The 71601-nt window shown below is 32.1% G+C and overlaps 7 protein-coding genes and 1 long non-coding RNA gene across 15 annotated transcripts; 4 read left to right on the top strand and 4 right to left on the bottom strand.

Annotated features, from left to right (window-relative positions):
- Positions 1 to 193: 193 nt before the first annotated feature.
- LOC145957787 (uncharacterized) lies at positions 194 to 1165 on the bottom strand. Its single transcript, XM_083074190.1, has one exon. It carries the CDS (start codon positions 1163 to 1165, stop codon positions 194 to 196), a length of 972 nt encoding a protein of 323 aa, XP_082930316.1.
- A 3588-nt stretch (positions 1166 to 4753) lies between these two features.
- Positions 4754 to 9438, top strand: LOC109807564 (Metallo-hydrolase/oxidoreductase superfamily protein). The gene is made up of 12 exons (XM_020370109.3): positions 4754 to 4909; positions 5134 to 5252; positions 5358 to 5470; positions 6140 to 6181; positions 6714 to 6769; positions 6888 to 6964; positions 8022 to 8141; positions 8317 to 8393; positions 8489 to 8552; positions 8669 to 8719; positions 8791 to 8839; positions 9071 to 9438. Exons 1-12 carry the CDS (start codon positions 4807 to 4809, stop codon positions 9187 to 9189), a joined length of 990 nt encoding a protein of 329 aa, XP_020225698.2. The 5' UTR covers positions 4754 to 4806; the 3' UTR covers positions 9190 to 9438.
- A 10090-nt stretch (positions 9439 to 19528) lies between these two features.
- LOC109808875 (protein indeterminate-domain 7) lies at positions 19529 to 22776 on the top strand. The gene is made up of 3 exons (XM_020372041.3): positions 19529 to 20705; positions 20850 to 21246; positions 21691 to 22776. The coding sequence occupies exons 1-3, from the start codon at positions 20492 to 20494 to the stop codon at positions 22592 to 22594; spliced, it is 1515 nt and encodes a 504-aa protein (XP_020227630.1). The 5' UTR covers positions 19529 to 20491; the 3' UTR covers positions 22595 to 22776.
- A 5658-nt stretch (positions 22777 to 28434) lies between these two features.
- Positions 28435 to 30006, top strand: LOC145958179 (uncharacterized). The gene is made up of 2 exons (XR_014433827.1): positions 28435 to 29433; positions 29558 to 30006. It is a non-coding gene; the product is annotated as an uncharacterized LOC145958179 (long non-coding RNA).
- Positions 30007 to 30878: 872 nt separating this feature from the next.
- LOC109808356 (uncharacterized) lies at positions 30879 to 33834 on the bottom strand. 7 transcript variants are annotated; one of them, XM_083074778.1, is made up of 3 exons: positions 33681 to 33810; positions 32333 to 32492; positions 30879 to 31385 (listed from the first exon to the last, which is right to left on the bottom strand). In XM_083074778.1, exons 2-3 carry the CDS (start codon positions 32339 to 32341, stop codon positions 31179 to 31181), a joined length of 216 nt encoding a protein of 71 aa, XP_082930904.1. In that variant the 5' UTR covers positions 32342 to 32492; positions 33681 to 33810; the 3' UTR covers positions 30879 to 31178. The 7 variants fall into 7 exon arrangements, with proteins under 7 accessions (XP_082930904.1, XP_020226919.1, XP_020226920.1 ...); XM_020371330.3 differs by lacking the exon at positions 32333 to 32492 and having other exon boundaries at positions 33681 to 33834; XM_020371331.3 differs by lacking the exon at positions 32333 to 32492 and having other exon boundaries at positions 33676 to 33817.
- Positions 33835 to 36712: 2878 nt separating this feature from the next.
- MED9 (mediator of RNA polymerase II transcription subunit-like protein) lies at positions 36713 to 46516 on the bottom strand. The gene is made up of 9 exons (XM_020371304.3): positions 46305 to 46516; positions 45913 to 45986; positions 40284 to 40361; positions 39165 to 39481; positions 39021 to 39083; positions 38828 to 38908; positions 38226 to 38284; positions 38066 to 38143; positions 36713 to 37067 (listed from the first exon to the last, which is right to left on the bottom strand). The coding sequence occupies exons 4-8, from the start codon at positions 39462 to 39464 to the stop codon at positions 38086 to 38088; spliced, it is 561 nt and encodes a 186-aa protein (XP_020226893.1). The 5' UTR covers positions 39465 to 39481; positions 40284 to 40361; positions 45913 to 45986; positions 46305 to 46516; the 3' UTR covers positions 36713 to 37067; positions 38066 to 38085.
- Positions 46517 to 46674: 158 nt separating this feature from the next.
- HSP60-3A (heat shock protein 60-3A) lies at positions 46675 to 53230 on the top strand. 2 transcript variants are annotated; one of them, XM_083074776.1, is made up of 17 exons: positions 46675 to 46838; positions 46999 to 47130; positions 47430 to 47589; positions 48084 to 48259; positions 48558 to 48653; positions 48734 to 48838; positions 49352 to 49438; positions 49528 to 49617; positions 50450 to 50530; positions 50699 to 50767; positions 50853 to 50930; positions 51137 to 51232; positions 51319 to 51418; positions 51568 to 51671; positions 51794 to 51899; positions 52224 to 52302; positions 52792 to 53230. In XM_083074776.1, exons 1-17 carry the CDS (start codon positions 46791 to 46793, stop codon positions 52895 to 52897), a joined length of 1713 nt encoding a protein of 570 aa, XP_082930902.1. In that variant the 5' UTR covers positions 46675 to 46790; the 3' UTR covers positions 52898 to 53230. The 2 variants fall into 2 exon arrangements, with proteins under 2 accessions (XP_082930902.1, XP_082930903.1); XM_083074777.1 differs by having other exon boundaries at positions 46695 to 46838; positions 46977 to 47130.
- A 1156-nt stretch (positions 53231 to 54386) lies between these two features.
- Positions 54387 to 56284, bottom strand: LBD22 (LOB domain-containing protein 22). The gene is made up of 2 exons (XM_020369404.3): positions 55351 to 56284; positions 54387 to 54728 (listed from the first exon to the last, which is right to left on the bottom strand). Exons 1-2 carry the CDS (start codon positions 56160 to 56162, stop codon positions 54644 to 54646), a joined length of 897 nt encoding a protein of 298 aa, XP_020224993.2. The 5' UTR covers positions 56163 to 56284; the 3' UTR covers positions 54387 to 54643.
- Positions 56285 to 71601: the final 15317 nt, after the last annotated feature.

The raw sequence follows: 71601 nt of genomic DNA, 5'->3' as shown, positions 1-71601 counted from the left end.
AAAGGGCATTTTAAACACACTAGGGATGTAGTTACAGAACCATTAGTAGGGGTTTCAACAACTAAATCAAAATTTAACAAAGACACAGGCAATTTCAGTTTTTGGACACAAGAGATGGAAATAAAGGAATGAGTTGCACCAGAATCAAATAGTACAACAAAAGGAGTCTCAGCTATGAAACAAGTACCTTGTATCAAATTTTCTGACTGAGCAGCTTCAACCCACTAAGAGCAAATACTCTTCCTACAGTCTTTGGTCGTTCGGTTTGCGATCCTGATCCAACGACACGTGTTCTTGGTGGTTCAGAACATTGAGTGCTAATATGTCCTTTACCACTACAGTTGAAACAGGTAATCTCCTTGTCACGACATTCTGACTTGTTATGACCAACACGTCCACACTTCCCACATCTCCCTGAAAAAGTAGATCCTCCAACACTTCCAGTAGTATTTACAGTGGTTCCTCTAGTAAAGGAATTACTTCTATTATTAGTAGTCATATTCCCTTGAAATCTTGTAGGGTTGGAATAAGGCTTACTTCTACCAGAAGTATTAGAATTCACTGTACGAGCAGGGCCTCCAGCTCCTTTATAGAAAGCAGCACGAGCACGGTTGTCACGATCATAAATACTGCACTTATTAACCAGAGTGGGAAAATGATATATCTCCTGATAGTTGATTGCTGTTTTCACTTCAGGACGCAGACCATTTACAAACTTTATGCATTTGGCCCTTTCCCCACCTTCACCATGATAGTGTGTACAGTAGCGGACCAAAGCATCAAACTTTGCAGCATATACCTCTACCGTATCGTTTCCTTGTTTTAGTTCAAGAAATTCCATTTCCTTCCTACTCCTTACATCATCTGGAAAATATTTTTCAAGAAAGACCCTCTTGAAGTTCTCCCAATTCAAATGTACGCCTCCATCAATTATCCTCCGAAGTGCTCCTTCCCACCAAAAGTAAGCATCAGCTGTCAGCATGAAAGTGGCTAGCTTCACTCTCTCTGTAAGGGGACAATCCATAACATTAAAGATTTTCTCGATCTCTGATAACCAATTCATAGCGGCATCTGGGTCATAACCTCCTTTGAAAGTGGGTGGATTATTCCTCTGAAATTGCTCCAACCAGTTAGGAGCAACTCCATTCATATTATTGTTGTTCATAGCTTGGGCTAATGCTTGGAGAGCATCAGCAATCGCACGATCATTTCTACCAGCCATATTCTAAAGAAATAATACAATTAATAGACATAGGCAAGCATCATATCAACATAATAGATCTCACAATCAATTCATTTATCAATAAATATAGTAGACACATAACTCACGGCCGATAAAATCAACCAGGCTCTGATACCACTAAATGTGACACCCTCTACCCCAACATCATTAATAAACATAAACTATATTTATAAAAGATTTTCATAGAATGATATAAAACAATAAGTATCATAAGGTAGAAGATGCACATTCATAATTCATACACATAAATATTAAACTCAAGAAGTTATTATAAAACAAAGATTATAAATTAATCCCAGTAAAGGTGGCAGTGCCTCCTAGTTAGGAATCAATTTATAATTTATTAAATTACACAAGAAAAGAAAATATTTTTAGAACAATAAAGACATAAGAGAAATCCTAGCTAAACCCGATGTCACATCCTATCAGAGCATGCCCCAAGAAGCCTTTAGGCCTCATCACCAACATCCTCATGATGATGATCACCTGCAACATAAATTTAAACATATACAAAAAAAAATAACAAGGGAGTGAGAAACATCTCACTCAGTTGTAGATGAAGAAATAAAAGTTAAATAGCACACACACATAATCATTATCATATATAATAATTATTTATCATGCAATGATGTCATAGACTCAACTCATAAATATATGCATGTGGCGCCATACGGAAGTTCGCATATCATCATTGGTGACCCTAAGGCACACCTAGTTAGCATATCGTGGGTGACCCAAAGGAACACCTGGTTACATCATTGGTGACCCAAAGGCACACCTTGTTAGTCGTGGGTATGCGGCCTCAGCGGCACACCTGGAGTATATATGCATATGATGCATGTCATACAATCATAAACTTAACATTTCACATGTTACAGAATTTCCTATAATATACCATATCATAAGCATAATTCATACTTATATTATATTTTATTAATCCAATAGTCCAAAGGTCCAATAATTCAATAGTCCCATAGTCCAAAGGTTCAATAGTCCAATAGTCCATTGTCCAACAGTCCAACAGTTCAATAGTCCAAGGTCATTAAGTCAAGGGTCCAATAGTTCAAAGGTCTTTAGGGATCATATAATTTATATTTCCTGGTATAATTATATCCTTAAGTAAAATAGGAAGCTTAATGAAAATAAGGAGGCTCGGCCTTCCATTTAGATAATAAAGTCTAAATTTATAAGTTAATAGGAGACTTAGTCTTCCATTCAATGAATATTTTAGAATAGTAAAAGTGAAGTTATCCATTAATTATAATTATTAATTACCGCAACAAGAAAATCAAGTAGTACAAACAAAACACAGTAATAATATATATTCAAATAATCAAACAACAGACAAGGGATCGGGAGCCAATCCAACAAACAGACTATTTAACAATTATTTCTACACCCCCAAGCAAGGTTTCCCACTCCCCCCTTACCTGGATAAATAGGAATTTGGGCAGAATCTCCTCTCTTTCTCCTTAAACCGGAACCGGAACTAGAGCAGAACCTTCTCTATTCTCCTCCTCTTTTCACAACCTAGGCAGAACCTTCTCTCTTACTTTCTCTCTCTATTTCTCTAGAATTTCCTTCTCTCTAGAATTCTAAATTTTCCAAAACCTTAGGCCCCTATTTATAGAAATTTTGAAGTTACTATGCACTATGCACTATTCATTAAAATAATAATATAATTACTATTCATGAATAGTAAAATACTATTCATCCAAATAATTTGAGTTTTGCGTAAGCGCTTACGTTTTTTCAAAATTACTATTCATATGAATAGTAAAATACTATTCATAAATACGTATACATAAATAGTAAAATACGTATACATAAATAGTAAAATACATATACATAAATAGTAAAATACGGGAATAAAATACTTATTCACATAATAAATAACTCTTTTCATTTGAATAAAATTTTGGGATATTACATCGTACCCAGTTGTTCTACCTTAACATTAGTACTATATTTTCTTATTTAAATGGCGACATCTAAGAAATCAAGTTGCTATATTGTGGATTTTTATCCAATTTATTGTTGATCTAGCAAGCCTAAAAAGATCACCTATGTTGTTGATTTGGTAAGGTCAAATCACTTAAACTGCTCACTATATGTTGTAAGAAATTTCCTAGTTGAAATGCATGACAACGCATATAATTACTATGTATGATGTGTTGAGTTGATTTTGTTGTTCATATATTGTGTTGATTTGTGATGAAATGTGTTGTTGTATCAAACTATAGTTGTTGTGTTGATCCGTGTTGCATATTGTGATGCCCTGTTGCTATGTAGTTAAAGATGAGATGATGATGTGATATTTTTGTATTATATATATGTTTTTTTACTCCAACTTATCTTTATGTGTTTTCATATGGTTTGAATTGCAATGATTATACGTGATATGAAAACAAGATAAGGTTAGGACTAGAGTGTTGCTATGGAGACCACTTAGTGGCGCATGAGCTAGAGGGCGTTTTGTTGACTATTCGATGGTGGTAGATTTGTATAAACAACTTAGAATCTATAGTTTACATTTATCAAATTTTTGTATTTATATTGCACATATTTATGTAGTTGTGTACCTTTATATGCATGCAATATAGTACAAATTTCTAGTAATCGTAATTTTGTAGTCTTAAATTAGATATTTTTCGTTACTAATAACTGTACCATACAATATAGGAACCACGACCGTTTATTACATTCTATATTAAATTAGTCTCTAAAAAAAATAAAACATGTTAAAATCCTAAACCCTTATTTATACTCTTAGAGATATCAACCACACACATATATTTTAATAAATAAGAATTGAAGTTAACATATTTTATTTTTAAAGAAACTAACTTAATATAATTTTTTTTTAAAAGGACTAAAAAGGAATTTGAAAACTTTTTGAAAAACTAAAAGTATTTTTTACCCAAAATTTTTAGTTATTAAGTTGTCATTCACTCACTTGATTTTTGTTTTTGAAAATATAATTAAATTAAAAGCAATATATTAAAAAAACACGTAAAGATATAAATTATGAGATAAATTATATATACATATCTATCTATCTATTTATCTATCTATATATATATATTAAATTATAATTATTATAAAATTATGTATATATGTATTTAGGGTTTATATATATATATATATATATATATATATATATATATTAGCATTTCATTTAAAAATATAACATATAATAATATCAAAAAAATAAATTATATATTATATTTAATAAATATAATAATTGATATTATATTTGAAAAACCAATTTACTTAAATATTTATGAGAATATTATTTTAATAAGTCAATTAAATAATACCTTAATACATTTGTTGGATTTTATTTTACTTAAATATTTATTTGATTATTATAAAGTACTTTTTGCATAAATATTTTTAAATACATAATTAAATTCAGCATAATTTATTATATTTTAAAATAATAATAAATAAATGCATAAAGAAAAATATGATAGTGGTGTAATATTTTTTAAGGGCTGTAAGTGTAAAATATGTTCCAATAATATATGATTTGAATGTAATTTTTTCTGTATCAAATATCAATGGTGGTTGCGTCCATTCGTCTTCTTCCTTCTCCACTCCTCTCTTTCGCTCCTCGTCGCTCTTCCTATTCATGGCGTTGCCGTCCCTCTTCCATCCACTCCAGTAATCACTGCTTCCGCCATTTCCTTTTCAATTACTTCTCCTATCGCAACTTAACCTTAAGCTATCTTTTCGATTCGACCACTATTGTCTGTTACAGATGTTGCTAATTACACTTTTTCTTTGTCTGAAAAATTAAAAAAAAAATGTTCATTCCTTTCTAGTTTTATATATAGTCGAATTATTACATGAAATTTGTGTTGACTTTTGAGTTCGCCTTGGCGCAGGTTCTACTAAGGGAGTGGAATTAGGTGGTGATCAAGCGGAACTTATATTTTTGGGGACTGGAACCAGTGAAGGGGTTCCACGTGTTAGCTGCTTGACTAATCCTTTGAACAAATGTGAGGTACATAGCATTATTCAGCTTAACCGTGTTCTTCTTCTTGTAATTGATGAATGAGTGTAGCATTATGGAATTGAATATTTGGGGTTATTGATTTGGTTTTTGCAGGTTTGTTCAAAAGCTGCCCAACCGGGTAATAAGAATAGGAGACTTAACACAAGCGTCCTCATTCGATACCCCAATTCCTCAGGAACACAGAATATTCTTATAGATGCTGGAAAGTGAGTTTTTAATTGCCCTATGTAATATGCATTGCGATTGTGTTGGGTTGGGAATTAGGAGGATGAGCTTTATCTTCCTTTTGTTTTAACGTTAGTCCATGTATTGATGGGATTTGGTGATTGGTTTTAGGTTGCTTTTCTGAACTTTTCATAACTCTGCCGGAACATGGACAAATTAATAGTTAACTGTTGTATCTTTACTTGGATATGTTGCTAGTATACTTTTTGTGTTGTGTGCTGAAGAAGCCTAAAATTGATTCATTAAGAATCGAAGGATTCTCCACTGTTTGTGATCACACTTTATGCAGTAGAAAAACCTTCAATGGCTTCAAGTGATGAGCTGGTGGCATGTACATGGATTTGTAAAGTATGCATCTTGGTCGTGATAGAATTATGGGTGTTAATAAGTCTTTTCTTGTTTACCTCAAATATAGTCTTGTATGTGTTGATTGGATTCTAATTAAGCCCGAATTGCCCAGTCATGTTGATAATATATATGCTGTGTGTTGGGATATAGTAGTGTCTGAACCATGGATATATTGAAGATTTTAAAACTGTGAGATGGGAATTAAAATTGCTTGAGTTCAGTTTCAAGGAAGACCTTGATATGATTGTATCATGCATTTACTTCATTTGGGTGCTTATAACATGTTAATTTACTTGTTGCAGGTTTTTCTATCAAAGTGCTCTCCGGTGGTTTCCTGCTTTTGGGTTAGTATCTACCTGTTCGGTTCTGTAGCTCTTATTGATGTTTCTTGAGATGGCTTCTCCATTTTTCGTCTTTTAGTGTTTTTCCTTTTGGGAAAAGGTATGACGCAACATTAATAACGATGGTTAGGTAAGTACATGCAGATTAGGAAAAATTACTTGCACAAACTATGTGTGGTATATGTGCAATTTGGACCATCCAGAAAGTTATAGTAGGGGCCTTAAGGTTATCTAATATCTTGCGTGTAAGTATGTAAGGAGCGTAGGTTTGTGCAAGTATCAATACCCGTGCAAAATGAATTGGGCTTATCAAATATCTAAATGCATTTTGATACTGAACAATTTAAGAGAAACAAAAATCTTAGAAGACTTGTACATCATTGAAATTTATTTGTTGTTTTAAATGTTTTTTCTTGAGGAGTCTTGATTATTGACCCTATAATTTATGAAGTAGATAGGGTTCTTGCATATTTTCTTGTATTTTTCAATTTTTTCTGCCTTGCTTTAATGTCTTTCTAACTTGTATGTCTGTCAGGATAAGAACACTTGATGCGGTCATTATTACTCATTCTCATGCTGATGCAATTGGAGGTCTCGGGCATTTTTTTTTTGGATAATTAATATCAATATGACATGTATAATGCTTGGCTGAAATAATAAGAAATCTGACTGGTCATATAAACTAACTCTGCTTCTTTCTTCTCTCCAGGTCTTGATGATCTTAGAGATTGGACAAACAATGTTCAGCCTCATATTCCAATATATGTAGCCAAGCGTGACTTTGAGGTTCTCTACCATCTGCTTCCCTTCCAAATATTAAAGGCCTTCTATATATCTATTTATCATATTAAAGAAATTAATGCATTTCAGAGAAATTGAAAATTGTGCATGTTGCATCTGATATTCATTCTTTCTGAGATTGCCGAAGGAAAGTATACCACTGATGTCATTGAAGTATATATTTGTGGCTATTTAACATCATCTTTGCATCTGCTTCAGCATTTACACCACAGAAATTCATTATACTTTTAGAAAATATTTATATGACTAATTGTAGTTAAAAGGTGGATTTAGTTATACCTAGTTATCCTCCTAAACTAATCTACTGAAAATTATGTGTACTGAAACCTAATAATAATATCTATCTGAAGAAATCAAATCTTTCTCTTCTGGTTTAGGCTGAAGGACCAGAAAATTAAGTATCAGAAAATCCTATCTAATATCTTCACAGGTTCAATATTTTTGTATCTCACACAATGAAACATTTTTTTTTTCACTATAAGAGCTTCCGAAATCATTCCTAAGTGAGAAGCTGCCCATCCTGCTTTATAGTCATGTTTGTCTCTTAATAATGTACTCAACTATTAAGATAATTTCCATATTTAGATTGCAGTTAGTTGAAAAATGAAGATACGATTTAGAGGAAATTTCTTCCTTTTCAAATATTTTAACTTTCAGGATGGAGCATAATAAGCTCGATTTCTTAAGATTTACTTGTCTCTCATTTGAGATATTTAATTTCTTTTGTGTTGTGAATTTGGAATTTTTCTTAAGAGTTTGTTTGAATATAAACTTAAAAGTATTTTTGAAGGTTTCTCTACTGCAAATAAAACTTATTTTTTGATAAAGATGCTCTTAAAAACACTTTTAAATTTGTATCCAAATAGACTCTTAATAGCCCATGTGGCTTTACCCTTAGTTGAGGGGAAAAAGTAAGAACAATGAAAGCTTGTGCTTTTCATTTTTAATAATCAGCTGAATCATTCACCATTTATTACTTCAATGAGCTACTGTTGGCATATGTTTTTTAATGGATTGTTTTATTCATTATTGAAATATGCAGGTGATGAAGAAGACCCATTATTATTTAGTAGATACTAGTGTTATCTTACCCGGTGCCAAAGTGTCAGAGTTGCAATTCAATATCATATCGGAAAAACCATTTTTTGTACATGGATTGAAGGTCAGTATTATTATTATTATTGGTAGTTTTAATAGCTTGAAATGGGTGTTTTTGTACTTTCTCCCTGTTCATTCTATCGATTTTCTCACTTATTGCTCAATCAATTAATTTCTGTCATGTTCCTTCTAGTGAATGGGGCTTGGCTCAATTATTTTCTTTTATTATTGTACTTCAGATTACCCCATTACCAGTGTGGCACGGCCAGGATTATCGGTCCCTTGGTTTTCGTTTTGGTAATATATGTTACATTAGGTAATGCTTCTAATTGAATGGAAAAACACTAGCTTATAATTCAGTTCATCCTTTTAATCTATTTATGTGGGCTGATCTCGTGTCTAAATTTGCAGTGATGTCAGTGAAATTCCGGAAGAAACTTATCCACTTTTAAAGGACTGTGAAATTCTGATCATGGTGATCCATCTTCCAATCCTTTATGTCTTGCCGCATATGTGCCTAATTTTTACATGAAATTACTGGGGAGTACGTGTATGATTTCTCCCTCACTCATATGGCGTGTAATTCTACAGGATGCTTTGAGGCCTGATCGCTCTACTTCCACACATTTTGGACTTCCAAGGGTAATAATCCGTGTCATATTTGTTAAAACTTTTCTTCGAGGAAGGAAATTTATTCTGATATTCCATTTCAGGCGTTGGAGGAAGTGCGAAAAATTCAACCCAAAAGAACACTTTTTACTGGTAAGTTTAGCTTAAACCTTCTGGTTAGCATAATGCTTGCTTTACTTTCTTGCCTTAATCTATTTCAGTTCATTGATCATGCAATTAGGAAAAGCCTGATAGAACCCCTTAAGAAGTTCATAATTTGTAAATAAAAATTGTGGGGCAGTTAATATTACTTTTACTTTTTCCATCAATGTACAATGTTTTAGAAAAATAAATTTTCGATATCTTCTTTTTGGTAATTTGAAGGTATGATGCATCTGATGGATCATGAAGAAGTGAATGACTACCTTAAGAAACTATCGGAGTCTGAGGGCCTTGATGCACAACTGAGTTATGATGGCCTTCGTATACCGATCAGACTTTAGTTTGTATACAGCTTCATTCACAAGACAACCATTTTTTCCTCAAAGAGAAGTTATTTAATAAACATTCAAATGATATTACAAGTCCATATGTTCTGAGGTTCCTGCAACTATTCTACCTTCTTCCTATCATCATTCATCATTCTTTCTCCTCTACTTGCCTCTGTTGGCTACAAGAAACACCTAGGATGATACCATACATGTAACAAAGGATTTTTTTTACCCCTTGCAATGAAGGATTTAATTTTGTTATATGGTCGTACTATATATATGGATGGCTAATGTTGTAAACTTTAATTGAACACAGACTAATTTTATTTCAAGAGTTGATGACATTTAGTTCTTTTGAGATTGCCTTCTAAACGTAATTGCTCATAAGGCAAAACACCAAATGGATACTCCCAAAATTTATAAACAAACACTTTATGAACCAAATAGAAAAAAATAAAACAAAAGAGTAACTTTTGGGTAAATCTCATGGGTAGATCTTCTCAAAAGCAGGTCTATGTTATGTATAACAAATTAACAATGTTGGAGGACAGAACTGTCGTGTTTGCACGAGTGTTTGAATTTTAGTAGATCTGGATCACTGGGTTGGAATCAGTACTTTGACAGTGACAATCAGACATTTCATGTAATATATGTATTGATTGTTGCCCCATCATAAACGCAATTGATGTATAATTTGTATTTTTGGGGCCTATACACGTAGAAATTCACGTTGAGACTATGGCCCACCATGTTTTCTATGCACCAAGTCAACCAAATATTAGTAATAAGTTCACAAAAGCTACTATTTTTCTTTTTTATTGGTTGCAAGATGGATCACGTAATACCTGCATTTTTATGAGTGGACAATAGATTTTGCAGAGTTTTGGAATAATCTATGACAAAAACAAAAGGGGATTCTTTCCCCCCTCAAATTACTTTTATCTCCAATTTTTTAATGTGACTATTTTATTCTTCACAATTTTCTTAAAAAATAAATATATTTATTTATATTTAAACTCTTGTTTTTATGTTTTAGTTTTTTTTAACTTTCTTAAGTAACTATAAGTTACATTTTTATTATAAACAAAAAATTTTCATGGCTCACATAATTACCTTTTTTTCCCCTTTAAATCTCTTATTATAATAGATACACAATAATTTTTAAAGTTATTTATTTTTTATGAAAAATAAATAGAAGTATGAAGTGTCTCTACTCTATATGACAAAATAGGTCTAGTCAAAATGTTGGATAACAAAATTCTCATGTTCGTTTGAGTGTTTGAACGAGAGATTTGGGATTTTGAGTGAACTTCTGCTCTTCTTTTCTTTTATTATGTTCCTTGTGCTCACAACTTCTTTGTATTTTTCTTTGATTTGATTGGATTTTTTTTTTTTTTTTGTGTACCTGGAACTAATTTATACTCATACCTTGGATGTTGTAATTCTTGTTGCAAGATGTTTTTGATAAAATTTAAAATCCCAAATTATTATAATAACCGAAGCCTGATTGAGATAACTCATGTTATCAACCGAGAAAATGATGTAAACAAAGTTTCCATCGAGAAGGCATATCAAGTTTTGCAAGATTAAATATTTTATTATGTAGACTTATTAGATTTTATGTTTTTTTTAACAAAATGATACAGCTAATGTGTAGTATTTAAACATTTTTTAAAAATATATACTAAAATAATTCACATATAATACAAGCCCATGAATTGATTTTAATATAATTGATTTTTAATTGGGATATACTTTTTAGTTCCAACTACATGTTTTACATAGTTCTAATATGAAACGATACATCATGTTAAAAGTTAATTCTATTGGTATGAAAAAATGATACGTATCATTATTAAGATCACTGATTGTACTAATATATAGTTTATATTATATCAAGGGTTTATCCGTTAGTAAATAATATTTTATTCTAGTGATGGGCTAATTTGTGTTAGAAAAATTTGATATTACAAAAAGTATGTATGAGTTTTAGTGTATGTAAAATATTTATACAGTGTAGGAATAAAAAGATTGTACAGTATCGGTTATTTGTTTTAAGGAAAATAGAATCATACATGATACAAGTGTATGTAATTTAAAAAAGAAATTGAAAAGTTGGGCATGGATTGGTTTGCCTCATGTTACGTCATATCACAATTCAGAACCCACAACGCTTTCCGTATACATTTTTAAGGCACAATCATTAAGGATCATAATTAAATTATTCATAACGTGTACAATCTTTTTAACTTAATTTGTTCTTTAGATAACACTAAAAATAATTATTTGCTAATAAGTTACTATTCCATTAACTTTCGTTGATAGCTATTAACATAAATATTATGAATTTATATTAATAATAAAACATGTTATACGTACTTATGAGTAAATATATATTAATAATAAAACATGTTATACTTTGCAGATATTTTATTTATTTTCATCCTCATCGATTGTATTATTATGCCTAAAAACTACTGTGAGATAAATACTATTGAGTGTATAATCATTTGCATAATATGTTCTTTTAATGAGTTGTGCATTTACTTGAGGGCAATTATTTGCAAGTTCTTATTTTGCAGATAAACATCTGATCTAAATCACTATGAGTAAATAGTGTACGCACTAATAATGGAAAGATTGCTCATTTAATTACAAATTACTAATTTTATATGTTATAAACATGACTTTATCTTTAAATATTTGTTCATGACTTCGTAGGGAATTTTTTTTGTGGTGAACTCACAAATTTAATTTTGACCCTCCTAGATCTGCCCTCATCCAAATTATGGAAAATTATTTCATTCTTTCAAATTTCCTTTTTTTCCTATAAATATTTAACTAATCAAAAGTCATAATTCAATTTTCGAGTTTAATATAAAGTTACAACTAAAAATATTATTTTACTCATATAATCGACGTGGTAAAAAAGTTATATCTAAAAATTATTATAAGGTTAACAATGTCAATAACAAAAACAACTTTTGTCCAAATAAACTCAACACATCCTTCATGTTGAATTAACTGCCATACTCCAGGATTGAACTTGGCTTGGGAATTGCACTATAAGGATGTGGTGTGTGTCTCGGATTCTTTGCATGCACTTCAATTGATCAAGCAACCAACCATCATATCTCACGCATTTGTTACACTTATTGAATCCATTAAAGATTTTGTAAAAGAAGACTGGAAGGTGGAGTTTATGCCCACATTGCGGGAAGGGAATAAGTGTGCTGATATTCTTGCCAAGAAAGAACCCATAACAAATAGGCATTTGATTGTGTTTGAAGAACCTCCGTCTATTTTGATGGATGCTCTTTGGAATGATAGAGATCACATGTCTTTCTTGAGAATTTAATTTTTGTTTCTTTTTCTTGTTTGTTTGTCTCCTACTACAAAAAAAAAAAACACTAAGCCACCGCCACAAAGTTTGTGTACCCAACCCACATTGTTGGTGTTAAGTAAAGAGTGAAGGGGAAAATTTTTTTTCCTCAAAATGAATAACCGATCAATATAGGACAATAAATTATATATTTAATACATTAAAGTTTTGTTGCGTAAAAGAAAATACATTAAAGTTTTACAACGTTCAATCTATTTATGTGATTTGTTTCAATATTTTATACTCTTTTGTGATCGAACATATTGCAATTAGAAAATGACAATAAAGGTTTGTTTGCTTGCTTTTTTTTTTTTTAATAATAATGGACATAGATTAAAATTGATAATTAAGAATTAATTTACGTTTTTATATGATTTCCTTTAAAATTGATGATTGAGTGAATGTGAAATACATTAAAAAAAAAAGTTAACGACAGAAGATAATAATTTTATAAATGTGAGATACATGATAAACATATAAATTTTGTAGTAAAATTTTTAATATTATTAATTAAATTTCACTTTATGTAGAATTCTTAAATTAATTATAACAAAGGTTAATAATCTTATCATTTATAATATTTTTATAAACAAATAATAATATAACAATCTTTATACAATATATCTAGTGAAATTCAAATAAAAAAAATACACGAATGACAAATTTTTTATCTGCACAATTAAAATATTCTTCAACTGACATAATCGAAAACTATTTCTTTTTTCAAAACATAAATATCATCGAAGTAAATTTCGTCCACTTAACAAAGTCTTCTCGTTACATAGACAAGAGAATCAAACCCTTTAACTATTTACAAAAATGTGTTGAATCTTTGATAAATAAATAAATAAAAGCATGAATGGCATAAACTTAATACATAATGACATAACATAAAAGGATATATTCTGGCACATGAGATTGAGAGGGATGGGATCATCTTCCCTTTCACGTGTCCTTTTCACCCTTCACGGGTGTGGCTATGCATATGACTATGGCTATGCCTATAATAATGTAATGTAATGTGATTCTGCATTGTGCATGCAGAGGGCTCCACTTTCTTGCCAGAGTAATTAACACGCATCAGAACCGTACACGTGGACTTTCCTATCCTCCAAAATCTGATAACAAACCTCAAAATTCTCATTACCTCAATGTTTAATGTTGAAGACTTAAAAAACATAACATTAAAGCATGTACTCAAGAGTTGATCGATAATGAGTAATTTAACAAATCACAGAAAAAATGGACAATATATGGAGTGGAAACCACCTGAAGTTCTTCATGATTTTTTGTGCGGGGTCTACTCATCTTCTTTCTGCACTTGGTACTTGCATTTTTCATTGCATCACTGTTCCTCTATCTCTCTATATACACACCATATATTTGTTATGGGTTTCTCATTGTCTCTTGTATGCGACAATTATACTCTCATCATCTTTTCGGCCCATGCTAACAGCTTACAATGTTGTCGTAAGTAATTAATATACTTTCATTTATATAAATGCATCTTACCATGGGAAAATTTCAAACAACATCAATCATATTCAAAGAAACCACAAGTTTTGTCCTTGGACTAAGATTTAACTTGACATGTGAAACAATTATCTTCTTACTTTATGTTGTTCTCCTAAGGCGTATGATGATACTAATTTTAAGGACTTAACTGCGAGATACATGTAAGCCCCTCACGATACAACATAGTCTTCTCAAATAATTTGAGGAACAGAACTGACAAGAGACAAATAAGAACTCATAAGAGAATAGAGAGAAAGAAGAGTGAAAAGGTTTTCGGGGTGATGAAACAATGTTTTATGAATCTCACATGGAGCTATAGAAAAGCTCGTAAACCATTCAAAATTTAGAGAATAGAATATTAGATCTGGTAGGGTCAGACGAGATTTTTAAGATCAGGTTAACTCTTAATTTGAAACATAAAAAATGGACATATTTCAAATAAGATAGATTTGAACTACAACGAGCTCACAAAGTTCATTCTCATGTGTGCGAGTCCAACACCATTTATTTGTCCCTTTGAAAGTGTTAGAAACACTTTGATATATAAAGGCTTAAATATTGGGTGATCCAAACATATATGTATATATGCAACAATTTGCACAACCACAAGGCATAAGCACATAGATGCATGGGGGTGATGTTATGTGTAATTTTTCAAGAGAAAATTCTCTCGACACCCATGGGCCTGTATTTGTAATAAGAATGAGTTTGATCGTACTTGTGTGAAAAAGGATGATAGTGGTGCACCAATTCATGTTCAAAATTTCCTCTTTATTCATTCAATTTTCGGTGATTTATTTCTCACATTTCTTTTTAAAAATAAAGGATAATTAGGAATGGCAATGTGACTTTTGGGACAGATAGTATGATATTCGTATTTGTTCCTCGAATAAAATTTTATCTATATTTATTTCATATCCATACAAATACTCGTGAATTTTATAAATACTTGTAAATATTATAAATATTTATAAATATTTATGAATTTTTAAAAAATAAAAAGATATTACAAATAAATTTAAGTTTGTATTTAATATTCATTATATTAAAATATTAAAGTTCTAAATAGTTGACATTAATTTTTAAACTTACAATTAATGTTAATTTTTAAAATATTAATAATAATATAAAAAAATAAAAATAAAATATAAATATTTAAATAATTTTATTTAATTATCACCTGAGAATATAGATATTACAATATTCGTTCCACCTTAATTATAAACAAATAAAAAAAATATCTGTATATATTATTTGCAAATATTTATTTAAATTATCTATTTATTATTCAATTCAAACAAACACGCTTTTTTCATCCTTGGGTATAATAATGAAAAAGTTAAAAAAATGTCATGTAATCGTGTCCTAGCAAGGTCAGGAGTTCAAATCCTGCCTTGTGTATGCAACTGCGTTAAATCTTGGGACTAGCTATCCCATCTTTTGAGATGCTTCTAATGGAGATTCGTCACTGTTATCGGCAGTGGATATTCCAGGGACGAACCAAAAAAAAAATCCCTTTTTTATTTTTCATTTTTTAATTTTCAATTTCTCTCTCTCTTTGCCAAGTAACCCCAAAATTAATTGCCCCGAATCCTAATGGGTTGGATCGGTTTGAGTCCGAAAAAAAAAACATATGAGGACCCAAATAAAAATGTTTCTACCTATTCAACTGTAATTTGGCATTAGATCCGAATCAAATTGACCATCGTTTATACCTACGGAGACGTATGATCGTAAGATATGAATACGATCGATGATACTAAGCATTACAACAAAATTGAATTGTAGTTACCCACAAAAAGAAAATATCACTAAAAAATTAAAAATTCATAAAAAAAAATATTTATTTTATATTGATCAGCAACAATTTATCTGTTTATTATGGAAGTTATACAGTAACAAATATTATGTGACAAAAGAAATTAAGGTAATTAAACAAAATTATCTTTTTCTTTTTATTGTTTTAATTTGTATCTAAAATAATTTTAAGATATATAATAATGTACACTTATTTAAAGATTACACATATGATATGTACATAATATATATTATTTTCTCAATTATTATTTAATTTGATCTGTATTTTTAAAATGTTTGAATTGATATAAACTCCAATATATATATATTACACAACCAACAACGTCACAGCATCCGATATATGAAAATTAAGCGTGCTTTCAAAGACAACTTTTGCCCACCAACCACTGAACCACTTAACAGAATTAATAATTATTTGGAGTCGCCATCCAATTATTGACATAAATAATAATATGTATTAAGATGAATTATATTCACATGCTTTGAAATTTAACAATATTTTATTCAATACTTCTTCTTTTAACATTATTTTAATATCTCTGGATTTTATGATAATATAAATTATTAAGAAAAAAATGTATTAGCTGAAAAAATATACGATGTTATAAAAGATTCCTATAAGGTTTGAAAATAGAAAAGTTTTTTTTTTTTTTGTTAAATCTAAGAGCTAGGTATGGGAGTAATTTGGCCCATGCATATATTAAACATAATTAGCTGTAGTGCCCTTATCGCACGTTTCCACGATTGTAACTAATACGTGATTGATTATTCTTCTATATGCCTTAATTTATAACTCACTTGCATTATGTATCATCATTTTTTTTAAATAAATATATAATAAATTAGAATAATTAAAAATAAAAAGAGATATTTTATTAATAAAATATATAAAAGAAGAAGAACTCATCAAAAATCTTTGTACTAGACTCTAGGTTAAACTTGGAGGATCACTTCTTAAGACTTGTCACTTCATGTAGGAGGAGTGATATTATTGATTCCTATGCATATATGATAAATAAGGGTAAAGTGATGATCCCTAAGCTTGTAGGTTATCTATTTGAGGAGAATCTTATATGTATGAATACCAATTAGAATAATGTTGCTATTATATATCCTGATTCTTATTGTGTAGGATTAAATTGATATTGCAATTGTACATTTTGAGGGTTAAAGTTGTTCTATATGAATTTTTGGAGATTTTAAATGACTATATATAAACTTCCATGAATGATGTTGTCTCGATGTTCATTGAGTATGAATTTGTTAATTGGTCAATTAAAATGATATGTATTGATGATTTCTATATGGGTATGAATGATAAAGGAGATGAAATGTGCAATTGTGAATTTGTGATGTGCAGGTCCCTGGTGTGAGAATGACCACGTTGGGCATGGGGTTGCTAGAGAGGTTCTAAACTTCTCGGTGTAGGATGCGAGGTGTTGCACTTAACACCATTTGATGTCGAAATTGTGAAGAGGTCAATCTTGGATGTGGCCTTGACCACGTTGGATGAAATTGAGACAAAGAGGTCCTAGATCTTGTCATGTTGAGCGGGGTGATCCCACGCCAGGTATGAGGTTGGTAGAGAGGCCCTGGTCTCTCCACGCCAGACGTGAATTAAACATCGTTGTCATTATGTGTGTGTCTATCTTTATACTTTGTATAAGCTGTTATGAATGATGTGTATTCTTAATTACTTCCTATATTTGTATGTTTGTATTTGGGTTAAAAATCATTTGCATAAATAGAACAGGTATAGAATGATGTTTTTGAGATTGAAAAATATAAAAGGGGTCTTGTTCTGATAGTGTGGCATCAGGACTCTGTTTTAGGATTAGTAGTTGAATTTTTATTTAATTTTGTCTTATTGTTAGAACTTTATTAATTCAAAAGGTTATTCTTAGTTTTAAAATAAAATAATGTTTTATGTGTTTTCTATGATTTAAGTAATAGATGCAAATGTGAACCCTTAACAAGTTTTACGAGAAAAAATATTATAATTTATATTTTTTATTTTTAAAAAATTTATTATAACTTATCTATTAGATCTTTTGAGATAAAAAGGTATCACACATTACTAGCTAAATTAGGTGTCACCACCTCTAAGGCACCACTAATTTTTTGTGACAACATGAGAGTCACGTACCTTACTCATAATTCAGCACATCACAATCGTATAAAACACATTTCAATTGACATTCTCTTTATCATATACTTACTCTAATCTTATGGAGGCATATTAGCCCAACAAACTAAACTCCTATGTTCAAGGAATTGTGTACACTTATATGTTATTATTAATTTGGAGTGTACTTTCTTTGAATTATAGATAAGTATTCAAATTGTTACTAATTTAAAATAATCTGAGTCTTATTTTTATAATCTATTTTTTATGTATTCACCTCAAAGCAATAGAAATCGAAAGCATTTATATTCAATTTTCTACGATAAACATTGATATATGAGATGGATTGTGTAAAATGTGCATGATGCCATTATAATAATAATAATTTATTTTTGCATATATTACAAAATAGAAACATTAAAATATTGTCCCGCACTTTGAATGATAAATGAACTATTGAATTCACCAGCTAGTTCTAAATATTTATGCTAGCTAAATACTATTTTAATAGCAGGGATGAGCTGGGAGAGCATATTGAGACTTGGGTCGTGTAGGATCCCGTTTTCAAAAAATTAATCATTGAAGAATAACACAAGACCAAGACAAAATTAAAATGATTTTCTAATGCCACAATTTTGAACCCAAGTCACGGTGTAGGGAACACAACCCTTCGAAAAGCTGAACAAACAGAAAACAATGTAGTTTTGCAAGAGTACTATATACTATATTCAAGATTCGTGTATACTATTAACTATGCTCTTAATCTTTATCACTGTGACATCTTATCTTATATACTCTAATTCACAATAATATACTATTAACATGAATATAGTAACTACTAAAAAAAATGTCTTAACCGCTGTGATTTCTTTAAAGAGAATATTATGAATATTCAACACATCTCAACACTAGTATCACAAAATTAAATTTTGCAACTTTTGACTGTGGAATAAACTTTAGTGCAAGTCTCAAGGAATTGATGTTAATCCTCAAGTTGATGCTCTAAAGATGAAATTGATCGATCCCACTCCCACATCATAATTTGTAGCATCATTAGTTGTTCCATACTGATAATGACCAATTTGAAATGAAAATGACTGGGTCGACAAAAATTGTGGCTGATAAAGATACGATGGGAATAAGAAATTTGGAGAGAGAAAGAGGGGTGGCTATGTGTTAGCTAGCTTTGCCTTTCTAGATCCATAACCTAACAAGATCTATTTGTTTAAAATTTAATTTATTTAATACAAGGAACCATGCAAAATTTGTCAGAAAATTCAGCTTTTTTTAAGGTCAATAGTTACAATGATAGTGAAATGAAGGGCGATGAAAAGAGCTTTGAATTAAATAGAGATAATTTATTAAAAAGAATTAAGGGAAAAGCTTTTAGCCATGCTTGTTAGAATTTAATCAATGGATCAATCATGTCGCTGTAAAATGTAGAAAGCCGAGAACTAGAAGAGTCTAACAGCCATGATGTTAGTTAAATAATAGAATTTAAGCTTCTTCTCTCCCTCTCTCACTCACACACTCTCTTTCTCTATCTGTGTATACAAATGATACTCTCTTTTTGTGGTTGCTTTTTTTGTTCCCTTTTTTGTGTTTACTTTACACAAGAGAAGGGAAAGGCAAGCAAGAAGGGTGTATTTGAAAAAAAGTTTTTTTAGCCAAAAACTTTTTAACTTTTTTTTTTTTTTTGAAGCAAAGAAAAACACAAAATAGAGAGAGAGAAGTGATAATTTTCTGGGGTTGAGAAAGAGAACAGAAGAAAAGACAGAAAGCTCAACGTCAGAGTTAGCCGTAAGGTTACCCTTATGTTTGTGGTTTTGGACTAGCTGAGGTACACTCAGAAGAGAATCCTCTTCTCATCCACACTTCTCTCTCTCTTTCTGATAATGAGTTTAAACTTTAAACAACAGGGTCTATATTTTTGTTCATATTTGTGTGGCTATCCTTGGATTTTCCTTGGTAATATTATCATATTATCAAGCATGGTTTTCAAACCATGAAGGAGAAAAATACGGATTGCGGCTACACCAACACCACCATCTGCTTCCACCTTCACTTCTCATCACTCCCTCTTACTTGTTTCTTCTGCTCTTTCATAAAAGCAAAACTTGTCTCTTGGCTCAGTGCCAAACTAGTTACAAGTTTTCTAGTGGTCATATAGAGAGACCATAACTATATCTTCTCAACTTTCTTTCTCTTTTGTTTATTTCTTTGCTTGAGAGAGTCTTGTAACTTATTCCTGAGTTGAATATCAGTTAATATATTTTGCCTCTTAATTTGTTGTGTCTTGTTCTTTCTCTTTCCAGTCTAACCTTTGTAGACTGTAGTCTAGCTTTTCCATTTTTCTTCCCTTTCTATTTTGGGTAAGGTTTGTGTCCTTAGATCCCAGAAACCTTTCCCAACATTTGAAAAACCAAGATCTATGGCCTATAACACAGCCTTAGGTTTCTAAAACTTGCAAGTAAATGGAGATGAAAGGTTTTATGCTTAACCAGCAACAGCAGCAACAAGTAGTGGAGGAGAACATGTCAAATTTGACTTCTGCATCTGGTGAAGCTAGTGCTTCCTCAGGTAATAGAACTGAACTTGGAACCAGTACTTACCCTCAACAATACTTGGCTCCACCACCAACTCAGACTCAACCAGCAAAGAAAAAGAGAAACCTCCCTGGCAACCCAGGTTTGTTTGTTTGTTATTTACCTGTTAAAAGTCTAAACCTTAATTTGTTTTGTTTTGGTTAATATACATGTCATGTTTTGTGTTTGTCTAATTTATCCGGATTTTAATGTGTCTGTTAATAATTTTTCTTTTTTAATTATTCAGACCCTGATGCTGAGGTTATAGCCTTGTCCCCCAAGAGTCTTCTTGCCACAAACAGGTTCATTTGTGAGATCTGCAACAAAGGATTTCAAAGAGATCAGAACCTTCAACTGCATAGAAGAGGCCATAATTTGCCATGGAAGCTGAAGCAGAGAACAAGCAAAGAGGTGAGGAAGAAGGTGTATGTGTGTCCAGAACCAACCTGTGTGCACCATGACCCATCAAGGGCCCTGGGGGACCTAACTGGGATCAAGAAGCACTTCTGCAGAAAGCACGGTGAGAAGAAGTGGAAATGTGACAAGTGCTCCAAGAAGTATGCAGTTCAATCAGATTGGAAAGCTCACTCCAAAACCTGTGGCACTAGGGAGTACAGATGTGACTGTGGAACCCTCTTCTCAAGGTAACTAACCCAAATCAATGTCATGTGAAGAATTATAAGTCCAGTTTAGTTATCAAGGCATCATAGTCAAGACACGTTCATTTATGGAGGATGAATTTGAATCCTAGGTTGACTAGATGAATTCACATAGTAATTTTTTATATATTTTTTCACATATCCTTATCCCTTCTTACATGGTATACACTGAAGAGACATTAAATTCAATACATTGATATAGCAGTCTCTCATGATCCCTCCCTAGAGAGAGTGGAAATTCCTAGTATGGAAAATATTTTTAATGGACCAAGTCTAAGACTATCTACATGTCTTTTAGAGTTTTAAAAAATGTTGAAAAGTAAGAGAGAGAGAGAGAGTAAGAAAGTCAATAATGCTAGACTGTTGCCAAGAGATAAAAGTTAAGTAACATTTGTTGGTTTTGTAATTTTGTTTGTTTATGAGTTGCAGGAGGGACAGTTTTATAACCCACAGAGCTTTCTGTGATGCATTAGCAGAGGAGAGTGCAAGAGCCATGGGTGCAGGCACAGGCAACAACACACTTCTTCCCCCACAGCCACAACCTTCAACCTCTCATCACATAACCCAATTCAACCCCCAAGATCACATGCATGCCTTCCCATTGAAAAAAGAGCAACAAGGTTTCAATGTTAGGCCAGAAATCCTACCCCCTTGGCTTGGTCCACCAATAACAGTAGATCATGATCATGATCATCTCTCATCCTCATCCATAATGTTCTCTCCTTCTCCACACCAAGAAAACCCTAACCCTAGCCTTGGTCCCACTCTTGCTGGGTACCAAACAGTCCCACACATGTCAGCCACAGCATTGCTGCAGAAAGCAGCTGAGATGGGTGCAACCATGACAAGGCCCCACCATCATGCTCACGTGTCTTCTTCTGCTGCTAATAACTTTGGCTTCAACTTGTCCTCACGTGAAGATACCACCACCACCACCACCACCACAACCTCAACAACAACCACTGCAACACTGTTTAACCATGGATTATTATCATCACATAAAGCTGCTGCTGCTGCTGCTTTGTCTTCTGCTCCATCCCTTCTTCATGATGTCATCAACTCTTTCTCTTCTCCTTCTGCCTTTGAAGGAACCCCTTTTGAGGATGTTGCCTTTGGTGGCATTAAGAAAGATGCTGATGCCGATGATGATGATAACAACAACTTGTATTTGCATGACACATTCTCCAAAACAAGTGGTGCTGGAAATGAAGGGTTGACCAGAGATTTCTTGGGTCTCAGGCCTCTCTCTCATTCTGATATTCTCACCATTGCTGGCATTGGAAACTGCATCCATGATCAGCAAAACCAATCTCAAAAGCCATGGCAAGGTTAGCTATAGCTACCTAGCTCCATATATATATATATATATGGATTTTCATTTTCTTTTAATCCACTATATAATTTTTTTTTAAGTTTAACTTTCGTTTATGATCCTTTCGATCTTCCCAAAGGGAAGGACCATTCTGAATCGATCCCAATGTTTTCATTCCTTATGTACTTATTTACGAATCGCAATATTGTGTTCATATATAAGTGAATTATATAACAAGACTAGATGGTAAACGAATATTATAGTTATAATTATAGTAATATATTATATCAATACAAAATATTAGTAGCATCTGATTGTAATATGTGAACTTCAAAATCAAACGACATAAGTCCATCAATTACTTTTTTGTTAATCAAACCGTTGCACTAGAAAAATTGATTACATGGTGATTGGTGTGACTGACTGTTATTTTTATTACTATCAGAAAAAAAAAAGACAGTATAATATAAATAAAGAATTAAAAAAATTATTTTAAAAATATTTATTTTAAGTAATCGATTCTTATTTATTAAACTCAAATCTTTATCTTACACAAAAGTGTTTTTAGACATTTTTCTTTGATATGAGAGATTTTAGAATTTTTTAACTTTATATTTAATTCAATTTTTATTTACATAATTATTTATAAACTAAATTTTAATATTTTAAAAAAATTATTAATAAAAATATTATATTACATATAATAAATATTTAATCTATATATTACATACGTGGGACAATAATATCTAATTTTGACGTCCTTTCACAATTGTTATATAACTATTATTTTTAAATCATCTAATTTTTGGGATGTAGAAAATACAGTTTTTATTATTATATACAATGGAATTCACAGTTGAATTTATTAAAATACATTTAATCATAAATTATCATGTATAAAATGGTTTCTAACTGATTAAAAGTACAAAGTGATTTACACAGATAACGTATTAAAGTTAAACTCTTTATATATTAATTATGTTTCGGAAATATTTAGCTGTTTGTAATTTTTAACATTAGTTGGAAGTTGAGATATATTTGTTTTGACTTTTGATAGATATACGGTGAGTCCTTAGTACTCCATTCTTTAATATATTTTTTTTGGTGTTGAAATATTGTAAATTAATTTAAATGAATAAATACTGGTCTTTTTTAAAATAAGCAAATTTTTATTTTGATTTCTATGATTTTTTTTATCTTTGAAAAAATTAAAAACATTGTTTGTTTAAACTAAATCATTCATTTTAAGACATAAAAATAACATATTTTTTCAGTTGTTTTATTTTTCAAACGTATAAAAAAAATTTTAAATTTCTTTTTTTTTCTGGAGTCACGTGTAACAACGAATCACTTAATTTTTTTTTAAACACGTAACTATAATCAATCAATGTTATGTAGTGGTAAGGAACAAGAAAAAAAGTATTTTGAGATTTTAGAGGGGCCGATGAAGAACTCTAAATAACTTTTTTACAAGAATCAAAATTATTAACTCAATTACTGTAAAAAAAATTATTAATTCAATAAATAATCTAATGAAATTTTGAAATAATATGGAACTTCTGCAAGATGTAAAATACTATCAATATCATTATAGAAATCAATGAAGTTCATTTAAAAATATATTTTGAGAAGATAAAAATTTTACATTTTTTTTGGTGAATCATAAGTTTTACATTTAATAATTACAAAAAAAAAAAACTTAAAAGTGACTCAGTTTTAGTAACTAAAAGTTATTTCGTAAAATCTAATGGATGATTTATGAATTCAAGATATTAAGAAAAAAAGAACTTGTTGAAATGGATATTAGATAAGTGAGGAATTAAAATATGGATTGAAGAATTACTTAGTGGCAAAATAACCAAAATACTAATTTGCGAAAGAATAAATTTAGTTATCAATGTCATAATTTTTTCCATTTAAGATTTACGTAATATAAATGAATTTCAAAGTTAATTACTATCGAAATATATATTGAAAATTGTCAGAGGTTTTGATATTCTGTTCAACATTAAAATACACCTATTTCAAAAAATTGAAAGAAAAATTGTTATTTGAAATCGCTAAAATATTTACGTGGTGTACATGTGATTATATCGTTTTATTCAGAAGTTTATAATCTCATTTTTTGTTTAATTTCTAATGCCTAATAAAAATTGCTGGCATACGATTCCAGTTAAAAAGGAGTTTTAATTTCTGAAGCTCAATAATTAAGCCAAAAAAGAAAAAGAAGAGTTTCATGATTAAACCAATTACCAAGAGAGTGCTTCGTTTAAGTAACTTTTTGTGTATCCATTGACTTCTTATTATGATGTTACTGTTAATCCGTTCAAGTGGTTCTACTTTATCAAATTTGCATAACCTTTTCACGATCGATTAGTGATTTGTCATTAATTTTGGTAATTATGAAATGGAATGTTGCCACATTATTACTTTGAATTTTCTTATTCTCAAAAAAAATTCTTTCATCATATTCATAGAGATCTTTTTTAGGCAGTACGATAGGAACCAATTTTTTTTATTTATTAATTTCTTAATTTATCAACTTGGGCTGAATTTAATATGCCAAAATAAATGTCTTCTCATTTAACTAATTAATCTTAAGTTAAAATATTTTTTTTAATCTTTATTATTTTACTTTAATTTTTAGTTTCTATAATTTAAAATAAATCTTTTTAATTTTTATATTTATTATTTTTTAATTTTTTTAGTTCTTATAATTTAAGATAAATATTTCTAATTTCTATACTTATAATTTTTTTTATTTCCTTTAGTTCTTATCCTTAATTTGTTGTCTCATTGTCTTTTTTTATTATCATAATAAAAATCTTAATTCAATTTTGTGTGTTATTAAATTTATTTTTTTAGAGTTGATTTAAATTAGATCTTTTAACAATTTATGTCTCCTTTATATTATCATTTGTTAACACTCATTATTGAAACATTTTTATTTTATTTTTACAAAATTAAAGATTCTTATCACATCAATACAAAACAAACAACAAACAAAGATTGATCATAAAAAATTAAAATGATTAAAAACTATAAATATAAAAATAAAAAAAAAATTTAAATTATAGAACTAAAAAAATACGTATATAAATTAAAAATATTTATTTTAAACCACAAAAACTAAATAGAAAAGTAAGTAAAAGTATAATTGAAAAAAAATATTTTAATGTTAATCTTATTCAACTAACTAATTGGATACGTAATTTGAGAAGTTGGGAGGAATAACCAAATAGAAGATAAAAACAAAAGCATACGACAAAACCTAACCTGGCCACGACACATGTTCACAGCAACATGCGTGTTCTCCTAGAATAATGTTTGAGGATTTAGGTCCTTTAAAATCAATAATTCATTTGAGAAAAAAGTAAAATATTATAATTATTGATAAAAATAAAACAGTAATTTTAAATATGAGATAATTAATTATATATACACTTGTTTTTATTTTATTTTAATTAATATATAACTGTTTAACTAAAAGTTATAATTAATATGTAATACTAGTACAAAATATTTTTACATTATGAACCAGTGAATTACTAGTATTGGATAAGAATATTAAAAAAAAATGTGTTGTGGGTATAAAGTTTGTCACAAACAATGGATATACCATGGGAAGGGTATGGTGCATTAAAAAGCATTGGATTCTTTGCTATGGAAAGGATTGGTAAATGTCATAGAAATGCATCAAAGCATGTTCCCCTTGTTTAAATATATGTTGTCGTGATTTTCTAGAAATTAAAATAAAAAAATAATTAAAAAAAGAAGATGCCCTTTGATACCTGATGTGCCTACAAATGGTATTCAATCCCGAGGGACGAACCTTTTCATCAACTTTTGTCTCTCTGAAATTTACTAATATATTTTCACTTACTTTTTATATCTATTACTTTCTTTTTTCATAACAAATATATTAGTGTTCAATATGTATATATATATAATCGATTGATATTAATTGTTAAATTTTGTAAAACAACGCATTTTAATAACTTTTAACAAAAAAAAGTTATTCATCTAATTAATTAAATTATGTAATATATGTTATTTTGATAACCATGTATATAAAATTTTACATAATTTAAACATTTATAAAACATGTAATCAAATAGGAGATATTTACTTGTGTTCTTAATCAAATTGTAGACATTTACTTATATTTGAGTTGAGTAAAATTATTATAGATAGATTTTTTGAAAAAAATATTTTATATAATTATATATTTAGAACTCAAACTATTGGTTAAATTAGAACAATTGCATATGAAGGAAGAAGCTAAAAGTTGATTAATTAATATTGATAAGAAACTCAAAGTGTTATGAAGGATTAGAATATATAAGGGATGTATTAATGGAGGTAAAATAGCATAATAATAATTGTTAGAGTAATATGGGAAATGTGACACAGATGGTGAACCCTACCCTATATTATTTTGTTTGGTATATGGCATTGTTAGGTGAATGCAGTAGATATATATACGTATAATAAGGAAACTTTGAAAGTGGCGTTGGCACATCTAATTTCATTGGTTTGTAAAGGCAAAACATATGTGCAGCAAAAGATTCCTCTGAATCCCGATGCAATCTATACATGAAAAAGGAAAGAGTCAAGTAAGAGTATGTTATCTTTTACCTAAATATCTCTATATGTTTTTTACAAGGGAGAGATGAAAAAGCTAGAGTGTAGCAGAAGGTGAATAATATAATAAGTAGATACAAAATGTTGTAAATAAAAATTAATTTTCATGCAAATAATTATTCCTACACTGTGATAAATTGCATACTATAATTGCATTCTAATTATAAAAAAAAAAAAACATGTTTTGTTTTACTTTTGTTTCTGTAGTGAAAATAATAGAAAATGAAAACACATGAATAAAAGTGCATTAAGTAACCTTAAACTTGTGAACAGAGTCACAACATAAACTGTTATCAATATCTCTGCGCATTGAAGACACAAGAACATGAAGGCAGCGATGTTTGAATTGGTATGAAAGAAACTGTCTGTACGCTACGCATGTTGAGTCAATTTGGAAAAATTGTTTGGACAGAATGGTTTGAAAATTTGATTGCATTGGTTTTGTGTGGTGCATGCTCAATTTTTTCAGAGTGATTGTTCTGTCCTTGTCAGCCATTGTCTTGTTGAAATCAACGAATTATTGGTGAATTTACCATTACCCCCTCTCTCGTTAGCAATGGAAATTGAGTTTTCGGAGACACCACTCAGTTAGTTTTCCAAATCAAACATCTTAAAACGTACGTTTTCCAACCAAAAGAAACCCTATAGGACTTATTAAGGGAAAAGAAAAATATGAATAACGTTTCACGTAGAAAAATATGAATAACGTTTCACGTAGAAAAATGATATGCAAAGCATTGAAGACATGCAACTTATTATCAAATGTTTGATTTGCACGAGATCCTTAGAAAGTAGATTTGAATTTAATTAGATCAATTCTATAAAACTAATTTATAAGTTGAAATTATCTTTCTTTCAATGGCTTTTGAATAGACTTCAATATCATGTAAATTTATTGAAAAATTAAGTAAAAGAACAGTATATTCTCGTACAATTATTTTTACATTAATATGATACGTTTACTTGAAACTAAAATTCTTATAAATTTACTTTTAATCATTACTTAATTTTTTTTTTTTACCAATGGAATCATTTATATGCTTATAAATTCATGCTTAATCTCTTATTTTTTTAATGATGTGAGATTTTTATTATATTCCAACAAGTAACATGCATAATTGAAGGTCCTTAGACTTTGTAGTGTTTGGTGAAAAAGACTTTCATACTTGAGGATGGTTGGATTTTTATCCTATTAGAGGGTGTTTGGTATTTGGTGTTTTTTTTATAGCATAACATGAAAAAGGGGGTAGGGAGGGTTGTATAATTTATTTATTAAGTTGCAATTAACAACGTTGAAGCTAAGTAGTTGTTTGTTAGATATATATGCAAGTAGTGAGAATTGTTTGATAGAAAGGAAGGTAGAAAGATACATAAAGAAGAAAAAAGGGAAGGGTGGTAGGGTAGCATTAGCAAGCACGAAGAGCAAAAAGCACAAGCCCCCATGGCCATGGCCATGGCCATAAGATATATATATTCCTCTTCTCTACCGTTACTGTTTGTATCGGTTGTAGAAGTGCTTTTTGTCTGGCACAGTCTCAATTAGAAGCACAAGGCAAAATCAACAAACAATATGTAGTGCTACCTCTAAAAGCTGTGAGAGCTGCCAGAATGATTGAAGGGCTTTTCTTGGTTTTTTAATAATGCCCTTACAGTCCTAGCTAGTTGACTTGTCATTGTATAAAATACTAAAAGGATGCTTTCCCTCCCTCTCTCCTTTGTCCTAAAACAATGCTAACTTTTCTGCATGTTTGACTAATAATCCCTCATTTCTTTCTTCTCTCGTCTATATATACATCTTCACGCTTTCTCTCTCCCAATCCATTATTACTTCATTTCCAAGGTCTTCATCCATAAAGTCATACATCTTCCTTTAATTCAAATGTCGTTTACTTCCTTTTCTTTTTCCTAGAGAATTATGCAATATAGCGGGTTCTAGTATTTTGTAATTAGAGAATGGATGCTAAGAATGGTTCTAGAAAATGGACTTCCTCTTAGAGGCATTCCAAGAGTACCTGTGTAACTTCCTTGATGCATGTATCTAGAACTTTCTTCTAGCTATTGTCATGATTCTCATATATGTGTGTATATACATATATCCACCTTTATAATGCTTATGTATATTCCTTTTTCGTAGGCGTTATTTAAGAGGATGACTTGAGATCTTAGGCCAAACTTGATTAGAGATTACTACGGGGTATACATATCAAACAAAGAAGGTCGAAACAAATTTTAATTTTATCAGTTTATTTGATATTTTCTAATTCCATTAATTACTATAAATAACATCGCTTTATAATTTCAAGAACTACAATGATAGTTTATATATATATATATATAAAGGTTGGAAATGGGAAGAAAATCGTGGGCCATCCGATGCTCCATCATGTTATGAAGTCTCCTCCGTTGTTTTTTTGTCCAAGAATTATGGATCCTGGTAGAATAATTCTCTAACAATAAGCCCAAACGTTTTCTTCTCCACCATGTTATGATGAGATAAATATCTGGTGGAACCACTAATATACATGTGACATCTGATCCGAGAAAAGGGGAGACATTGCAACGAGCACAAATGAAGAATAACAGAATCATAGAGGCCATTGCATTTTTGGGACTGAAGATGGGTATTTGAATAGGAGAAAATAAAAAGGGGTGGCAAATACTATACTGTCATGAATTCCCCTCTGCACTTTGTCTCTATCTCTTCTGAATGTTCTTGTTTTACTTTCCTATGAGGTCATGTACTTATTTTGGTATTAATGAACCTTTCCCTATGGTATTGTTTCCAGCTATTTAGAGTGCAATTTCTACAACAGTACAAATTGCTGTCATATACATTTTTTTTTTACACACTTCTATATTCTGTTGTTATTGAAATATTGCATAATATATTCCATAACATTAATTGGCAAAAAAAAATGATTTGTCTCTTAATCAAATTATCCAAGATTTGAGATTAATTACATCTTTCAATGAATACTTCATAGTGGTTATCCAAGTACGTTCTCCACTCCAACCACCCCTTCCCCTCGCCCAAAAGAGAAGAATAAAAAAGTTGAGCCCATGAAACCGATGCTAAAATACTTGAATTTATCATGCTTAAAAGGCTTGCAACTTGCAAGACGTTTTAATTGTTACGTCGAAGCTCATATCACTCCCACTAATAGAAGATAGACCCAAGTCGTTTAATAAAACTAACGAGTACCCAATAATAATAAATTTTATAAAAAAAAGGTGTCAAAACATGCGTAACATTCCTCTTATTCAGAATTAGATTGATAATTACGCCAAAAAAAGGGAATTAAATTGATAGTGTGAGGACAGATAACTCAGCTGACAGAAAGGAACTGTGCGAATCCACTTCCCGTGCAAAAATTACGACCGAGTGCAAGTATATATGGTTTTTTAAGAAAATACAATCTAATCCAAATTCTTTTCTTAAATGAATCTATTCAGATAAACCTTTCTAGAATCACTTTCAAGAGAGATGAAAAAAGGAAGAAAACTTTCTGATTAACTTCTCTATAAACTTATTTTAACTTATAAAAAAACATTCATTTTTCTTTTCTATTCTTTTTCTTAAAAGAGTTTCTGTATAAGTTTATCTAAACAAGCCCAATGTACTTTCAAAAATAATCTTATCAATAATATTCAAACACGTGAATTACTTTAAAGAAAACTCATTTCTTAGCAAAGATTTACAAAATCTAATTCACATACCACTCGGCTGAGACTTTTTAGCTTTGTCTCAGAATCCATACATAGCTCCGTCTAAAACTTCAGGAACTCTGTAAATTCAATGTAATCTTATTACAAAGACTTTAAGAGGTTATTACATGTCAAGACTATAATTCGCATATGGCCTCTTTCTTCCACTTAAATGTGGAGATATTCAACTAAGCTACAGAAACTTACCAACACACAATGTCAAACTGGAAGAAATGAAAAGAAAAGATGCAGATAGTTATTTTGCAGACTGTTGAGAAGCATCATTTTGCTCTTGCTTTGACCCCGTCATAGCTGCAGTTGCTGCGGCCGTCATGGCAGCTGCTGCTGCACCCATTTTTGCACCACCTGCAGCTTTCATTGCACCAGCTATTTTAGCAAATGCTGCTATGCCTCCAACAAGAATAGCCCTTAATGCAACTGTTGGTTTTACTGCCATATCTATCTGTAAAAAAGTAAGTCAAAATAATATCACCTTCATAACTTCACAACCAAGTAAGTTCATGAATGTAGCATGCCATATCATGGTTTCCATCAATGTAGCAACATCAACAATCTAAATGCATACCAATAACCAACCAATTGCGAACGTTCATGATTTAATTGATTGACCCCTAGTAGAGATCATGTCAACTAAAACCAATATTTAACCAACAGTTTGTTTGGTATTACAAAGGATTGTAAAACAACAGAACACTAAGATCGGCTAATGGTGGTGGGGGAAGGGAGGAGAAAATTAGGATAATATGTACAAGATCTTATATTCGAACTTTGTTACCGACCGTCATTGTAACGAAAGAAAGAAAAAAGGATTATAAAACAACTCCCAGGGGCAAAAATGATATGCATAGATCACAAGAAAGAAAAATGGTACGCATGAAGCAATATATCAAATCCAAAAAGAGAATTATTGAACTTCACTTTCTTATGGTATGTATTCAAGCCACACATTTTAAATTTGGTTAGATTAAGCTTTTGTGGAATGATCAGAAGAATGGAATGCCCAAACCGAAACTAAAACTCACAGATGACTTATCCCTTACAAAAGTTGATGGTTTCACCACAATACTAAAGGTATCATTATTAAAACCTTCCATCCATTCTGTATTCTGATATTTGGTTTTTGATAGATCTCATGGCACCAATCAATCCATGTATCTGACCCCCTAAAACCCCCTACAGTGGAATAAGGCACGGAACGGATGCTGTTGTATTCAATCCATTATCATCAAAGAGTTCAATTACAAGATTAGTGATAGGAACCAGAAATGAAACTCAGAACAGAACAATACGGAATTTTAGAGATGAAGTTCTGATAAACTTGATAGTATTTATTGGAAACAGACAAGAAAACAGGCAAGATTGCGCTTTCTGTGAAGAAATCAGTCTCACCAAGTCCATAGCCTTCCCACCACTACCCAATTCTCGCCTACCCCTTGTTGACCCCACCTGTCAAATATATAGAAATAATTCCTATCTCCAATCATCAAATGCCACCTGTCATGTTCTGTTATGCCCCCTAACTGTTTCCTTCTATCCACAGGCCGATAACCTGGCATACACTCAACAGTACAAAAACATCAACAATTTGATATCGTAGAATAATGATTGAGAGCTGGGTTAAAACTTAGAACTGAGAACATTGTAGTTGATTCTCTCTGTTCCTTAGACTTGTATTTTGCAGTAGTAGTTGAACTTATGTGGTACAAATATGATTCTTCTACATTGTAATCCTTTCAAACACCAAAACTTTGTTGATCCTGTAATTCGGCCTTCATCTCTAATAAAAATTTCAGAAATAATGCAATTAACCAGAACATGTACACTTAAAAACCACCTAATGAAGAAGATCCAAAGCTACCTGTTGCCATGAAATGATGCCCACCAAGAACTGTAACACAAAGAAAAGGAAACAAAGGCAACATCAAGAGGAAAGTTTAACTCCCCTTAACACCTAATGTGAATTTAGTTTCCTTGAAGCTATCCAATAATAAAATGCTTTACTTTCCTCAAATGCACTCACCCAGATTCAAGCTATTTGTGTTGAAGGTACATCAGAATAGGTTTAAAACAACAAACTACTATGGCCTGCAGTGAGTGTGACTCCTTGGTGGACAATAGATGGTATTTCTGTATTCTTGCACCGAATTTATAAATTCAGTTTCAAATTTTCAATGCACTTTTTTTTATTTCCTTTGCCAATTACAATATTTCCCAGCAGTCATCAGTCTAATAAGCTATAAATCTAAACAAACCCTTATAATATTCCCTACAATGCCAGGGGAGCAGATACTTTTCCCCCCAGTTTTCCAATTTCTTCACCAAGTATTGCAATTAGACTAGTATTTCACAAATCCTTCTCTGTCATTGTCTAATTCAGAAACCCTCTGAAAATGAATAAATGTAGTTTTGGTATCTGCTATAAAAGATACTGAAAATTGCGCACTCCATCAAATGATAAGAGAATTATCCTTCCCTAAATTCATGTCTGGATAAAATTATCCCTTTTATGGCTTTGATTCTAAGCCTAATACAGAAGCCATTCTCAAGAAGAAGAAAAAAATGAGAAAAAAATTGGATGACATGTAGAGTTTACATGTAAACATAAAGAAAAAGTTCCAAATAAAAGAGTGTAAATTGGATAAAAATCAAACCTGGAATTAAAAAGAAAGGGGGTGGACGTGAAAGATGAAAGCTTTAAAATGATATGAGAAAGAGGGAAAGTGAATCTAAACCTCACCGATGATTCTCCCTTAACCTCGGACCTACAAACAAGGAGGCGCTGTTATGTGATTGTTCCAAACGACAACGTCGTTTTTCACTGCAGGCTTAAGGCTTTGCTTCGCTTGTACAAGTCCAACTACAGTTTATGCAAATACAATACATTTACTACCTATTTATTTGGATGTGAAAAAAAAAATATGTAAAATTTTTGTTAAGACAATTTCTTTTATTAATTTATATTTTATTATAAATACTTCGTTACAATTTTTTAATATTTTATTTGGAGGAGTGAGAGGGAAATCGAAAAAAATGAAAGAAAATATGTAATATATATTTAAAAAGAAATAGGGATAAAATATTAGTATAATAGAATAAAACTTGTAGATGTTAGATGGAATAAAATTAGGTGAAAAATAAATAAATTGATGTTTTAAAATTATATTTTATATAATTAGATTTTTATTTAAAAATGTTTTTCTTCAATCATTTTTTTTTTCGTTTTTCTCATTGTTTTTTCCTTTTTTATTTAACCTTCAAGAACCTATCATGACTGATAAGTGATAACATGTCAATGTGAGAGAAAAGAAAATAGATTCACAATCCATTAAATCAAAAAACATGAAAATGTTGTAAATATGAATGAACCAAGGTATAATTTCACACAAATAACCCTTTTAAAGGTAACTGATTTTTACAGTGGAACTCATAAGTAATATATAACTTTTTCAAAAATTAACAATATTAATTGTTAACTTTACATATTTATCGGCTAAAATATTTTTTCTGATATATAATGTTAATGCTTTTCTATCGCCAATTTGTACGAACCATTTGCTAAATTCATGTGCCAGATAATTTACTTTACCTATACTAATGTTGATAATTCTAAACATGTTAATAATTATTTATTAATTCTTTCATATATTTGTAACTAATACTTCCCTTTTGTCTTTAGAATTTTTTTTTGATCTTTTTTACGAGGTATTTTATAGTTTTTATATAATATTAAATTGTTATTATTTTATTTGTCCATATTTTAGATTTTGAAAATATATGTTTTTCTCTTTTACTTCTTAAACTTTTTCTAATTAAAATTTATCATTTTTTTAATACATAAGTCACTTCTCATGAAAGTTTAATAATAAGTAAGAAGTATAAAATTGATAAATTGTGATTTTGTTTTATAAATACAATAAATTTAAGTATTATCTAAGTTCTTAATTATTAGACTCTTTTAATTAAATTATTCCTTTTAAATAATTTAGTTAATTTAGTCAAAAGCATTAAAATTTTCAATAATTTAAATTATTTTTTTAAAATTAACTTTCTTTCTTTCACTTAATCATTTTTTACCTAATTAATTAATGTTTGGTAGAGAGAGATATTTATGTGTCTATTTGTTTTCTCCAATAATAAAATGAGAGAATTTTTATTCAATTAACTTCAAATATTTATTATCTTTTGTTTAAAAGAGTTATTTATTAAATAAGAATATTTTAGAAAGGGTATAACTGATCCAGTTAAAAGTTAGAAAAGAGTCCAATAAAATGGGACAAACAAAAAAGTGAAAAAGGTCTTATATATAGTAATAAAAATAATAACCAAACTATTATTTATGTTGATATATATGATTTGATTAAGAGTGTCTTATAACAATAGTCGTAGAGAGTAGTAATATGTGTACATGAACTATTAAACGCTTCAAATTTAGTCTTTCTATTAATTAACTAAGTTTGATCCATGTATAGTTCAAACGTTAAAAAATAATATTTTTTAATTAAAAATGATTAAAAATTTGGTAAAAATGATTACTTTTAAAATTAAACTACATTAAATACATTTGTATTTTTATTCAAGAATATTATTTTTAAAAAATCTAATAACATTTAAATTTTATTATAACATTTCAAGTCATTCAACCTATTAAGAGTAGTGATGATGTAATATATAGTTTTCAATTTATAGTGATATATAAAAAGCATATATTCACTCTCAACTGCTTTTGATCACTTATTTCAAGTCATTCTTTTACTTTTAGGCACAATTTTTCATCAACAGTTAAATAAAATATACATAAGAAAAAAATAAGAATCAGGCAATAAATGTAAAGTAAATAAATTCATACATTATCATAATTAAATAGGAAAAAAAGAGAAAAACCACTTTTAAAATTCAAAATATAATATTTTAACTCTCAAATAAAATTTTAATAGAATTGAATTTAAATTTTCTACTTATTATATTTCAATAACATACGTAAGATTTGTACATTAGTAATAGTTAATAATCCAAAAAATAATATTAAATAAATATAATATCTAGTTTTATTACACTAAAAATTAAAATAAACATCATCTATACATTCTTAAAATTCAATGTATATGTCTAAATCCTAACAAAATATAACATAATATTCAAGTTCAAACTTTAATAAAATGCAATAATGTCCATTAACAATAATAAGTTTAAATGTAAAATAAATGCCAAATTATTATAATATAAATTATAAAAACTTAAAGATATAAAATACAAATTAATATTAAAAGATTAAATTACATTTTAATAACAAAAGTATTGAAAATAATTTATTTTAATTTATAATCTTTATACGTATTATTATTATTATTATTAAAAATTAAAAATACTTAAATAAAGTTTTAAATCAATTTTTTTTTTAAAAAAAATCAGTTTAAACCAGTTCAATGGGACTGGACATTAACAAAGTTTTTAATAGAAACTGTGATATATGCATGTAAAAGTTATTTAACTTATAACCCAAATCGGTGCTCATTCTATAGTGCTTCACACACCATTGACGCTCGTTGAGTAAGCACCAGATACACCGTCACTCAGTCAGTATTCACACACCCCTGGGCCGTGAGAACGACCAATTCACAAGAATTTCATCACATTTGCGAGAACTGCATTTTATCTTCAATTTTAATTCCTTTCGGTCTAGCAACAACATTCAATGTTCTTTAAACAATTTTGGTTTGTCTAATAAATGAAATAATGCATTCAATCTAAACAGAAATTTGACTCAAAATGTGCAGTCGGTAATCCAGCATTATAGAAAAATGGCTCAAATACAACGCAGGGGGCTAACCATTGTTATACCATCTATCAGTTACATCATATTCATCAAAAATACCAGTTTGCTCTTAATATAATAATGCCCTGCCTCTCTAAAAATTTGCAGTTGATTACCCTACCCTACTTTGTCCTTGTTTCATGGATATTAACACCCTACATCTAGGAGCCAAAACATCGACAAGTAACTTACAGAACATCTATTGAATTATAAATTCACGGCATAGGCTTAAATCTCCAAAGTAGTTGAACAAAATTGTCCCTAAACGTTCTGCAAGAACCGAGAAATTTATAGCACACATCCACAGCAAACCTGTAATATAAACCTAAGGTCACAAAAAGCTTCAAATTTAACTAGCACACAAACATTGAATCAAAACTAAAGGCGAGCATCAAGATTTTAAATGGAAGAAAGTGATCTTTAGGGTACTCAGTCTAGCTCTTGCACCAAGTTTGATTTGGAAAATTGGAATTGGAGCTCTTAATCATAACTACATTTCCTAATTATTTAAAACGGGAAATGCAAACCACATTTTTTACAAAATACTAAAGTTATTTTTCTCTTTAGAACTAAGCTGGTGATTAGCTTCAGCCAGGAGTCCATCAACAAAATATTCGGATCAACGAACAAGACCAGAAGGCAACAAATAGGATGGAATCTTGAGATGGTAGCACACAATTTTGATGAGAATGCCAGTAAATAAGTGTGCATCTTTTGTGGTTTGGAATTTGATGAAAAGAACCATATACAAGACCAAACAATTTTGTTCCCTTCTTTCTATTAGCTCTTGAAAAACTTAAAAGACGGGACTTGAATTGTTCAATCAATTAAACGATATAAAAACAAAGAAATAATGATATTTTCTTAAACTAAAACACAAATATACAATTGAGACTCGATTAATGCGAGTTTCTCAAAGTGGCAATTCAAAGTTTATTGATTAATCTTATTTGTATGTAGCTTCTACTAAGTCTCTGGCTCAAGATTTCCTGTGACTAATCCAACCCAAGAATACAGGCAAGCATGACTCAAAATTGGATGCATAAAGTACCATTAGGTTTACCATGTGCCAAAAAATAAAAATAAAAATTAAAAGCAGTAAAGAATAACAAAAATTCCTCTATAACTATACACATTCATCCTTTAGTAGAACATGTATTGAGACATACCTATTTAAGTATTATCAGATATAAATAATTATTAGCATTTCTGCTAATCTTAATTTTAAGATAAAAAAATTTGGTGATTTCCTAGCAAAACATGAAGACTACAGTCTAATAAGAAATAAAACCCCATTTAAAGTTCCTTACCATCTGAATACATGCCAGTCTTATGGCTCAGACCTAACAAGCTCCTCCACAGATTTTCTATAATTGGCAATCAAATCTCTGTAACATGGGAAAACAAACACATTGAATTAGCATCTAGAAACTTAACCACACAGAAATATTTAATACAATTTGGACAGACCTTCTCTGATTTAGCAACTGCTCACTTTCCTCTAGCTTCTTCTTCTGTCCCTCAACAGTCTGCATTCAGCATTCAAAAAGAAATCAACTAAGGCAAGAGTAACCCTAACTTTGAGAACAACCATATTGAGATGTATGAAAGCAGATTTCCAACATCAATAATGTGGATTTTGTTTATCATGCATGGACCACATAACAAAAAATAGTGATAGGAATTTGAGTATTATGGGCTGGCTATGAATCAAGTAGTGTGGGATGGTCAGCGAGTCAATTAAGTGGCTTGGTTCATCCCCCTTAAAAGCTAGCTGTCAACTGAAGTACCCTGTCAAGCATCCCATACTAATTGATGTGGAATTAAGGCACCCCATAATACCCAAGTCCCTATCAAATAGTAAAAACTCAGACTTGACTATCTATGCTGCTAGAGGTGTAGAGAGAACATAAAGTGCATATGATTAAAGGCAAAACAAAAGTAGAACCATTCAGTTTCAGCAGACTTTAGAAACTCAGAATTTGAAGTTCAGGTGTTCAACTAACTCAGCTGTCCTATTTAGCAATTAACATTAAAAAGGGAAAGGGTAAAGTTAGAGCACTGCAGATTACCATAGCCTTGGAGCTAATAGAGCCTGAGATTGAGTTCAAAAGCTGTTGACACTTCTCAAAATGGTTGCTCAACTCATTGATCTTCAGCCAATGAAATCAACCAGTAGAAAAAGATTAAAAACCCTAAAAGGAAAATTCAATTCCAAAAACAAAAGGGAACAAACAAAACAGCCAAAAGAGGAAAACTTCAAACCAATGCATCTGACTGTTGATCCGGATTTCCATGTTCAATAACCTCAGACAAATTCTCCACCAACTGTGCCCACAACAAACAATTCCCTTTATTGAAAAGAAAAGTAAAAGAAGAAAATGAAAGTTTTTGAAGGGGTTCTATTACGTGTAAGAGTTGGTAGTGAGAGGACAGTGACTGGTGAAGGTTCTGCTGCGGCTGCGGCTGAGGCTGCTGTTGCTGTTGTTGTTGCTGTAAAAGACGCTGCTGCTGCTGTTGATAAAGGTGCTGGTGCTGTTGAAATTGAGATTGGGGTGGTAGTGCTTGCTGAAAAGATTGCGGCTGGAGAAACTGTTGTTGTTGAATAAAGAGATTAGGGTCCTGATTGGATTGTGATTGGGATTGGATATTGGAATTGTGGGTTGGGATCATTGTCCAACTACCTCCAGGAGAATTGTAGTGATCCATCTCTCTCTATGATTATACTGCATCAGCAAATTGATTAAACCCCTTTCAGGTTGATTGAGATGTGAGAATACATGTACCAAAGAATTTAAAATACAGAAAACCTTCCACTTACTCCCACCAAATGGGAATTTTATTTGGGTATTTTAAGTTCCTAATCAGAATAATGGAAATTCCAAGAATTTATTCATTCCTTCCATATATTGAAGTGTATTCCGTGGAAAGTCAATCCAAGACTTATCCATTAAATACAATATTTGTTCATGCCAAGAGAATTAAAGTAATTATATCTATGGAATATTGTTTTATAACACACCTGATACTCAATCACATTCTAAAAAAAATTAACTTTTCTTAATACACACACATACACACACATATATATGGGTGTGTGTGTGCGCGTGCGTGTGTGTGATAGAAGCTCTATTATATGAATCAAATTAGATTATATCAACTAGGTTAATGCCTTCAATAACAAGAGAAATACTAAGTTTAGAATAAACAATTTAATGCTAAATCCAAATTAGATTATTGTTTCTCATACATTTACACTAAAAGTAACCTATATAATTCATCATCATGTGCTAAAGATTGTTTAATTTTTCAGAACCATTCATTTTCAAACAATTAATTTGATTACTAAAATAGTTTCACTAAACTTAGTCACTAAACTAGTTTAAGTAATACTTAGAAGCTCAACACAATCCAACATGGTACTTGTTGTATACAATCCTAGAAGAACTTTTCAAACAATACTTATTCTACTCAGTTCAATACAAACATAAATGTAGCAATGCTTTGAAATTAAGGAGTCTAAGGTACCTTAACAAGAAGAGATGACAAACAAGATGTGCTGACCAATTGATGTTATGAACAGAAGTATCACTCTTTGTACGCTTCCTGTCAAATCAAGGTTAATAAAACTTTAAGATCTCATAATGAATTACATGTATTGGATCTGGTATCTCTGTAGAACAAAAGAAAATAGTAAAAAAAAAAAAAAAAACAATGATCTCAAAGGTAAAAATGCTAGCTAGCTTTCATTATCAAATTCTAATTAGGATATGCACTAACTTATTATGTGCATTAAATTAATGACAGTCAGCTGAAAAAGAAAAAATGTATTTAAAATACTTCTCTTATTAATCAAAACATCAATAAAAAAAGTGGAAAAAGACCTTTCATCACGACATGGGGGACAATATCTTATGATAGCATAGTCCAGTGAGAAATGCATAAAATAGTTTATTATAGAGATAAAGAGTTATATACCATAAATACATTTCAATTAACTAGATAAAGATTTATGCTTTTATAATAAGCATACAAATGGGTTCAACTAACTTGGAAGTGAAAAAGAAAGTGAGGTACTGAGGTTACCCCATTAAGAGGACACTTAAAAATAATGACATCTGTTGAAAAATAATTGCTTTAGCATAGCTGATCTAGTGAAAAATGTATAAACATGTATGTTAATTAGATAAAGAGTTAATCACCTATACACTGCTAGTGTAAAGTTTTTTTACACTGGCAACCAATTATATCTTTTAATTGTGCCATGTCACTGTAAACACATTTACTTTTAACAGTGACATGGCACAATCAAAAGATATAATTGGTTGACAGTGTAAAAAAATTCTAGACAGACAGTGTATTGATGATTAACTCTTAGATAAACATGTATGGTTCTATAATAAGTACAAAAATGGGTGGAACCAACTTGTAAGCCGAAAGTAAAGTGAGGCTATACCTTTCAACAATAGTAACTTTAATTATCTAAAAAATATGGATTATAAATGGAAAGAGACTTTAGTTTGGTGGGAGTTAAGTTAAATCTATAAGTCTCTCAATGTCATGAATAGTAGGGGTGTTCAAATTGCTAAATTGAACTAAACTAGAAGAAAACTAAACTAAACTATAATAAATAGTTCATCAAACTAAATTGAACTAAAATAAATATTGACTAAACTAAACTAAACTATTATCTACTTTAGTGCACTATAGTTAAAGGAGTTTGAACTAAACTATAATATCAACTAAATAAAACTATTATTAACTATAAACTAAATTGAATTACATTAAAAAAAAAATTTAAAATCAACATTTTTAAATTGAGCTACCAAATCATTGATATTAATGATGAATTAACACTACTATAATTTTTTTATTACATGCGATTTTTCCTGCGAATTTTTCATAAAAATTTGCAGGAAACGTTGTTCCTACAAATTTTTTTGTGAAATTTTATCTATAGGTAATAACTTCGTGGATAATATGTTTTTGCGAATTTTAAAATTTGTAAGAAATTTTCCAGCGAAATTTCTTGCAAAAAATATCGCAGGAAGGTTTCCTGCAAAAAAAATCGCAGAAAAGTTTCTTGCAAAAAAAAATCGCAGAAAAGTTTCTTGCAAAAAAAAAATCGCAAGAAAGTTTCGTGCGAATTTTTTTACAACAAATTTCTGCAAGAATATTTTTTACGAAAAAAATTAAAGAAATCACTAATGATCACAATGAATTTATCTGAAGCCCCAACATGTGATATATAATCTTTTAAATTCTAAGATTGTAGATTATAAGCCTAACACTTAACCATACAAATCAACTTATAAGATAAGTGTTGCCCCAACTTATATATTCTTTAATTGTTTTATTTTCAATTGATGTGAGACTTGAAGTTTTTTTAAAATATTAAACTTATAAATTTAAATATTTTTTTTGATTTTTCTTGCAGATTAAAATTGATAGGAAAATCCGCAAGAAAGGTTACCTGCAAAATTTTTCTACCATTTAGTAAACATTACTTGCAAATTTATTTTTGCAAGAAAATTTGCAAGAAACAAAATAAAATTCTTACAATATTTTCTGTAAATTTTGACCATGGAAATTTTTTTCTATGATCATTAAAATTGTAGCAAAATTTACAAAAATTTCTTGTAGATTATTTTTCATAAAAATATTTATAGGAAATATCTGTAAATTATTTTTATTAAAATAATAATATTTTTTAGCATAAAAAATAAAATTATTTGGATAATAAAGAGGTAAGTTTATATATATATATATAATACATTTTTTTTAATTTTTATAATATTTATATTAAAAATATTGAGAGAGTAATAATTACGAAAGGTATATAAATTTTTATTCAATTAATAAATAAAAATAATTTTTTTAATCCTATAAATTAATTATTTATTTAGAACTATAGTGCACTAAACTACTTTTTATAATAGTTTAGTTTTTAAAACTAAAACTTAAAATATAGTTTAGTTTAGTTTTTATAAAAATTAGTTTAGTATTTTATAGTCTAGTTTAGTTTAGTTTTCCTAATAATTTAGTTTAATATAGTTCTTTGAACACCCCTAATGAATAGTGCTAAACCACCATTTTACGGGTAAGTATACTTCTATTTTCAATTCAATAATTTAGACTTGAGAGCCATGATACTTCTATTTTCCATTCAATAATTTAGACTTGAGGTCCATAAATTAATTAGATGTGTTGCTCCACATAGAACTATGAAAGCACCAAACTGAACAAGGACCCATTTATATGGAAATACTATTGATTTCTTAACAAAATAGATAAGCTACAGAGGGATTGAGAAATAATCAAATAGATGGGAATGGAATATAACAAAACAACAATAATATTATAATCATTGATAAAAGAAGAAAATAAAATAAAATAAAAGATACTTATGTACCATAAAGTCAAACTATATATACTGGTTTGTCAAGCCTCAGAAGACCAGGCTCGTTTGGTGGCATCAATCTTGGAGGAGTTTTCGCGTTTATCAGGCTTAAGAGTCAACTTGACTAAGTCTAAGTTTGTGAGCTCTAGGAAAGTTTCACAGAGGAGGATTGAAACATTGGAAGGACTGCTAGGGATTAGCTTTACAGCTCGGATCGGGACGTATTTGGGTGTTCCCTTGACTCATGGTCAGCCGAGGTGTGCAGATTTCTATGATGTGATGGATAAGATTCAGGGTCGACTGGCGGCTTGGAAGGCCAAGCTTCTCAATAAGGCTGGGAAGTTGTGTCTGGTGAAGTCTACCATCTCCTCTATTCCCGTATATAGCATGCAATCATTGTGGCTTCCCCAAGCAGTGTGTAATCGAATCGATCAGGCTTGCCGTCGCATGCTCTGGGCTAAGTCTGATAATACTCGGTTTTGGTCTCCAGTGAGTTGGGATGTTGTCACTCAAGCTAAAGAGTTAGGTGGTCTTGGGGTTAGAGAGGCGCGCAGGGTGAATGTATCACTCCTGGGAAAGCTAGCTTGGGACCTGCTTTCGGCTCCACAGAAGCCTTGGGTTCAACTCCTCAGCAACCTCTACCTACATGGAGCTTCTGTCCTGAGTGCTCAAAACAAGCGGGGTGTTTCTTCAGTCTGGTCGAGTATTCTTAAGGCCCTTCCCTCACTCCGGGAGGGATTCAAGCCTCATCTAGGATCAGGAGACTCATCACTTTGGTACAAGGACTGGTCAGGTAATGGGCTTTGGTGCGGGAAGGTCCCCTTTGTTCATATCGCGGATACCAACAAAAAGGTTGCCGACTGCTGGGTTAGTGGAGATTGGAGCTTCAATGCCTTGTATACGGTTCTTTCAACTGAACTGATAAACTCTGTCCAACAGTTGAGTGTTGGCAATTCCCCTTTTGGGTGGGATCATTTTGCTTGGAGGGGTGATATCTCGGGTTGCTACACAGCGGCATCTGGGTATCGTTTTCTAACCCGAGGGCTGGCAGCGGAGGGGGCTGCTGTTTGGAAGAAACTTTGGAGGAATATGATTCCTGAGAAGCTTAAGTTCTTTTTGTGGCAATGCCTTCATTCAGCCCTCCCAACAAATCAGGTTCGGGTTGACAGGAGGTTGGCAGAGTCAGGTGCATGCTCGCGTTGCTCTTGCCCTCATGAGACCATTCTACATGCTCTTCGGGATTGCCCATATTCGCGAGAGGTGCTGATGTCTGGTGGGTGTAGTGTGGGTTGGTCCTTTTTTGAAATGGACTGTTTTCAGTGGCTGAAGGGGATCATCTTGCACAAGGATGCTACTACGTTATCCATCACCTTGTGGTGGGTCTGGTGTTTTAGGAATAACATGGTATTTAACGATGACCTCTGGCCAATTTCGGTGGTCCGTCAGAAGGTGATACTATCCATGGTGGAGAACAGTGTGTATAACGTTAAGAGGCGCCTATGGGAGGAACAAGCCATTTGGAGGCCTCCGGAGCACCCGTGGATCAAGCTAAACACGGACGAAAGTTGGTTGAGGGAGACGTCTGCTATGGGAATGGGTGGAGTAATCCGTGATTGGGCAGGTATGTGGCGGGGGGGCTTTTCGCGTGGAGTCTTACATGGGGATGCGTTACGTGTTGAGTTGTTGGCCTTGGAGGAGGGCCTAGTGTTTTGTTGGGACGGTGGTTTTCGGATGGTGACTTGTGAATGTGATTGCCTGGGAGCTGTAAAGTTGTTTCAAGATCGGCCAACGGACAGAGATTACCTGCACAAGCACTATGATGTTATTTGTCGTGTTCAGCAACTCCTTGCTCGGGATTGGGTAGTTTATGTCAGTCATATTCCTCGAGAGATTAATTCAGTAGCTCATACGCTTGCTACTTGGGGTGTAGGGAACTTAGGTTCCAATGTATTTTGGAGGAGTCCTCCAGACTTTATTTTACTTCCATTAAGAAGAGACTCTATGTCTTGAGTTGTTTGCTTTGTTTATCTTTCATATTTCACCAAAAAAAAACAGTCAAACTATATAGATGAAGTGAAATGTTTCCCATCCTTATTAAACAAAGGCAGCAAAACACAATGCAAGTTAGAGGCGTAATAACAAACCATTCATGTCTTAACCTAATAGTTTAAGCTGTTGGGATGGTTGGTTCTTGACACAGTATCCAAGTCTGCACTGCCAAGTGAGTTAAACTTTGATCTTTCTTATTCATTGTGCATGTTTTAATCCCAAAGGGCTCTTGCATGTGAAGGAATTCCAGAGATGCAAACATGCCAAAGTGGATGAAAATTGAAAAATAAAACATTGCCTAAACCTATGTTTAGTAATTATCATTAATAAACTCCATTGAAACAAATCATGACTAGAGCACTAAAAAAGTGGTGAAGACAATCCTATCCCATAATGAATATAAGGGTAGAGATAATAGAACATTGTCTAATTCCTATGCTTAGTAATTATCATTAATATAAACTCCATTGAAACAAATGACAAGAGCACTAAAAGAGTGGTGAAGGCTATCCTATCCCATAATGAAAGCAACGGCAGAGATACAACCTCTAAGATATGCTCTTCCCCTACAACCAATTACACCAGAGAAATATCCTAAAAAAACAAATATGCCCCTTTTATTCCCATTGTTCCAAGGTTATTCCACAAGAACCCCAAAGCCCAATGGTACTATTATAACCTAGTAGCTTCAGTAACTTAATTGCTTACCTGAAATTTAGTTTGAATTTTTTTTCCGCTAGTTGTTTCACAAAGTCCTCGGTTTCCAAGTTTATTAAGCCAATCTGAAATGAAACAAGACAATGAACATAAAAAATGTGCATCTGGAAGGCCAATGATGAGTAATTATCAACATACACATTCATAAAGAAAAAATCCATAATAGTTTGAAAAATTGCGCACCACAAATGTATATTAGTTTCCTGTAGCTTCCTAACTTGGAACTTTTCATTTTATCACACGTATATATCAGTTAAATAAAAGATGAAATTATTTTTAACCAAGTTATTTGATAAGCATTATGCATATATTTGATAAGTGTGGTGTCAAAATTTCCGCATCTAAAAGAAATTGCAGCATAGCATAGGAGAGGAGAGGAAAACCCTAGAGAAGATGGTGAAGTTCCTGAAGCCGAACAAGGAAGAGGGAGCGCCCCAACGCACTACACGCTTAAGGCCTTCACCGTGTAGAAAAAACACACTAAAAGGTTCTCTCTGTATACTCCAAGAAAGAGGGAAGGGAAATAATCGGAGGGAATTGACTTCTTCTCCGGTGGATTTACATTCTCTGTAAACAAAAAAGTAAAACCTTTACTTGCTTATGAGTTTGGACTTGGGAGGTAGGCCCTTTGAATTTTTTTTTATCTAGATTGGGCCGCCGGGCCATTGAAAAGATTATGGGCCGAGCCTAGCGGAAAAGGAGTTCTCCTGAACCCAAACAAAAAAGAATAAAAAAATGCAGCAGCGAAGTCACACGCATAAACTTAAACCCTCTGTAAAGCCCTACTTCTTCTTCTATTGGTCGCCATTTCTAATCTCATTTCCTTTGAATTTGATTTCCTCATTGCGTTGCTGCAAACTGCAATTGCAATGTATCGATTAGCTCGTAAAGTAGCTTCTTCCTCCGCCAAGAACATCGTAAGACCAACCTTTGCTTTGCTACTAGTGGTTGAGATTTTTTTTTTTTTCTGCAATCTGAATTGTCATTGCTTTGTTGTGTTATACTCATATGGTTGATTAAAAGGTTATCATGTTATCTCACTGTGTCAGTGACAGTTACATTGATTTTTTGGTGCAGGTAAATGGTGGGGTATTGTTAACCAGAAATTATGTTACCAAAGATATCAACTTTGGGGTTGGGGCTCGTGCTGGCATCCTTCAAGGTGTAACTCAGGTTGCTGATGCTGTCAAAGTTACCATGGGACCCAAGGTATACATATATTTTGCTCATTTAGTGTAACTGCTCATGATGCTGTAGCCTTATGTTGTTGTTGAATTCAATTTTGCCGACGTGTCTAACCTTTCCTTTTGGAAAATTGTTACACGTGCTTGTAAGTTACACCCGGTGGATATTTCCATTGATATAAGTGTTGTATGTTGTTCGTTCCAAATAAATCATTTTTTGATGTAACTTGTCTGGATTACAATGGTTGACAAGAGAAGTTGATGTGATGAAGAACGGTTGAGTAACTTTTTTGTTACTCTTTTGCTTTGAATTGATTGAATCAGGGTCGCAATGTGATAATTGAGAGAAGTCGTGGGAACCCAAGGATCACCAAGGACGGGGTGACTGTGGCCAAAAGTATCAAATTTAAAGACAAAGCCAAAAATGTTGGTGCGGATCTTGTGAAGCAGGTGGCCAAGGCTACCAACACTGCTGCCGGAGACGGTGATTACTTTCTTTCTAACCGAAACCCTTTTTATGTTGAAAGTATCCTATCATTGTTCATTGAGGTTTTGATTTTCTTTCATAATGTTACTTTGGCATAAGTCCTCTACAAGCATCTTTTTGGGACCAAAAAATAGGGAATTATTTCAGTCCCAGGGTAATTAATCAAGAGTAATCACTGACTAGTATATAACTTGCTTATGTGATTTCAAATTCTTATCAAACGGATGAGAATAATATATAACAAAGAAGATCATGTCCAATGGTAGACATCACGCTTTGATTAAATTTCTTAATTTAATATTTTCTAGTATTATAATTTATAAGATGTTTGGAAATATTTTGATAATCTCCTCTGAAAATTTCTACCCTATTTCATGTTGGGAGGAATATGTAGAGAGATCTCATTTATACGTGCCTTTATCTATTCCCTTTTTTTTTTTTTTTTATACCCATCATATCGTACAAGTCAATGTTTTTTTCATTGATTCCAGGTACCACTTGTGCAACTGTTTTAACTCAGGCAATACTCACAGAAGGATGCAAATCAATTGCGGCCGGAGTAAATGTTATGGATTTACGGAATGGAATAAATAAGGCAGTTGATGCTGTAATTACCGACTTGAAAAGCAGAGCATTAATGATAAGTACACCAGAAGAGATAACCCAGGTGCAGGGACTTCTCAAGAAAAATTTTCCTTTTCTGAATGAATTTTAGTTAAGAAAATTGATCTGCAGTATGTTGCTAAGTTGCTTGTTGCTTGCCTCCTATTTTTAATTTAAGGTTAGCAAACATTGAATATTTGAGGCATTGCTCATAATTGATTTGTCTGATAAGTATATATATAAGTTGTTTGATGCAAAAGCTGTACTGCTACTTATCTTCCTGATGGATAAATGAAGTGCCTTTCATTAATTGGGTTATGTTTTTGTTTATTGGCTATTAATTTCTTTTATATGACTAGTAGGTTGGAACTATATCTGCAAATGGGGAGCGTGATATTGGAGAATTGATAGCAAGGGCAATGGAGAAAGTTGGGAAGGAAGGAGTTATTACTGTTGCTGTAAGCAATTTTGTAAATTTTTGTGAACTTATTACATGACAGAATTTCAGTTCAGGGTATCTATAATTTAATACTTTCAGGATGGGAATACTTTGGATAATGAGTTGGAAGTCGTAGAAGGAATGAAGTTAACCAGAGGCTATATATCTCCATATTTTATTACTGATCAGAAGACCCGGAAATGTGTAAGCACAGACTTATTCTTTGGTCAATAGCATATATGTAATATGTCAAAGTCAAACATTTTAAACTAGGAACTAGCATGCCATCTTACAATAGAATTACCTTTGACTAACGATGTCTACTTTTGGACAGGTGTTTATTAGGATTAGTATGTATTACAAAGTCTCCTTTTTCTGCTGTGAAGTTCATCCCTTTGCTCTGTAAAAGTAGCCTTATTTATGGCATCATATGGCTTCATGCTTAGCTATAGATTCAATTTGACAGAAGTATCTTGGTTTATTTAAAAATAATGCATGTCATGTAAATAAAAATGTGTTCAATTTGGTTAAATTTTATTAGGGTTCAGATGTATGCGATATTAATAAATGCTTAGCTATAGATTCAATTTGACAGAAGTATCTTGGTTTATTTAAAAATATTGCATGTCATGTAAATAAAAATGTGTTCAATTTGGTTAAATTTTATTAGGGTTCAGATGTATGTGATATTAATAAGAGTAATTTTGATTTTATTAGGAATTGGAGAACCCACTTATTCTCATACATGACAAGAAAATTTCAGACATGAATTCACTGCTGAAAATATTGGAGCTGTCCGTAACGGTGGAGAAACTAATCCTGATTCAATATGCTCATTTTCATTTGCAATTTGAGCATTCTCATTATTTATTTTATTATTTTAATGTTATCAGAAAAAAAGGCCACTCCTAGTTGTTGCTGAAGATGTTGAGAGTGATGCATTGGCCATGCTCATACTCAACAAGCATCACGCTGGACTTAAGGTGTTCACACAGCTTTTTGCCTTAATTATAGTTGCTGCTACCTTATGCTTCAATGAACTTGATTGCTGGGTTGTTGTCTCCTTTGATTTTAAATCGGTTTCATTGTAATAGCTAATGGTCAATTTACTAATAGGCAGTGATCTTTATGCTGCCTACCACTTGGATTTTCTTTCTTGCCTTGTTCTCCTGTCTCTTATTCTTTATGTGTTGTTTCCCTTTATTTTATGTGTGGTTTTACACGAGGATAAGTGTTTAGTAGATTGATTTAGAACAAGATAATGATGAGTCCAATCCAAACAAAATAAAAACAATACACCTCATCTGTAAGTGACTGCTTAAAGGTAGTTCAAACTGTGCATTTTTTGTCTACTGTCATTATATTCTTTCTTCACATCCAAAGACCCTTAAATGTTCCAAATTCTAACCACTTTAGAATTTTCATTTAGTTGATAATATTTACTTGGAAGTGAGAAAAATATGCTTCAAAACCTTTTAGAATGAATTTCTTATACACACACATATGCTTAATTGACTGGACGCTTGTTAGATTTTTCAAATCCTGCATATTTACAGAAATGTTTACTTAACTTTGACATCTGTAGAGCAATCTTGGTTACCTTAAGTGAATATTCCGGTGGTAGTATTCATGTGTGTGTATCTGGCGCATGCTTGCTTTTTTTGTTTTCAAATTTGTTTAAGGCAATTATTATTTATGGATTTGTAAATGTCTTGTGTGCTTGACCATAATATGACAAGCTACTTGGAATTTTATTTTGTACACATTTGTTTTCCAGTTTCCACTTTCTTTGATTTCAACTTTCTTGTACTTTAGGTTTGTGCTGTAAAAGCTCCTGGTTTTGGGGATAGTAGAAGAGCAAATCTAGATGATCTTGCAATTCTTACTGGAGGAGAGGTGATTTTATACACACATTTATTTGTCAGATACTGCAGTTGTGTTCCCCTTAAGGGTGCACTCTTTTCTTTTCAAGATTTTAATAACAACTCGTCTATTCAAGGTCTAGCAATTGGAACTACAGCTTGTTGTATGTTATGAAAAAGATTATGATGAATTTGAAAACAGGTCATCACGGAAGAGCGTGGTTTGTTTCTAGATAAAGTCCAACCAGAAATGCTTGGCACTGCAAAAAAGGTATGTGGCTTGAACCAAGTACCAACATAAGTAATATTTGGTTCTTCAAACTGTTATATATAATAATTAATTTAATGTGCAACAGGTTACAGTCACCATTGATGACACTATTATTCTACATGGTGGTGGGGATAAGAAGCTCATTGAAGAGAGATGTGAACAGGTATCTTTTTTATATATTGAATCATTGATTTATTTTTTGAAGTATTAGTTTTATACTTGTAATTTATTTATTTTTAAATATTCTAATAATTCAGCTGAGTAGTCTTTTATATACATATATATGTTTTCTAAATGATTTTAATGAACAGAATTACTAGGTTCTTAATTTAAGCCTTATTCTGAGCCTTATTCATATATCTTTTGTAGCTGAGGGCAGCTATGGACAAGAGTTCTGCCGTGTTTGATAAAGAAAAAGCACAGGAACGTCTATCAAAACTATCTGGTGGTGTAGCTGTTTTCAAAGTTTGTCACTCATCCTTAGAAATACTTGTCTGTAATGATTAATTTATATTCATTACCTTATGTGGAAGATGCAACCTAATCTTCAGGTTGGGGGGGCTAGTGAGGCCGAAGTTGGGGAAAGGAAAGATAGAGTAACAGATGCTTTAAATGCCACTAGAGCAGCTGTGGAAGAGGGAATTGTTCCAGGTAATTCATTTTTTCCATCTTTTTGATGGGATAATAAGTATATGGAGGAAGCAAGTGGATTGCACTTTATATTATTTTCTTATTCCCATAGTCCAATTCTGAGAACACTTGTTCATCTATTAAAGTTAATTTGCAATTGTTTGAACCAGGTGGTGGAGTTGCTCTCTTATATGCTAGCAAAGTCTTGGATAACCTTCAAACTCAAAATGAAGATGAGAAAAGAGGAGTACAAATTATTCAGAACGCACTCAAGGTAGTACCATTTGCTGCACCTGCTTTATTTTTCCATATAAAGGATCGTTCTCTCTTCTCTATTTTGATATTTTTACTTGGTAATTTTTCATCTTTCCTGACAATTAATGTTATTTATCATAGGCGCCTACCTTTACAATAGTTTCAAATGCTGGTTTTGATGGTGCTTTGGTCCACAGCAAATTGTTGGAACAAGATGATTGTAATTTAGGTTTTGATGCTGCTAAAGGTTTGTAATCAGTTTGCATATAAAATTACATTGAAATACATTACGATTATTATTGTCATATGTTAATATTACTTTGTTCTTTGACTTCTGTCCAAGATAATGGAATAAGATTCCTGTCGGTTGGTTGCTTGTTTTGGTTCATATTGTTACTAGCTACAACCTTTGTTACTAGTTTGCAGTTTGGACCATTTGCTGTCTTATTTATTACACTTGACATTAACAAAGAAAAATTCTGAATAATTATTACGGAATGTTTGTTTTTAAGTTATCCTTTTATGCTTAGTTGGTGCTTGAAGGATGATGGAGCTTATTCTGCTAAAACAGGTGTCTATGTTGATATGGTAAAGGCTGGAATAATAGATCCTCTTAAAGTTGTGAGAACAGCTTTGGTAGATGCTGCCAGGTAAAGTCATATCATCGCACTGCATTTTCTTTGCGTAGAGTATTGGAAAAAACTTCACTAAACCAGGTTTGTCTATAAATTTCACGTGTATGTGGAATTTTAGTGGGTTATAAACATGATGTATATCTTAAATTAAATCAAGGGTGAATACCAGCCTTGTGCATTTTCAAGACAAATTGACTTTGAGTATCACTGATATTATGTTCAGAGTAAATTACATCAACACCTGTTGAGATTTTGAGATTGCACAAGCACCTACTTTTTCTATCCCTATAATAAATAACTTTCCTTAATTGTTTGAAAACCGTAAATAGCCTTAAAACATTACATTAACACTCCTTAATTATTTGAAAAACATTATACCGTGACACCTCTTAAGGAATGTTACTGTAAATATTATAAAAGCAGGGAGTGTCAGTGTAATTTTACAAACTTCTAAGAATGTCGGTGTAATTTAGTCTCATGTTTAACTATTTTGTTCTCATGCAGTGTGTCATTGCTACTGACGACAACCGAGGCAGCTGTGGTGGAAAATCCGAATGACAAAAATAAACCTCCCAGTCGGGTGCCAGATATGGATGATTTGGACCTCTAACCTGCTTCACCAAATGATCAAAACAATTGTGTACCAATATCAGATTTTGCTCTTTCCTTTTAAGGATGTCGCTGAGGTATAAACTTGGGGGGCAAAATCTTTGTATTTTGCGGAGTGAGGTTAAAATTATGCCATCTTCTATTTATAATGTTTTAGCAAAAATGATGTCTCACTCTCGTTATTCTTATCAATAGGATGAGATGAAAACTTGTTTCATTCTATAGGTGTCATTCTTACAATTTATGTAACCAGTGCAAATCAAATAACTATTGAAACTCGTGTTTCTGCTCCATTTTACCCTTTATTAAAATGCGATTTGCTTTACTAACCAAATTTCATTTTGGGTTCTCTTATTTTAATCATTCAATTAATATTTACTTGTTTTAACAGCTCTGATGCTATGTTCTAATTGTAGTTTTAATAATACGTAGTATTATTAAGGAATATTACTAATCATTCACCTTTAATTGCATTTAACTCCTTACATGGATCGTATTCACCTTTACATATTTTATGCTTTCTGCTGGAATATAATGGACAGTGGACACGAGGGTTTTCAGTGACTGGATGAAAGCGTTTTGAAAGAAATCTCCTCTATATAATGGGTAAACTTGTGTATGTACTAATAATTATCTAACTGATGGTGTCATAAATGTGTTGTATTTTCTTTAATAAATATTTAAATTCTATGAATAAAAAAACAAAAAACAAAAAACTGATGTTATACGAGTGAGATCACTATGTTTGAATGTGATGATACGAACAAAGAAAATATGTTAATATCTGGGGATGTGATATGTCCATCAAATAGCTGGTCCAATTACATCCATAACAAAATTATTTCATCAACCATCGAAACCATAAGAAGCGGCATCTTGCACAATATCATTGATCCATATTAATTAAAACAAAAACTTCATTAGGAGTATTGAAGTTTGAAAATTATGCAAAATTGGAAAATGGCGTGGGAAATTGGAATAATATTATGTTAATAGAGTGGGAAAATGGAATGATTACGCTAACAGAGTAATTACATAAGTACCTAATTAATTCATTCATATACTGTGGCTTATAATATTTCCTTATGCATATATCTTAATATATGATGAGCACTCAGTTTTTAGGAGTTATATAATTCATTGTATGATATCATATGTATCAAGAGGTATCTTCTATATATATTTATATAAATACTCATAAAATTGTACGTTTGGATTTGAGTCAAAAATTAAAAACAATTTTCTTTTTTAGAGTGGAGTGTTTCTCATTTCTCTATATTCCATCTTTTTAATTTATTTACTTTAGCAAATATTAAAGTACTACTCTATCCCACTCTCTGTTGGACTAAGTTTGATATAGTTGCGTGGTGTTATCTATAGGTTGTAATTCTTGTGCATGTACCCTGGCTTTAGCTGTAAACCAATACCTCGTGAGAGGCACATTATAAACCTAATCTGTTCATTCCTTTCATTGAATCAGACATCTAGGAGAGGGAATGAATAGCATTAGTTTTTTATTGATTATAAGAAGAAATTAAAAAAAAAAAAACTGTAATAAAAAGACATCCTTTGAAAGAATTCGTGTAAATAACTCTAGCCACTGTTGCAAAATTTTAACCTCAAAACGGAGAGGAAATGTCCTAATTACTGCCAACAAAATGATGTGGAAGCATGTTCTACAATCTATGCTAATTAACACCTCATCTGCAAGTACAATTTGTGAGGGTAAACGATGTTGCTGCACCTTTCAGGTCATAATCTTGAGCTTGTTGAATGAGTCAGCCTCCGCTTTTATTACTGCATCATCTATCTTAAACAAGACTGCTTCATCACTGCAAATTATTCAAATTAAAACTTAATGAGAAAAAAACTAGATCACCAAAAAAGAAAGCGCGATCATATCTGAAGATGTTACACATTAAAGAGAAACGTAAACAAGGTATGATAATCATAAACCTCACGCATAATGAGTATTTAATTATTCATTTTGTTGGAATCAATGCCTTTCCAGATCCTAGATCACACATTCCATTAATTTCTAATTAAGACAAAACTTATCACATATCCCATTAATTTCTGGTTTTTTTCCATCAAAATTAAAATTTTATCTTTATATGATATTTAATGAATTTTTTTATTTATAGATTATGCATAATTTTGCAAGATGAAATTTTAATTCTGATAGAAAAATATCACCAACAACATCTATTTAATTTAATCATTCTAATTAAGTAATTCCAATGTACAAAATGCCTTTACAAGTGCATGTTCCTTGAGGAAAATGTTACATATGCACAGTTCCTTGCTAGTTTCTATTTAACATCTAGGAAAAGAAATAGAGAGAGGAGAGAAAAGTGTATATATGTATATAATAGATGATATGTGTCGTGAAAAGAAGAGAAAAAATGTGAGATTCTAGATGCATGCATGGAAATATTGAAAGAAATAACATACCTGCGATGGACTAATTCTTCAGACTCGAATCCTAACTCACTTCTCTCATCAGAATCCAAGTCAATGACCCCGGGCTTGAGATCATACTCATCGCTAACATTACTACTTTGCCCTTGCAACGACAACGATGAAAGCGACACCGCAGTGTTCTGCACAGCCCACGTGTTAATCTGTTCCTGCAAAGGGGTGTTGGAGTTGCTGTTCTGGCTTCCATGAACATTCTCATGCACCATAACATACTGCTCCTGCAGTGGCAGACACTGATACTGATGATGCTGTGGCTGGTTATACAACCCTAGCGGATCAGCGTTCAAAACCTCACCATCGCCATTGACAGCAACGTTAACGTTGCTGTTTGCAGCATAGATACCGGCGTGTTGTTGGTGCTGGGCCTGGTCCTGGGCTCGGAAGATGGCGAGCTGCTGAAGGGCGAGTTCGAGCTCGGCCCGGTAGTACTCGATCTGGGCCTGGAGGTCGAGAATGTACCTGTAGCAGCCTCCGACAGGGTCGGAGGCACGCATGTCGGATTGGTATATGATGGTGCGCATGGCTTGGTCCTTGTCGTGAGGGGTGAGGAACTTGATGATTTTGGTGATGTTGCTGACGCCAAATAGTTTGTGTGCGTTGAGGAATTGGCGTTGGCGATCGTGGGGGAAATAGGGTGCTAGAATGCAATCAGGTGCACACTTTCTACGTTGGTATTTGCATGCAGCACATGCCTGCGTTGTGCTGTTGCCATTTCTTGATGATGAGATTCTGTTCATGGCTTTTTGGGGTGGAACAAAAAGAGGGGTGTGAGATTTCGGCTGCATCTCCGGCGGGGAACGTGCTTAAGGGGGGACCTTTTCTGGTGCTTTTTCTCTTCCCTTAATTTCTCGGCTTTGTTTCCTCTCAGCAATGGGAGATGCAGAGAAATGGGAGGACCTTCGACAGATAGATATACTTCACCAACGGATCTTAACGGTTCACTGTGTTATTTTTGGACTCGCAAAACAAAACTTGTTATTATTGGCTCATGCTGGACCCTCAAATAGTGCACCATCTATTTCTTTCATCTGTTAATGTTTTTTTTAGGATTTAATTAAAACCCTAGGCAAAACTTCTAGATAATCATTTATTAAATTACTTATTACAATTCGTATAGTTATAGCGTTTGACCAACATAGAGCTGTTCATTCGGAGAAGGGATTATGTGTAATATATATCAGTGGCTGAGACTGATTATACAGGCTTAAGGAGTTACGTACGTGTACAAATTTTACAGGGATAATGGATATTTTGTTATGCTAGTTTAACTTTCTGTTGCTTCAACTTTTTTTTATGCATTGAATTTTATTTTGGATTTGGATTCGCATTTCAATGAGAACTCTCGCAAGTTAATGAAAGTAAGAGAACTTGGTATATGAAGCATGCTATATGGTAAGAAGCATAAGAAACAGTCTATATTGGAATCACAAAGCTAGAAACAGCATGACATGGTCAAACATTATAATACATGCACTAGGCAACATATCAGAAGCTCATTTGAAATGAACCAACGGGGCGGCAGATAATTACTACTAAAAAATTTTCTATTACATGGGAATTTTTATGTAAATTTTGCATAAAAATTCTTTAAAAACATATTTCTTGTGAATTTTCCTAAGAATTTTTATGTCTAGGAAACTTTTTCATGAATGATTTGTTTTTGTGAGTTTTAAAATTGACATGAAATTGTTTTGTGAAATATTTCTTATAAAAAATATTTGTAAGAAGTTTTCAATGAATTTTTTCGCAAAAATTTATTGCGAGAAAAATATAGAAGTTATGAAAAAAAGTTTCATGCGAATTCTTTTTTTTAAGAGATTTTTTAGTGAATTTAAAATTTATAAGTAATTTTTGTGTAAACTTTTTTGTTGAATTTATTGTGAATTTATATTATAATTGTAAGTGTGAAATCACCTTTTGATAATTCTTCAATTATTGTCTTTTAAATGTTTATAGATAAATCATTCTAGACATGATAATCTAGCTTGCCCCCATAGGTACCCGTCCAAACTTGCCTCGATTTGGATGGAAAAAACCCGTAATTATCAAATTCGGGTTCGAGTTTGGATTTTCTCCCGCTTGATAAAATCAGGGGCGGGGTCGGGGACGAGGATGTTAATACCCGCCCCCGCCCCCATCCCGCTTAATAATATAATTAAAAAATTATTTTTGTATATATATAAACCAAAATTAAAAATATTTATATGTAAAAATTTGTATTATTTTACTTTTCTTTTATTTTTTAAAATTTGTTCATATTTATTTAAAAGATAAAAAGAAAAAAAGGTAGGAGTGGGGGCGGGGAAACCCAAACCTTGTCGAGGACAGAGATGAGTACCCAGATTTTATCACAGCTGATATCGGGGGTGGGGGCAAAGGCGGTTTAAATCTGCAAGGGCGGGGACAGGGAACGTAAAACTCGATCCTGCCCCGCCCCGTTGCCATGCCTAATTCATCTGAAGCATAAAAAATTTGTTTTCAAGCCTCCAACATATTATTCAAATCTCTTGAACTCTTAGAACGTGAGTTTTAAATCTAATTCAATCATACAAAATTAGCTTTGTAAGGTGGGGTTATTCCTCACTTATATACACATTAATTATCTTATCTTTAGGATGTAAGACTATATTTTTTTTCAATATTAATTAAAACATATCCTTAGAAAAAAAAAGGTATTATATTGAACTACAAAATTATATTAACTCTTAAAATATTTAATATTAAAAAAAATTATTTTTATTAAATAATTTTATTTTGAAAATTATCATTGAATTAAAATTCATTATCATTAATTTATATATTTAATTAAAATAAATGTTTCCATTACTAATATTTGAAATTAAAGTTAATTTGAATGAAATATTTATAAATAATTTAATAAATTTGCTAAATAAAATACTTTTAATTTTAAACAAAATTTTTATTTTTATTTTTCTCACGGATTAACAAAAATATGCAATTCTAAGGATGATCCAAGCAAATGAAAATGTTATAAGAGATATGATAATAAAATGATTTTTTTTTAAAAAACATTACTCATGTATTTTCATAAACTCACTAAATCAAAATATCAAAAACTAGAATAAGAGAAGACTCGCCTCAATCATGATTAGTTCATTAGTCCATATTAATTCTCTCTAATAGGACAACGATTAAGTAACTTATCGTATAAGGGAAAAAATCTCTCATTGGGCATAAAATGAATAACTCAACCCATCATTTAATATTCATCATATTAAAATAATCATAGGTTATTCAAAGTACAAGTCCAACATAATATTCATCATTTAATTAGGTATTAAAATAATTATTGGTTGTTTTTACCAAAGACACTTCGATGCCGAAGTTAGATGAGAGTCTAGGTTAAGAATGAGATTATAGTTACAAAGATACATGATGCCCTATATATAAGTGATTGTTCTTATCTCTAAGTTTAGAGATAATGTTGTGTAATTTTAGGAGATATTCTTGTTAATAAACAAAGATATATTCTTCTTGATAATGTGAACCTAATTGTGGGAGATATGATACATAGAGGTAATGTTGTATGATATCTTGGTGATATATTCTGGTGATTGTGTGGAAATATTGTCCTTATGTGCGGATGTCTCCCTACAACTGTTAAGATGATTTGTCCAGGGTTTTGTTCTATGGCATTGGGCTGGTGGACTTAGTGTGGACGAGCTTATGTCGTGCTCGACTCATATATATGATCACGAGACCAGTTTGATTTGATCGAGTTGGGTGGTACATTGACTGTAACTAGTATATTAATAAATTAAAGAATAATTCTTAATAATTAAATAATTTTAATCCATAAAAATATTAATTAAATAAATAATCCAACAATAAACTGAGGTGAATCAATGATGATGAACGAATAATGCTTAGTAGTTGGCTCCATAAGATGATTACATGTAAATTTCTATTGTGATAAATAATAAAGAAATATAATCTCTTTCCCTAGGCTTGATCTATTTATAAATTAAGTGATACATTCAATCACATCTTTGTGTCTGAACTATAACATTAAACTGCAGTTTGTACTAATAACTTTTGGTAAAATATCATCATAAATATCAAACTATTTGTACTAATAACTTTTGGTAAAATATCATCATATATATTCTTATGTTCTAGAAACGCTCCTTTTATATTTTATAAAAGTTGGTAGACATCACACCATTATTCTCAAGTTTGTCAGCAAAACATGTAGAATTGGCAAAACATGCTATTTGGTCCATCGTGGGTTGGCTCAACAAGGGCCATAAGCTATAACAAGCTGAGTCAAAAAGGTTTGGATTGAATTCGATCTTCTAAATTGATGTCCAAGTTTGACCTATGTGAGCTACATACTTTTGAACCAGCCCATTTCTTTAATCATTTTAATAACTGAATTTTTTTTATATTTATCCAAAATTCAAAGTTGACAATTATTGTGATAACTAATTTTAGTATAATAACATTTTTATTATATATATATATATATATATATATATATATATATATATATATATATATGTGTGTGTGTGTATATGTATCTATGTGCCTATATACACGAGGAAGATCCACTTACTACAAGAGTAAGTCTTAGACTTATTTATCTCAATAACTCATGTTTTACATCGAGTTTCAACGATCTAACCATTAAATTAAAAGTTCGTAATGTATAAATCCAAGCCTAAAATTTTTCTAAAAATTGGAATTAATGAAACAATGTATTAAATAGTTTTTAATTTTTTTGAAAATTTGTAGACTTGATCTATGCATTAAGAACTTTTAATTCAAATGTTTGATCATTGAAATTTGATATAGAATATGAGGTATTGATCAGTGAAGTAAGTTTAAGTAAACTAACTCTTGAAGTAATTGGACTCGTTCTCACATATATGTGTGTATATTTATATATTCTGGCACTTGTACCACTTATTCCCACTTTTTCTTCACTTGTTCCCTCTCCTTCATCTTCTTCTTTCCTTCTCTTTTGGGTTGGCTTTGATTTGCATGTTTAAGATGCTTGCGAGTTCGAGTCATAACAAAAGTGCAAGTTGTGACAGAATATGCGCATCAACATTTTTTTCCCCTCTTTTTCACTTCTTCTTCCCTTATTTCTTTAGGTTTGGATTTTCATTTGTTGATTTGGCGGATAGAGTTGCATGTCACTTCAGATATGGTGCAACGCAACAAAGGAGCATTATAATGCCGCAAAGTTAAGTGAGAACAAATTTGATACTATGAAACATGACTTGAGCATGGTGTGCTTGGTAGATCTGTCGTGATGGAGAGCGGATATAAAAAAAGAACAAAAATAAGTTGACAACAAATGAGAAAAAAAAATCTTGTATCAAAGATAAACCATACTACGATAGAGAAAAATTTATTTGCTATTTTGTTTTATTAATTCAAATCAATGTATAGAATTTTCTTATGATTATCCATCAATTTGAATTAATGAAACAGAGTATTAAATGATTTTCAAATTTTCAAAAAATTTGCAAACTTGATCTAACCATTAAGAACTTTTAATTTAACGTTCAATTGTAATAGCCCAAAATCGCTGAGCCAGAGGCCCAATTGATTGCCCGAAATGGGCCGTTTCAAAAGTGAAACGGGCCGTTCCGGAATAAGAAAAATGCCCAAATTTGGAGAAGCAAAACGGGCCGTTCTGGTTTGGAGAGCGGGCCATTGTGGTTTGGAGAACGGGTCGTTCTGGTGGGAGAACGGGCCGTTTTGCTGGGATTGAGAATGGGTCGTTCTGTTTTTGGAACGGGCCGTTCTGTTTTTGGAACGGGCCGTTCCAGTTGAGAATTTTGCGTAGTTTCGAAAGGTCCAGAACGGCCGTTCCACTTTTGGAATGGGCCGTTCCGGTAAGTGAGCCTGAAATCCTATAAATAGCGCCCCTCACTTGTCATTTTCACACATCTCTCATTCTCTCTTCCTATTATCTTCTGTTCTCTCTTCTTTCCCTCTTCTTCTCTCTGAAGACCAAGGGGCACTTAGAGGAGGAGACCAAGAGATTCCTATTTTAGTTCAACTGCTGTTTATCCAGGTACGGGAGAAAAGGGGATTATTTGTATGCAAAGTTACATGAGGGAATTGGGTAGAAGAGGAAGCCCGTAGGATTATGAATAATTTTATAATTATTTCTATTTGAAAAATTATTGGTCTTATGTGATTATGTATGTATTTAGGACTATGAATATATGATTAATTTGTAAAAATGATACTTTGGGAGAGAGAACGAAATTATAGAAAAGTGCCTGTAAGTTAGGTTGTGAAAAATTGGATGATTTCTGTTTGAGAAATTGATAATCCCATTAGATTCTGTATGTATTGAGGATTAGAAATATATATTTAATTTGTAAGAATGATGATCCGGGAGAGAGAACGAAATTGTAGAAAAGTGCTTGTGAGCTAGGTTTTGGAACAATTTGGGGTTTTACTGTTTATGTTAGATTATATTAAATTGTTGATGCCATTGATCATTATATTAATTTATGAATGTTATTTTTATATTGCTTGATAAGAATTGATGATCTAGATGTGAATTGCTCGAAGGGTGTGTAAACCCTTATTTTGTTGGACTTATCTGTGGTGTAGGTGAGATGAAATTGTGTTTGTAATATGAAATTGAGATATGAGATGAGATGTTGTGTGGATATGATTATGATTGTGATTGTGGTTCCTCACATCAATGACCAGGGATGGCATGGCCCCTGGGTAAGTGATGTTACAGGGAGGGCATGACCTTGGCATGGTGTGGGATGAGTGAGACAATTGACACGTATCACTTATGTCAAATATGGCAGCCCTGACATAGAGTTAATTGCAAGAGATTGTGTGGATTGTGATGTGATTGTGGTTTCTTACATCAATGACTAGGGATGGCACGACCCCTAGGTAAGTGATGCTACAGGGAGGGTGTGACCCTGGCATAGTGTGGGATGAGTGAGGCAATTAACCTGTATCACTTATGTCAGTTGTGGCGTGGCCTTGGCATAGTGTTAATTGTAAGATTTGTATGGATTGTGATGAATTGATGTAATTGAGATGTGAAGATGATGAATGATTGATAAATTATGATATATAAATAAATGCTTGTGAATATTTCATTAATGAATAATGATGAGATTATGTTTTGTTTTCCTTATGTGCTTTACATATAAATGTTTTCTTTTCTCACCGTACAATTTGTGGATGTTTTAGGTGAGGAAGATCTGGCTTTGAGTGACATCTAGAATGCCAACAGTTGATTTATGGATATGTTCTGATATTGTGACACCGGGGCAGAGGATTCTTAGGACATGAATTGTATTTGTATATGGAGTTGAACCTATTATTTTGAAAACAATTTGTAAACTCTTAAATTTTACCTTCCAAGTTTTATTTCCAGTTATTTTGGATATTGAAGAAAGAACAGTTATGAAGTTTTATGTGAACCCTTTTACCAACTTTGAAAGTTTAATTTTTTTTATTTAATTACATTATTATGATGTATGTGTTGGGGTAGTAAGGGTGTCACATCAATCATTAAAATTTGAGATAAAACATGAGTTATTGAGTGAAATAAGTCTAAATAGACTTACTCTTGAAGTAAGTGGACCCCTCCTCATATATGTGTGTATATATATTATGTCACTTGTACCTAGGGATGGCAATGAGGCCACATGGGGGTAGATAATAGTAAACTCGTCCCCGCCCCGCTGGATAAAAATTAGCCCCATACCCATCTCATATACGCACGGGTATCAATGAATTTCTTGAATACCCATATATATCCATGGATATTTATAAATTTTTTAATAAATTAAAAAAATTATATTACAAATAATTTTAAGTTTATATTTAATGTCATTAAAATATTAAAAATAAAAATTCAATGTTAATTTTGAACCTGTATTTAACGTTATTTTTGTTGAAATAATGATAAAAGTGCAAGATAAATAACTTAAAATACATCAATCTCACAAGTAAATGAAAGTCTCATATCACAAAGCTACAATAATTTAATCTCATAATTCCAAACGAAAGTAAACAACTTAAAATACATAAATCTTATTGGTCCAATCAAAGCTAGAAAATTAATCAAATTATATGCAACATAATTATATAACATGCTTAATACATGTTGGTAACTTCATCAACCTCACTTTTGAAAGAAAATAAGATAAGAGAGTGTAGTTTTAGGATTATGTGGTACAAGAATAATTAAGATATTTAAGAAATATTATTAAACGGGTACCCGCGGGTATGGATATCATCATACTCGCCCCCACCCCGTTTATAAAGAGGTAAAAAATTATCCGTCTCCATTATCCGCGGGTACCCAATTAGTCTATCCATTTATTATCTGTAGCGAATTTTACCCACAAATACCCGCGGGTGTGGATATTTTTCACATCCCTACTCTTGTACCACCTATTTTCCCATTTTTTTCACTTGTTCCTTCTCCCTTATCTTCTTCTTTCCTTTTTTTTGGGTTGGTTTTGATTTGCATATTTAAGAGGTTTGTGAGTTTGAGCCGTGATATGGGTGTAAGTTGTGACGCGAGTGCAAGCTGTGATAGAATGTGTGCATCTACAACACTTGTTTTCCTCTTTTTTTCACTTATTCTTCCCCTTTTTCTTTAAGTTTGGATTTTCATTTGCTAGTTTTATGTAAAGAGTTGCATGCCATTTTAGATTTGGTGCAATGCAACAAAGGAGCATCACAATGCCACAAAGTTGAGCGAGCACAAATTTGACACTATGAAGCATGACTCGAGCGCAATGCGCTTGCTAGATCTGTCGCAATAGAGAGTAGATGTAGACAAAGAACAACAAGTTGACAATGAAGAAGAAAATAATCTTGTATTGAAGATACATCATACTACAATAGAGAAAAAGATAAATTTAATAGTTATTAAAGATGATGCATATCGTAGACCACCTATAAAAGTTATCAATAGTAGCAGTCATCATATGTGTGCATGTGTGTGACATGCACTAGCCAATAGCCATAGATGCACAAAATGTAAGTTTATAAGTTTTGTTTGATCCTTCACATATTAAATATGCGAAATCAACATTGTAAAATTTAAAGTCTAAGGTCCTAAACATTTGATGGTTTAGAGTGAGTTTACTTGTCATATAAAGAGAAATTATTGAGAGTTAGAGCTGTAGGCTTGTAGGTCGTAGCAATCCTTAACCATTCACAATACAATTTCAAAAAAAACTTCTACTGGTAAACGAAAAGAAAGAAAGTTATGTGTAGAACTATATGAGTATGTTAAACTTTTGAGTGTTTCACCTAATTATAACTTATTTTAAGTTTTTAGACTGCTCACTTTTAAATAAAGTATAAAATATTAATTTTTTTTATAACAAAACTAGTTTATTGAACTAGGCTAAAATGGCTTGCATTTTATTTAGGCTTGAAATTTAGATCCAAATAAGTTATTGAATAAGTTCAAACTAGTTTGACAAGTCTCACTCATTTTATCGATTCTAAAAACTCGTATTGTTATTTAAAATAATGAAGGCTAAATCCCACTTTTGGTTCTCATATTTTTGTTAATATGCAATTTTTGTTCCTTTATTTTAAAATAAAGACATTTAGCTCTTGTTTTAAAAAATACGAAATTTTGATCATACCGTTAATTTGATACTTATTTATCGTTAAATTTTGATATTGTATGATGATCCATCACTACTTAAATAACCTAATATTTAATAACGTTACATATATAAATAAAAATTAAAAAATAACATACTAAAGATCTTCATTCACTAGTGCAAAAAGACGCTTTTACGTCACTTAAATGACTTCGGAACAAGGCACCACCGACGTTATAAAAACGCGGTGGCAAAATGGTAAATAATAATGGGAAGCTAATTTACGTCGGACAAAGGGGGGTCCGACGTAAATTAGCCCATTAACGTCGTAGCTCTCACTGGCCGACGTAAATTTACGTCGGACCCCCCTTGTCCGACGTAAATTTACGTCGCGCCACCCCCACCCGACGTAAATATGCCCCTAAAATCATGCACCTTTCATTTTTCCGCGCTCCCTGTTTACGAAAACTTTGTCCGACGTAAATTTACGTCGTGCCACCCCCACCCGACGTAAATATGCCCCTAAAATCATGCACCTTTAATTTTTCATTCCCGCGCTCCCTGTTTACGAAAACTAATAACCCTTTTCTCTCATTCTCTAAGTCTCCCAGTGCGTTTGTTTCTAAATTGGACGTTTGTAACTCTCTAAGTGTCTGCACATTACACGTTTGAGGTTAGTTTCTTGTTTACGCAAATTTTTGGTTTATTTTCTGCTATTTGTTCATCTGGAATGGGTCGTTCTGCTTGCAGAACGGCCCGTTCTGCAAGCAGTACAGGTCGTTCTGCAAGCAGTACGGGTCGTTCTGCTTAAATTTTTTGTATTGTAAATTGTTGATCTGGAATGGCCCGTCCTGATTTTAGTATGGGTTGTTCCAGATGCATTAAAGATGGAATTTTTTAGGCATTGAGCTTTAGTTTACCATCGTATTAGTAGAAATATTTATGGATTTTATCCAAAATTACTATCAATTTTTTAGGTTTGTAGTTTAGGTTAGAAAAATTATGAATAACTGAGTAAATAGTTAATTTGTGTTAATATATAGATAATGAATCAAAGTTGGATGAATGCAAGTCGCATTAGTCAAGAGTACAGAAATGGAGTTGAAGAGTTCTTGGAATTTGCAAGAGAAAATGGGAAACTCATCAAAGGGGCATATTATTGTCCATGTGTTCGTTGTTTGAATCAGATACGTCAAGAAGTTGGAGAAATACGTGATCACCTGTTTATATATGGTATTGTGAAGAGTTATACAGTATGGACATGGCACGGAGAAATATTAGACATTCCAACAGTGTTAATAACTAAAAATTTTGAAGGGATGGACGATAACTTATAAGAGATGATACGTGATGTTGGTGAAGAAAATTTTGAAAGAACACATGTGTATGATACCTTAAAGTCTGATTTTGAGCAACCATTGTACCCAGGATGCATTATGTTTACAAGATTATCAGCAACTTTAAAATTGTTTAGTTTAAAAGCAAGAAATGGCTGGACTGATAAAAGTTTCACATAATTGTTGGAGTTGTTGAAGGACATGCTTCCAGAAGATAACACGTTACCTAATCGCAACTATGAGGCAAAAAAGATACTATGTCCAATGGGTTTGGAGTATAAGAAGATACACGTGTGCCCTAATGATTGCGTATTGTATACAAATGATTTTGCTACACTGAAAGTGTGTCCCACATGTGGATTGTCGCGGTTCAAAAAGAAAACAGATGGAAGTAGTGGTGAGGAAGAAATAGAGGGTCCCCCTGCTAAGGTCTTATGGTATTTGCCAATAATACCTAGGTTTAAAAGATTGTTTGCCATTAAAGAGGATGCAAAAAACCTCACATGGCATGAAAATGGTAGAAAATGTGATAATTTTCTTCGACATCCAGCTGATTCTCCGCAATGGAAGAGGATTGATGAAACATTTCCAGAATTTGGTGCAGAGTCAAGAAACTTGAGATTTGGTATAGCTACAGATGGCATGAATCCTTATGGGAACTTAAGTAGTAAACACAGTTCATGACAAGTTTTGTTGGTCATTTACAATTTGCCTCCTTGGCTATGCATGTAGAGAAAATATATTATGTTGTCTATGATGATATCAAGACCCCGACAACCAGGAAATGACATAGATGTGTATCTTAGTCCATTGATTGATGACTTGAAAATGTTGTGGGAGACAGAAGTGGAGGTCTTTGATGCATATCGTGAAGAAAAATTTATCATGCGTGCAATGTTATTTTGCACAATAAATGATTTTCCAGCATATGGTAACTTGAGTGGGTATAGTGTGAAGGGTCATTATGCATGTCCTATATGTGAAGAAAACACAAGTTATACCCAATTGAAACATGGGCAAAAGACTGCGTACACTAGGCATCGTAAGTTTCTTGTTCGTAGTCATCCATACCGTAGATTGAAGAAAGCATTCAATGGATGTCAGGAGGATGAAATTGCCTCGACATCGCGCAATGGTGAAGAAGTATATCAGCGGGTCAAGAACATTAACATTGTGTTCGGAAAGACGCAAAAGAAGTCAACTGAGAAAAATATCTGGAAGAAACGATCAATATTCTTTAATCTTCGTTATTGGTGCAAGCTAGATGTTAGACACTGCATAGATGTGATGCATGTGGAGAAAAATGTCTGTGATAGTGTAATTGGGACATTGCTAAACATCAAAGGAAAGACTAAAGATGGAGTGAAAGCACGACAAGATTTGGTGGACATGGGTATACGTTCTGAGTTACATCCTCAGTCTATTGGAAGACGCACTTACTTGCCTCCAGCTTGTCATACTCTATCAAAAAAAGAAAAAAAAAAGCTTTTGTGAGTGCTTATGCAGTGTGAAAGTTCCACAAGGGTACTCCTCAAATGTTAAGAGTTTGGTGTCTATGCAAGATTTGAAGTTAATTGGTTTAAAGTCTCACGATTGTCATGTCTTAATGCAACAACTTTTGCCTGTGGCTATTCGTAACATTTTACCATCTTCTGTTAGAGTTGCTATTACTCAATTATGTTTATTCTTCAATGCCATTTGCAACAAAGTAATTGACCTTGTAAACTTAGATGAGTTAGAAAATGAAGCAATCACAATCTTGTGTCAATTGGAAATGTATTTTCCACCTTCATTTTTTGATATCATGGTGCATTTGATAGTTCATTTGGTTAGGGAGATTCGATTGTGTGGCCCGATTTATCTTAGATGGATGTACCCTGTTGAGAGATACATGAAGATCTTAAAAGGATATGTCAAGGATCAATACTGCCCATAAGCCTTTATTGTGGAGAGGTACATTGCAGAAGAAGCCATTGAGTTTTGTTCAGGGTACATGTCGAAATCAGAACCAATAGGAATTCCTAAGACTCGACATGATGGGAAACAATTTGGTAAGGGTACTCGAAGTTTAAAGATTAGAACTGTGAGTCGAACAGAAGTTGACCAAACACATTTGTACATATTGAACAACACTGATGAAGTAATTCCTTACATATCTGAACACATAGATGAAATCAAGATAGCACACCCCCGGATGAATGAGAAATGGGTATTGAATGAACATAACAAGAGTTTCTTAGCTTGGTTTAAGAAAAAGGTTTATGGTGAGGTTAATGCTTCTGATACACTTTTGAGACTCGCGCGTGGGCCTAACAATGATGTCATTACATTTGGTGGGTATGACATTAACAAATATTGTTTCTATACAAAGACAGAAGATGACAAAAGTAGAGTACAAAATAGTGGGGTTACAATTCAGGCTGAGGTTGTGCACTTTGCTAGTTCAAAAGATAAAAATCCCATTACAGCATCCATGAGTTATTTCAGAGTCATAGAAGACATATGGGAAATTGATTATGTTACGTTTAGAGTGCCTGTGTTCAAGTGTAAATGGGTTGATGACAATACGGGTGTGCGGACAGATGATTTAGGATTTACTTTGGTTGATTTGAATAAGGTCGGTTATAAGGATGAACCTTTTATTATGGCATATCAAGCAAGACAAATTTTTTATGTCAAGGATCCATGTAATGAGAAATGGTCAGTGGTCCTCGAAGGAAGAACCATGCATGGAACTCACGAAGATGAGTCTCTAGATATGCATGAGACACCGTCTTTCTCTACCAGATCATTTGGTCCTATTGCGGACAATGAAGTGGATGAAATACATGCTATTCGAAGTGATCATGATGAAGGAATATGGGAAAACATTCCAACCTAATAGGTTTCTGTTTGTGTATTATTTGTTTTTTTATTAGTTATTTTGTTGCTATATTGTTATTATCTTTTTTACTTTATTTGTCTATTCAGTTAATTCATTGTTTTAATAATGAGAGTTTAATTTTTTCAGGATTATGGAGGATTCTGGGTCTGGCAGTGGAAGGAGGGAAGGTAGATCTGTCACCCGATTGTCTGGGTTGACAGCTGGACGCATTGCTAAGGAGAGGACACTAGTTGAGGTGGATCCTCGTTCTGGCAAGGCATCAGGCCCAAATGCTGCCAAGTTTAAGAGCTATTTGGGAGTCCTAGCTCAACGACATGTTTCTATTATCATTCCATCATGGGATGACGTTCAGGAGGCTGACAAGAACCTCATGTGGCAGGATATTCAGGTATATACTTTTACACATCTCTTCAATATTATATAACTTAAATACATTATTTATTATTTGTTGTTATTTTCATAGCAAAATTTTGACATTCCCAACACTGAGGTCATGAGGAGGAAGATGTTATCTGCCATTGCCACCAGGTGGAGAGACTTCCAGACTTTCTTGACACGGGAGTATGTATTTGGAGAGCGACAAAATGAGACTCCCTGTCTAAAGTACCAGATCACTGACGAGGAGTGGATGCAATTTCGTGCCACTCGATTGGACCCTTCGTGGCAGGTTAGTTATTGATAACTCTTACATTGACACAAATACTTAAGGTATATTTTAATTAATCTCATTTTCTTTTTTGTATTATTGCAGGCCAAAAGAATAGCTGCCTAAGAACGACAGGCCAAGAATGATGCACCCCATCTATTGTCAAGAGGGGGATATGAAAGGAAAAAAAAAAGGAAATGAAGAAGGCTAGGGCAGAGGCAGCAGGGGTTGAGTCTGCTGACCGTGTGGAGTCACCTCCCCGCCATGAGATGTGGATAGCAGCCCGGACAAAATCAGATGGGCAAATGACTTCTGAGTCTGCAAGGGTCGTTGCTGATAAAATAGTAAGTAAAAATATACAAACTAACACTTTTCATTTCAACTCATTTAATTCACAAGTATAGTTTAGGGTATACTTATTGTTAATATGTTGCAGGAGGGTTTAGTTGAGCAGAGCACCCAGGGCTCATTTGTTTCCCATGGTCGGGATGATATCCTCACAACGGCCATAGGAAGGCCAGAGCACGGAGGCCGTGTGCGTGGTGTTGGTGGTTCTTGGAGCCACCGAGATTTCTTTGGTGCACGATTATCGAGGAGCACTGTTGACTCTTGCAGTCAAGAGGTTATGTAGAGAATAAAGATGCAGTTTGAAGAGAAATTGAAGAACATTCGAGAAGAGTTTGAACTTTTGGTTCGTTCTCAGCAACAGACTGCAGTTGCTCATGATGGTGTTCGAGTCAGCACTAAAGGGAGTTGTGCTGCTCCTGATCCCTCACCGGAACAGGCTCACACTGATGTACCAAACTAGTGTGAGTTATATGTTGAGGATGACCCCCCACGGTTAGTGGCTATTGGCCGAGTATTTGATGGTGGCTCAACCATCCATGGTGTCCCTCTACAGCCAAACTGGACATGAGTTGTGGTTGACCAAGTTCAAGATGCTGCTGCTCTAGTGCCTTTGCCCAATACAGAGGTTCAACTAGTGGGGCAGGCAACCGACACATTCTTAGCTTGGCCAAAGCGTTTGGTCATGCCGCTTTCAGCACGGGCAAAGGTAATACTATTATTACTCTTTTATATTCTTATAATTCTATTATTGTTTGACTAATTTTGATTATTTCTTTAGGATTTTATCAATCGTGGTAAGGAGGTCATGAGAGAACCTTATGTTAATCATGCTAATATCGCAGAAGCTGAGGATGATCCCATATCCAGGCTTCTATCCATATTACCACGATTAAAGAAGAAACCAATTCAATTGCAGTGGGACATTAGAGTTTTTGGAGTTGATAGCTCTGATATTCCACTGTACATATCCCTGCCTGATGCATTAGAGATTGTTGGGGGAAACTTCATGTTAAATATATCTATCATACAGTTGTGGGCCATGTAAGTCATATTTTCTTTTATGAGTCTAAATTTACAATAATTACATTTAACTTATAATAATTATTTGTGTTAGGTACATGGAAAAATTGAGTGTGGAGCAAGCACAAGCACAAGTATATGGATTTATTGAGCCTCAATCCATCCAAAAATCAGGAAACACTCAGGTCCACATCCAACAATATATGCAAACATGGATGAGTGAATCAGGAAGAGATATATACATCGCTCCATACATTGACAGGTTAGTTTTTTAATTGGTTTTTTAATCATGGTAATTTTATACCTAATTTGTTTGTCATACAATGTAGGTCTCATTGGCAATTAATGGTAATCATTCCTAAAGAATACACCGTGGTGTGGTTTTGTTCACTACAT

This window comes from Cajanus cajan, chromosome 5 (genome assembly GCF_000230855.2).
Source record: "Cajanus cajan strain Asha chromosome 5, NIPB_CcT2T_4, whole genome shotgun sequence".
NCBI lineage: Eukaryota > Viridiplantae > Streptophyta > Magnoliopsida > Fabales > Fabaceae > Cajanus > Cajanus cajan.
The sequence above is the reverse complement of the archived record's forward strand: the minus strand, read 5'-3'. Positions and strand labels throughout refer to the sequence as shown.

Coding starts and splice junctions, on each gene's coding strand:
- LBD22 (XM_020369404.3), bottom strand. CDS start 56,162: ATGCAGCCGAAATCTCACACCCCTCTTTTTGTTCCACCCCAAAAAGCC. Junction 54,729..55,350: donor GAAGAATTAGTCCATCGCAG/GTATGTTATTTC, acceptor AATAATTTGCAG/TGATGAAGCAGTCTTGTTTA.
- HSP60-3A (XM_083074776.1), top strand. CDS start 46,791: ATGTATCGATTAGCTCGTAAAGTAGCTTCTTCCTCCGCCAAGAACATC. Junction 48,839..49,351: donor ATCAGAAGACCCGGAAATGT/GTAAGCACAGAC, acceptor TGATTTTATTAG/GAATTGGAGAACCCACTTAT. Junction 52,303..52,791: donor GCTTTGGTAGATGCTGCCAG/GTAAAGTCATAT, acceptor GTTCTCATGCAG/TGTGTCATTGCTACTGACGA.
- MED9 (XM_020371304.3), bottom strand. CDS start 39,464: ATGGATCACTACAATTCTCCTGGAGGTAGTTGGACAATGATCCCAACC. Junction 39,084..39,164: donor CTCACTACCAACTCTTACAC/GTAATAGAACCC, acceptor TTGTGGGCACAG/TTGGTGGAGAATTTGTCTGA. Junction 38,285..38,827: donor CTATTAGCTCCAAGGCTATG/GTAATCTGCAGT, acceptor TGCTGAATGCAG/ACTGTTGAGGGACAGAAGAA.
- LOC109808875 (XM_020372041.3), top strand. CDS start 20,492: ATGGAGATGAAAGGTTTTATGCTTAACCAGCAACAGCAGCAACAAGTA. Junction 20,706..20,849: donor AAACCTCCCTGGCAACCCAG/GTTTGTTTGTTT, acceptor TTAATTATTCAG/ACCCTGATGCTGAGGTTATA. Junction 21,247..21,690: donor TGTGGAACCCTCTTCTCAAG/GTAACTAACCCA, acceptor TATGAGTTGCAG/GAGGGACAGTTTTATAACCC.
- LOC145957787 (XM_083074190.1), bottom strand. CDS start 1,165: ATGAACAACAATAATATGAATGGAGTTGCTCCTAACTGGTTGGAGCAA.
- LOC109807564 (XM_020370109.3), top strand. CDS start 4,807: ATGGTGGTTGCGTCCATTCGTCTTCTTCCTTCTCCACTCCTCTCTTTC. Junction 6,770..6,887: donor TCATGCTGATGCAATTGGAG/GTCTCGGGCATT, acceptor TCTTCTCTCCAG/GTCTTGATGATCTTAGAGAT. Junction 8,142..8,316: donor TTTTTGTACATGGATTGAAG/GTCAGTATTATT, acceptor ATTGTACTTCAG/ATTACCCCATTACCAGTGTG.